Consider the following 72,089-nt stretch of genomic DNA (forward strand, 5'->3'; position numbering starts at 1 on the left):
ATCAGGATACCCTAAGCCGATGACTCCTTTTCCTCCTCATCGATATATCTCAAACTGATATTCTCATCGGGCGTCGGGTGATCTCATTTAGCGTTATCACGATAGGCATTGTTTCCCCGGTGGTCTTCACCATCGGCATAGATCTTCCCAATGCAACTTGCTTCATCGCCATGAGTCTTCCCAATAGTGTCTTCGCTCCACTCAATCAGTCCTCTCCTTCATTAGGTATCCAGGTAATTTGAAATGAAACATACCGATAAGCAAATTCTTCCTAATAGAGTATGTTCCATCGGTATATGTTTCACCGATGATTTCTTTGAGCATCAGGGTGGCTCAAAGTAACACATACCAATCACTTGGGCTATACTGATACAACCGGCTTCATTGCCATGAGTCTTCCCTATAGTGGCTTTTCTCCACTCAATCATTCCGCTCCTTCATCGGGTATCGAGGTAATCTTAAATGAAACATACTGATAAGAAAAGTCTTCCCAATAGAGTATGTTCCATCGGTATATGTTTCACTGATGATTTCTTTGGGCGTTGGGTGGCTCAAAGTAACACATACTAATCACTTTGGATATACCAATGCAACCGGCTTCATTGCCATGAGTCTTCCCGATAGTGTCTTCACTCGACTCAATCAGTTTTCTCCTTCATCGAGTATCGGGGTAATCCGAAATGAAAGATACTGATAAGCAAAGTCTTCCCGATAGAGTATGTTCCATCAGTATATGTTTCATCGATAATTTGTTTGGGCATCAAGGTGGCTCAAAGTAACACATACCGATCACTTTGGCTATACCAATGCAACTGACTTCATCGCCATGAGTCTTCCTGATAGTGTCTTCGCTCCGCTCAATCAGTCTGCTCCTTCATCGGGTATTAGGGTAATCCGAAATGAAACATACTGATAAGAAAAGTCTTCGTGATAGAGTATGTTCCATCGGTATATGTTTCACCGATGATTTCTTTGGGCATTAGGTGGCTCAAAGTAACACATACCAATCACTTTGGCTATACCGATGCAACCAGATTCATTGCCATGAGTCTTCCCGATGGTGTCTTCACTCCATTCAATCAATTCACTCCTTCACCGGGTATCGGGGTAATCTGAAATGAAACATACCGATAAGCAAAGTCTTCCTGATAGAGTATGTTTCATTGGTATATGTTTCACTGATGATTTCTTCGGGCGTCAGGGTGGCTCAAAGTAACACATACCGATCGCTTTGGCTATACCGATGGACTCTTCTTTTCACCACTCTTATTGGTATAAGTCTTACCAATGTTAGGATTCCCACAGATACTAAGAGGGGGGGGTGAATCAATATCTAACCGGTGTACAAAATTTCTTCTTTTAAAACATGCAAAATATATTATAACAGTGTACTGGTATGCAAGAAATAATGCAATAAATAGAATTAAAAACATCCACATGAAAAGCACACCATGACACAAGGATTTAACGAGGAAACCTAGTGTGGGAAAAACCTCAGTGGGATTTGTGACCCACAATATCCACTTACTGGCCAATAAGAGAATATTACTTACAAGAGGGGCCTGCACATGCAGGAAGGCCAACTGCCTAGAGCTCACTGCTCAATGGGAAGTCTCACTGACTTGCAATGTGGATTATACAAATCCAATAACTTGTACTGCTTTATAATAGCATCTATAATGCCTGATCCAATACCGGTTGCTGCTCTGCTTCTTACATAAACCCTTTAACCTATATTTCGCATAATAGGTCTGCCTTAATATTTTCCTTTTCACTTATTTCACTTTTATAATTTCCTTACAAAATGTCTACAATGATCTCTTTTATATATAAGAGTCATTTTACAACATGCTGAGTCGGCTTACAAAGTTTTTACAATAATAAACAAAATATAATATAACAAAATCTTGTTGGCCTCTGTGCCGGTATACTTCCTTTCTTCTGTGCCGGTGCCGGTGTCCTGAGTGTCGGTGTAGAGTGTGTTCATTGATGCCGGTGAACTATCTTGCCGGTGTAATGCCTTGCCGGTATAATGCCTTTCCGGTGCCATAGGATTGTAAGGTTGCCATCAATGACAAAACCTTCAATCACCTACAATGTCTCATTGGAGTGTGCATATGCCAACAATATCCCCCTTTGGCATTGATGGCAACACTCATGAGAAATTTCAAAAGTGTATCCAAAAATGTGAAGTCCAAAAATGCTACCAAAAATGTGTGCTCCCCCTGAGCATATGATTCTTGTGATATTTGAATTTTCTCATCCCACTACTCCCCCTTTGGCATCAATGACAAAGGTTGTCAAGATGTCAGTAGAGTTTATAGTTTCAACCTTGTAATTGGGTAGTTACAATTTGAAATAGATCCGCCACAATCAAGTTTATACTCTCCATAAACTTTTTACTATCTCTTATTGTTGTCTTTGTTCTTTTAACCGTATCAGTGAGATGCTACAAATGCTTTGTCAGTGTTTTATGTCCCTGTATTAGTGCCTCAGATACTTCCTTCCGCAATGATGCTAGATAGTCTAATCTTGGACTTAGTTTTAATCTCAGATGCTTTGCCTTATTCACTATTCTCTCCTTTTCTCTTTCCAATTTAAGTAATTCTTCCTCAAAATTTGTTATCTTTTGTTCAAAAACTGATAATGTATCAGGTGAGTTAACAAAATTATCTGCAAGTTTATTGATTTCATCCTGTACCTTACTCATATTATTATCTATATCTACAGTCAAAAAGTTTGTCTTACAAGTGTCTTTGTACAGAGTTTTGAACTCTTTCAATAAATTACACAGTTCTGGTAGAAGTGTGTCAAAATCTCTAGTACACTTCTTTATCTGCTCATCAAAGAATCTTTGCTTTTCAATTTCTACTTTGTCCTTCAATGTCTCTTCCTTTATTTTCTCAATGTTCTCTGTGATATATTTACACAAGGTATCAAGTTGTCCTAAAGAATCTTTATTGTCTATATTATAGTTAGGAGCAATTACCTTCAAAATTGGTATGGTGTCATCTATTTCCTTATAAGCTTATGAACTACAGTCTGTTATCTTTTTAATTGAATCTAAGAGTACCTCAATCACATTAGTTGATTTGTAGCCTAATGATGAACCTACATTCTGAGTATCACCAGTGGAAGTAACCAAGCTTGTATTGACCTCTGGTAGGTCTATTTGTGTTTGCATTTCCTTAAGCAATGGTTTTTCTATTTCTCCAGTTGCCGATGGCACTGTTTCCTTATGAACCTGTTCCTATTTTTGTTGCTATTCCTGTTCAGGAGCCTTTTGCTTTGTTTGTTTCTTTGTTTGTTGCATTGTCTCAGTCTAAGTCTGAGTTTCTACCTTTTGCTCTTTGTCATCTATCAGTTTCTCCTGTGTGTTATCAATTTGCTCAGCTACCGGAGGCTCACTAGCCATGTCAGTCTTATCAGCTATATCTTTGTCTACCATAATGTTGATATTTTGAGTATCAACATTCATAGTATATAAGACTTCGGGATTAGGATTAACATCCTCTACATCCATACTTTCAACTGTCGGTTGATCTTTTGTAGTTGTTGTTTTTACCGGTGGAGTAATCAAAGGAGGTGGGGTTAAGTTGTCTTTAACCTTGATATTGGGTGGTCCACCAACTTTACCTTTACCCTTGTCTCTTTCTTTCTGATATACCTTTATAGGTTTGTGGCTCATGTATTCATCTTGTTTTTCTTTTTCCACTAGGAAAATGTCCCATGCATTTTCTATCTCCTCAGTCACCTCATTAACTCTTCCAACCATTAAAGCAATGTGTCGGTGTGCAGTAGAAAATACTGACCGGTTGGCTTCAACAATTAAGTCATCAATTTCTTTGGGTGAATTCACCAGGTATACAACAAGTAGCTTTTCTATCTTTATTTTCTTGTCAAGTTCTACTACCGCTTGTCTCCTTGCTTCCAGTCTCTTAAATAGTTCATCTGGTACTTCATCTACTACTTCCATAAAAAATTTCTTATACATATCCATATACAATATAACACTATTTTCTACTTGTTCTTTTTCATCAGCTGTCAGAGTGTCATATAGCTTTTCTATATTCTTCAGTTTCCCTTCCTTTGTAATTTCATTCAACAGTATGTCAAGAGGGGCCAAGTCCTTGTTTGTCCTCTTCTTCTTCTTGGGTGTCAGTTTCTTCTTCTTTGGTGTAGCCTTACTTACCGGAGTTCTCACTGCTTGTTGTTTTTGTCTTGTCCTCCTAGGTGAGGGTGTGGTTGCCAGTGAGGGATCTCTTTTCCTTACAACTCTCTTGAAATTTGTAGGCATGTCATTCTCTGAAGATGTTCCTACCAGTGATAGGTGAGTTTCAGGTTGTGGAGCTGCTAACTCATCCTCTGTTATACCAGTTTGTTCCATTACTTTATCCTTGATCTCCTTTGCTTGCCTAGAAACTTTTCTTACAACTACTTCAACCTTTTTCACTCTTTTCTTAGATTGTATTCGGCTTTCAATAGTTTCTACACTACCAAATATTTCTTCCTTAGGTTCTCTAGGGGCTTCCAAAAGTGCTTTAGCATAAGTTTCAATTATATGATCATCTGTTTTGTAGCCCATCTCTGTTACCCAAACTATCCTAGGGATGACTGCTTCCATCCAGATCTCATCCTTCTTGATTACAAAGCATATTTCATCCTTATATTTGTCAACAATGTTTTGTGATAATCTGATTCTTTTCTTTATTTTGGCCTCTAGTGCTTGAAAGAAAACATGGATATTGTTTTCCTTATCTTCTCCCATATTATTAAATAGTTCTGTTAGTTGTTTACCTACCGGTATATCATATCCAAGTTCTTTGTAGCCTATACCGAGAACCTATTTGGTTATATGTAGCATCAAACATACTAATAGATTTCCAAATTTAAAAGTTCTTTTCTTGTTTAATACGTCCTTCAACCACTCACATACATCAATCTTTGCATTATCTATAACCATATCATAAGCACTCTTAATGCATAAACTTGAAACTGACATGAGTCTATTTGCATGAGTAGCTTTATATCCTAATATCATGCTGATAAATCTTACATTAATATCTGTTAGATCATTTACTCTTAAGGACCTTCTGTCGGATGTGGCACCAATTAGGTTTATAACTAGGTCATTGGAGACCTTTTTAGTTTTGTCTAGCCTTTTACCGGTGGTCGGTAACCTTGTGACAACTTTCACATCTTCCTTGGTGATTTTGTGAATTGCATCTAACCAGAAAAATTCACCATGTACCCTGCTTAAGACTATCCTAATCACATCCTTGGGGAATTCAGGAATGCTAAGGATCTCTGTAAATCCTAGGGTTTCAATAATCTTGTGTTCATCTTTTACAATGCTGGATTCATCACATATGATAGTTTTAAACATGGTTTTAATCTCTTCATCTCCTAGTTCCTCAATGTTATAGTGAATGTAAATTCTGGGGTCTTCAGCATAAACAACTCCCTTAGGAATTTGAGAAAAAGCACATAAGGTATCATCATTCTTCACTACCTCGGGAACTAATTGAAATACGGGCCTAGGTCTTTTTATAACTTTGACAATAGTAGGGTTTGCTATATATTCAAGTGTAGAGGTGGATGCCATGATAAAATACCTTTTACTACCTTTAGGATGGATGATTGCTTGAAGCGTTCTTGCCTCTTGCTCGAAATGCCTTAGCTTGGAATCTTTGCACTCTTCGTTGGTTTGAAATCTCTGTGAAATGAAATAGAGCCAAAACCTCAAATTTATAGTGTCTTTTTGCCATCTACCACATTAAATGCATGTCGGTTAAGTATTCACTTAACATTGTCTGTCGGTAATAAAGTAATTTCCAACTTCTTATCTCTAACCGAGGGAATCATAGCACATGTGTCATTAGATTGCCAAACCCTCAAGGAAACTTTCTTCAATTAGATGAAGAACTTCTTGCCAGTAGAGCACTGCTTTGTCCTGCCGGTGAAGCATCACTCTATCCTATCAGTGAAGCATTGACTGGTTCTACCGGTGGAGGAGTATTCCCAATATTTAGATCAGCTTTTCTAATCCATTGTTTTGAGAATTCTTGCTTAACCTCTTCAACTTTTTCTTTACCTTTCAAGCTAGAACTTTTATTGTCTATCGGTGATCCTTTACTTCTATAGAATTTTGCAATATGCCCAATCTTGTTACATGCATAACAAGTTACATTATTCTTTTGAATAGCTTTCCCATAACCTATGTCAGTTTGCGTTCTGCATTGATTAGATAAATGTCCAAATCTTCCACAAACATAACATTTCACATTCATTCTGCAATTTTCAGAGTTGTGACCAACTTTGTTGCATTTTGAACATTGACCGGTGGGTGTGTTGATATTCTGATAATTTTTAGATCTACATTCATTTTCTCTATGACCATACTTATTACAGTTAAAGCATTTTCCATTGAATTTATAAGCATTAGGTTGTCTTACCGGTTTGTTGTGATCCTGAGTATTTGTAGTACCGGAGCTTTCACCAACTTCAAAGCCAATTCCAAAAGTGTCACCTTTAGGTTTTTGATTTTTCAGCAAGGTGCCAAGTTCCTCTGAGCTTTTCTTGAATTTTTCTTTATGTTGATTTGCAGTTTCTAGTTCTCTTTCTAAGACTTCTTTCTATCTCATCAGTTCATTGGAGTCATTCTGAGTGTGCATCAGATCTGTCTTCAACATGTCATTTTCATAGCTAAGTCTTGTGTTCTCATTTGCTGCATCACTTAGTCTTACAGAGGATGCAAAAATTATGTAAACTAGTTCTCAATCCAGTGATCATGAACTTACAGAGGAATTGTTGGAGTATTTTGTGGAACAAGTATTTTCTGGAACGAGTTAGATGTTGTCTAAGAAGAGAAATCCAAGGAGAAAGAAGAGAAAGATCATGTTGCTCAACAGGTATGCATTTTGCTTAATTGAGCCTCAAGGAGCATGTGTTCTACTCTACTGACGGTTTTTAAAAATTCAAATATATGTGCCTATTTTGTTTACAAAATATAGCATTTTAAGAGCATAATTAAGGAAATTATAGAAAATAGCATGCACATTTTTAAGACCATTATTAAGGAAATTATAGAAAATAGCATTTTTAAGGAAATTATAGAAAAATTATGTGCTAACATATTGCACTTTCTAAAAAGGATAATCTTTACAAGGATGCAATGGAAACTAGTTCTCAATCGGGTGATCGTGAACTTGTAGAGGAATTGCTGGTGTATTTTATGGAACAGGTATTTTGTGGAACGAGTTAGAGGTTGTCCAAGAAGAGAAATTCAAGGTGAAAGAAGAGAAAGATTGTGTTGCTCAACAGGTATGCATTTTGCTTAATTGAGCCTCGAGGAGCACTTGTTCTACTCTGCTGACGGTTTTTAAAAATTTAAATAAACATACCTATTTTGTTTACAGAATATAGCATTTTAAGAGCATAATTATGGAAATTATAGAAAATAGCATGCACATTTTTAAGAGCATAATTAAGGAAATTATAGAAAAATAGCATTTTTTCAGGAAATTATAGAAAAATTATGTGCTAACATATTGCACGGTCTAAAAATGATATTTTTTACAAGGATGCATTGGAAACTAGTTCTCAATCGGGTGATCGTGAACTTGCAGAGGAATTGCTGGTGTATTTTGTGGAATAGGTATTTTGTGGAACGAGATAGAGGTTGTCCAAGAAGAGAAATCCAAGGAGAAAGAAGAGAAAGATCTTGTTGCTCAATAGGTATGCATTTTTCTTAATTGAGCCCCAAGGAGCACTTTTTCTACTCTACTGACAGTTTTAAAAAATTCAAACAAATATGTGCTTATTTTGTTTACAGAATATAACATTTTAAGAGCATAATTAAGGAAATTATAGAAAAATAGCATTTTTTAGGAAATTATAGAAAACTTATGTGCTAACATATTGCACTATCTAAAAAGGATAATCTTTACAAGGATGCAATGGAAACTAGTTCTCAATAGGGTGATCGTGATCTTGTAGAGGAATTGCTGGTGTATTTTGTGGAACAGGTATTTTTTGGAACGAGTTAGAGGTTGTCCAAGAGGAGAAATCTAAGGAGAAAGAAGAGAAAGATCTTGTTGCTCAATAGGTATGCATTTTGCTTAATTGAGCCTCAAGGGGCACTTGTTCTACTCTACTGGTGGTTTTTAAAAATTCAAATAAATATGTGCCTATTTTGTTTACAAAATATAGCATTTTAAGAGCATAATTAAGAAAATTATAGAAAATAGCATGCGCATTTTTAAGAGCATAATTAAGGAAATTATAGAAAAATAGCATTTTTTAAGGAAATTATAGAAAAATTATGTGCTAACATATTGCACTGTCTAAAAAGAATAATCTTTACAAGGATGCAATGGAAACTAGTTCTCAATCGGGTGATCGTGAACTTGCAGAGGAATTGCTGGTGTACTTTGTGGAATAGGTATACAAATGGTAAAACATATAGTTGGTTGTTCTCTCTCACAGGATAAAGTACATTTTGAATTTTCATTTTGGATTGGGGAATTGAAATGGGGCTTACTTTTGCATTTGAAATTGAAGGGCAAGAAATAATTCTTTGATTCATGCTTGTTCATATGCTATGACTTGATCAGACTAGATGCGGCTTTGCAACTTGCCTGGATGAATAATATGATTGATTTTGTGTTTCCATACCTACTTCAGCTTCTTGATATACTCTGATGATTCTCTGAATATTTTAATTTTCTCTTTAATAAACATTTTAAATGTTCTGCAAAAATAAATATGTGCCCATTTTGCTTACAGAATATGTATGCTCAACTTCTTCCCCTTTGCTTTGCCAGCACCTCCAATGCCTTGCCTGGAATGGGAGGTTTATTTCAACCAAGTATGAGTGGAATGGGAATGCCTCCCATGCCAGCTTATGGTATGTCACCTATTGGTGGCTATTGATGGGATTGAAGAACTTAATGTGGGACACAATTCTTCAATCATACATGGTTTTTTGAGGTTGATCTTTGAGTGGAAAGATTAGATTGTCAAATTGTTTTTATTGTCATTTGGTTGGTTGATACAAAATAATGAATCTTTAGTATTATCGTATTGGTCAATCAGTTCAAATATTTCCATCCACCAAGCATTCGACGCCAAAACCGTCGCATGATTATATTGTCAAATTGTTTTTATTGTCATTTGGTTGGTTGATACAAAATAATGAATCTTTAGTTTTGCTGACGTCCAGACCGTCGCACATGCAACATCCTCATTAGTGTGGATGTCCTCATAGCCATCAAATGTTTGACGACTAAACCGTGATGGGGCCGTTTGAATTCAAATGCCTGAACCATCACACATACAACATCCTCGTCGGTGTGGATGCCCTTGTTGTCGTCGAAATTCCAACAACTACATAGTGACGGGGTTGTCTGAATTCAGATGCCCGAACCATCTCACATACAACATCCTCATCAGTGTGGATGTCCTAGTTGCCATTGGAATTCCGACGAATTATTGATTTTTACCAGTGGCTAAGTAGTGAGGGGGCCCTCGGAATTCCAATTTATTCTGACGCCTTAGCCGTCAGAACATTACATGCAAGGCATTGGAATTCTGACGACTTATTGAGTTTTACCGATGGCTAAGCGCAGTCATGGCCATCGTCAGAAGAGTCTTTGATGCCGTCAAAATTTTGACATTCTTGAGCATCGTTGGAATGTCCAACTACAAGTTTTCGATGGCGTTACTCATCAGCAGTTTGACGAATTGTAGTCAAAATCCCGACAAACTGCCGTCGAAATTTGAGGCCAGATGTACTAGTGAATTTTTAATATTTTTATTATTTTAAGTTGTCAAAATGTGAAATAAAAGCTTGAAATAAAGTGTCAAAAGACACTAGGAAGAAACATTGATCCATAGGCGAAGACACTGAGTATGAATCCTCCAAAAAGGTGGGTTAAGAAATTTAAATTTCACTACGGAGGTGTCAAAACAAGTCAAAGATGTTGTTTTGCATGCACAGGCACTAATTTGAGACCTGTGGCTAAAAAATTCAAAAACACTAAAAAGAAAGATTAGTAAACGGGATGTGGGTCCCATCAGGTATGCCAAAATGAACTAAGGGAATTTCTAGAAATGGTGTAAAGGTTAGTTTAAACACAAATAAACATAAAATTAAAACAAAGCACAAAGAACCTTTATACCTTGCAAGAAGTCCTCTTGTTCCTCGGTTTGAGCCTTCGGTGAAGCCAAGGATATTTGGATGGATGATTGATGGATGAAAATGGATAACTAAGTGGGGTTGCCTAAATTTTCCTATAATGGTGATGCTCTTGGATATGATTCTAGCACTATTTCAACAACATGAGATTGCACTAAGGTGAGTTGAAAATGAAGGGGAGGAGACCCCAACTTATAGCTTTAAGAAGATAAGAATGGAGAGCTAGGATTGATTTGAGATGAAGGGTCATGATTAAAGAGAGGGGTGAGGTGGATTGAGAGGATAAGGTGTAGAGACCAAGAGAGTTTCCATAAAGGTGTTTCTTGTCTCCACACCCCTCAAGGTACATTATGAAGAGCTCCTCAAGTACATTGGAAAGAGAAAAAGGAATTAGAAATTCCTTGGGGAAGGACAAGAGAATTAAAAATTCTCAAATAATGGATTACATGGGAAGAAGAGGAGAGAAAAGGAATTTAAAATTTCTTGGGAAATGAGGGAGCATTGGAGAGTGGGAGAATTTGAAATCCTTGAAGTGACCAAAGTTGGTGCATTTAAGGTTTAGAAGGTGAGAGGAGACAAGCCATTTATGGCAAAGAGTGGACTTACTCCTAATCATGGTGATTAGGATTGTGCAAATTATTAATGAAGAGATTAGGGGGAATAATGGAGGATTAGAGAGAAAGTGGGAAAGTTAGGAGGATTTGACAAGAGGGGAGAGAATGAGTAGAGGAATTAAAATTGGAGAATAATGATAATGAGGCTTCTAGAATAATTAATTAGGATAAGTGGGATTAGATGAAGTGATTTGTAGGAATTCATGACTTATGTTAATTAATTAAAATTAATTAACTTAAGGGGATGTAGAAAAACTAATTATTTGGATGACTTTGGAAGAATGGGGAATAATTAATTTATTTGATAAATCAATTATTGGACTATAGTGACATGATTAATTAAATTTAATTTAATTAATTCTAAGAATATTAAGAATAACATGATTAAATGGATTAACCATGTAGAAAGGACAAATCAATTAAATATTTAATTTAAATAATTTTAGATGTCTACACTTTGAATGCAGGATGGATGCATATGCTATGATGTGATGTATTTATATATGTAGGATATCTAATGCATGGTGTGGATGCCATGTTATGGATTTATGTATGGAATTATGCTAATACAATGATAGGAAAATTATGAGTGCATAACGGAAATGATGTGCATAATGCTTATAGATAGAATGAACTAACAAAATTTTAATGGCTTAGGACAACTGCACCTATATGAAAGTGAATGAAATGGGTAATAAAACAATATGCAAATGATGTTATGTCATTAAAAATGAGACTGTAAATGGAAACAAATGAGTCTACATATGTAAATGTAATGAATGAATCTAAATGATTCATAATGAACCTAAATGAGTACTAATCATCTTAAATGCAATGCAAATAAGGATAATTTACTCTAATATAACATGTGGGGTATATGCAACCTATATGAAGAACTAAAATGAACGTTGAACATGTAATGTAACTTTGATGAAAATGCAATGGATGCATGGTAGAGATGCGAAGACTTTATTTTTGTAATATGCCAATCGTAATACAATGAAGGGAATGGAAATGGGAAACAAGGGAGAGACAAAGTGATTAAATTGGAGTCTCTAGGAAAAGAGGGATGGAATAGGAAGGGGGGGGTTCTTTTGTGTAGATGTGGACAGTAAACCTAGTTTGATATTGTTGAGTATTATCTACATCATTTATTATAGGAATCAGAATGTTGTGAATATCCAAGGCATGAAATAGACTCTCAGACAATAGGTATCTCTACGCACACAGGCTCACAAACACCATGATGATGTAAATGTGAGACTGCAAGATCATACAAGAGAAACCATCAAACATTCCTTACCACAAAAGATGCTCCAATATACACCAACCCAAGACATACCAAGATATAGGATGATCATGATATCCCTAGATAGGAGTAGTCATAGGACACAAAATGTAAATTAAAATGACAAGACCAATCATACAAATGACATACACATGGCCAGCTGACATCTCTTGCCAAGAGTAGGACTAGGATGGTGATAACATGCCAAACATGGGAAGGATGCATCCCAATGGGAAAAGGCAATTGATGACACTGATTTTGGCAATAGAGTAGATGGAGGTGAAAGTGGGTGTGGACATGGAATCTCATTGTTGAGATTTGATTAGCACAATGTGGATGGGTGCTTTGGTGACACATAGGTCAAGAAGAAGCTTAGTTTAACGGGATAAGATTAGAAACTAGGGCAAAGCTCAGTGTGATGGGATAAAAGGTCAGTGTAATGGGACGATCCTTATTCATGGCTTGGACAAAATCTCCTCATCTCAGCGGGGAAGAAGTTAATGTAAGGAAGTGAGGCGAATGATGCAGGTGATCAAGACGAAAAGTACCTGCACAGGTAAGGAAGGTGTATGATGGGTTGAGTGGCGAATTAATGGCTTACATTACTAAAGAAATATGGATGTCAGTTGGGGAGGAGTAATGCAAGTGGGTGGGATGAGTGTCTAAATAGACAATGGATCTGAGTTATTACCTTGATGCCTAAACACAAGTTTTCACCAAAGTACTTGCCCATAGTGCCACAAAGTGGTTTTCACTAATGGACGAATTGATTTTTCTTTACTTTTTTGCTTTTTTCATTTTTTAATATTTTTAATATTTTTATTTATTTATTTGTTTTTTAATTAATTTTTGAAAACTAGTAATCTCTGAAGACTAGGCATAAACTTTATTTAGATGCATGATGTTCATGGGCTCATCCAATGGATCTCCTTCAAATGTAGCCAACTGATAGGCTCTTGATCCATACTTTGCAATGATGACATAGGGTCCAAGACAATTAGGCTCAAACTTGCATTTATTTTCATGGTCCTAAAGATTTCTCTTATTTTCCATAAGGACAAGGTCACCAAAGTCAAATTCCCAAGTACTGACTCTCTTGTTGTAGCTCAATCATAGGCGATTTTGATATACCCAGAGGTGATTTAAGGCTTTGAGATGCCTTTCATCTAGCAATTCCAAATCTTTTAGCTTGGCCACTCTATATTCTTCATCATAAAGGATGTTGTGGAGGGATACTCGTAATGAGGGTATCTCGATCTGAAGGGGTAAGATGAATTCATAACCAAAGATTAAGGAGTATGGTATAGCTCCTGTGGGGGTACAAATGCTTGTGCGGTAGGCCAAAATTGCATGATGGAGTTGCAAGTGCCAGCCACAACCATCTATTTTGATGAGAATTTTAATTGAAGCTTCAGCTTGACCATTACCTTGTGGGTAATATGGGTGGAAAAGCGTTGTCGGATGGCGAAATTTTTGCATAATTCTTTGACATCCTAAATTTTTAAGGGTCTATCATTGTCTATAATGATAACTTTAGGAGTTCCATAGCGGCAGATTAAATAATTCAGGATAAAATTGGAAATTTGTTTGCCAGTGGTGAAGGTGAGTGGTATGGCTTCCACCCGCTTGGTGAAGTATTTAGTGACGATGATTATGAACGTGTGGCCATTGGATGAGGTGGGATGAATTTTTACAATGAGATCAAGCCCCCATTGTGAGAAGAGCCATGGTGTAATAAACAGTTGCATATCCTAAGAAGGTGCATGGATTTTGTCACCATGTTTCTAACAAGGAACACACTTTTTTAACATAGTGGTATGCATCTTCCTCCATTGTGGGCCAATAATATCTAGTGCATAATAAATTTTTAGCTAGAGTGAGGCCACTTGAGTGTGCTCCACAGATACCTTCATGCACTTCACGTAGTGCTCATTCAACCTCCTCTTTGGCTAAACACCATAGGAGGGTTCCATCAAAGTACCTTAGAAATAGGATATCACCAAGGCTGGTGCATCAAGTGGATTGGTGAATGAATGTTTTTTATTGGATTTTGGTAAGGTGAGGGGGGATGGTGTTATCTCTGAGGTAAGAAAAGGTTTCTTGATGCCATAGGGAATTTGGACCAACAAGGATGTTGGCAATAAGTCAAAAAACTGAGAGGGGAGAGTGAATCAGTTTTCTCAAAAAATTTACTTAACACAATCTCAAATCAGATAATTAACAGTAAAAGAATAAATCAACACCACATCAATGACACACCTAACACCAAGTTTTTTGACATGGAAAAATCAGATAAGGGAAAAACCATGATCGGAACCTACCGACAATATGATGATACCCTATTAGAAGTATATGAAATATTACAATAGGGAATGCACATGCATTTAGGCACACTGCCTAGAGGTCATTGATTGTGTTATACTAATTGTTTTGAGCAATATTTGCATATGTTGTCAATGGTGGAAGTCTAGTCAATAAAGAGATAAGTTATCTTACATGTTCATGAATTTTCTTGTTCATTCATTCTATTGGGATATTGAATCATGTTTGATCCTAACATTGATGCTTCTCTTCAAGATAGTATTGAACTATCATGCCTTAAAGCTTTAGAGGGATCTTGGTAATAAGAGCCTACACAAACTCTCAGTTCATTCCTTCACTTGAAGGTATGCCATGATCATAAGGATTGTGCTATGGGTCCATTTCATAAAAGTGAAGTAAGGAAAAGATTGACATTTCTCATTTTTATGGAAACTTAGTTGGTTGCTTTCATTAGTTGATTCTTATCACAATCTTATATTAAGTTAATATAAGTATTGAGAAATATGAAGCTATATGTATAGCTCTTGGTTATCAGGAAACACTTGCTCCTGTTGCTAGATATACTAATATTAGAATCATTATAGCTAATATTGTAACTAAAGGCTCGAAGTTGGATATAAAGACTACTTTTCTCAATTGAATAATTAGAAGAATATGAGATTCAAGATAGAGAATCTCATGTGTGCAGATTGAAGAAATCTCTATACGGCCTCAAGCAAGCTCTTCGAGATTGGTACAAAAAGAATTGATAAGTATTTGATTAGTTTAGGATCTTGCAAGAATGATGTTGATTCTAACCTTTACTTTAAAAGTATTCAATAATGAAATGCTAATTCTATTTTTTTTATGTGGATGATTTATTTCTAACTGTTGGAGATAGTCCCATCATTAGATGTAAGAAAGAAATAGCTAGTGAATTTGGAAAGAAGGATCTAGGCCTAATGCATTATGGTCTAGGACTAGAAGTATGCAAAAGATCTTATCCTTAGTCAAGAAAAATATGCCATTGATATGATGGATTGCAAACTATGTCTACTCCTATAGAAATTGAGTTTATTTGCAGCTAACTCTGATTTTGCAGATCCATCAGAGTACAGGTAGTTGATTGGATCCTTAATGCATCTAGTTAAACTAGACATAATATTTGTTATGCAATGAGTTCCCTCAGCCAGTTCATGAACAAACCTAAGCATGTTAATCTTGTTGCAACCATGGATATCCTGAGATATTTGTGAGAAACAGTTGGCTACGGGCTGAAGTATCTAATCAACACTGTTTGGAAGACTACTTTGATTTTGATTGGGAAGAATGTATTACTGACAGGAAGGACACTTTAAGAATCTATTTCAGGTTGAGTTCATTCATGATCTCTTGTGCCAATAGGTATCAGTCCTCAATTTCATTGAGTATAATGGAAGTTGAGCACATTGCATCAAGTGTGAAGCAATGTGGCTTCACAAAGCTTCTTGCTAGGTTGTTTGGGCAACCTTGGGAACCCACAATTATAAATTGTGACAATCAGAATTGTATTAAGAGGTTTGTTAATCCTGTGTTTTATGATAGGTCAAAACATGTGGAATCTCATTATCACTACATTTATGATATGATACAAAAAAGTGCAATTTAGCTGAAACATGTCAGCACTATTACAGCTGTTCTCACCAAGCCTCTTGCTCGAATGAAGTTTGTGTACTTCAAAGAGAGACTTGGAGTTGTGGAGAACACAACTTTGGCTAAGAGGGAGTCTCAGTCCTCATGATGAATTAAGTTACATCTTCCACCCTTTGTGGGAAATGCAAGGTAGAATCACCATTTGTGGATAATGCAAGGTGACATTGGATCCTTCTCTGGGAGAAGATTGAGGTGAACGACCTCCTCCACCCTCTGCGGGCAATGCAAGGTGGAACCACCCTCTACGGAAAGAAAGGTGGCGGGTTATTCTTCTCAATATAGAGGTTTTGAGGTGTAAGACCTCTTCTCACCCTCTGTGGGCAATGCAAGGTGGATCCATCCTCTGCAAGTAATACAAGATGGATATCATGAAAGAAGTTCATGATGTGTATCTATATATTTGTGTACATTCATTTCTTGCTGGTGTGCATAATAAAGGTTTGGATCTATCCTTTGTGGGCAATGCAAGATGGATATCATGGAAAGGTCCATAATGATTTGTTATTTGGCTAGAATCCTCCCTAGATAAGAGGGTGTGTTGAAATTATCTAGCTAACTCGGTTTATATTAGCTCAAACTATCAAACTTTAATGTTGCTAAAAGCAATTAAATTTTTATCATTATCTATGTGTTTAAACTCATTAGGGTTGGGCCCAAAATAATTGTAATTAAACTATAATAGGTCTGGACTTATTCTGGGTGGTAAAACAAAGTCTTGTAATTAATCATGCCCTATATGTAACTTGTGGGGTTTTGGTGCCAAGTTAAAGGTAAAATTAAGATTATATGTGCTAGCCGACTTAGGTGAATTAAGGAGGCCAAGTCTCCTATATATATGCAAGTATCATTCATTGTATCTACACATCTTCAACAAACTTCTCCATTCAGCAAGTTCAATCTTCTATCAGTGAAATACTCCTAGCATTAGTGAATCTCCTTATAGCTTTAGCGAACTATTGGAGAAAGTAAACAAACCCTATCAGCACACATACCTTTAGGTATGTAATTTATCAATGATCCACAAACTCCATTTGTGAACTGCAAATAAGTTACATGCTTGTTCTATTTGCTGACCTAATACTACCATGTTAAATACTTAATATGTTGAAGCTAATTGTAAAGAGACCTACTGATTGTTGATTAATAAAATCTGAGAAATTTGGATGGGTTTTTCACCTCCAAAAAGGAAGGTTTTCCCAGGATAATTGTTTGTGTTGTCTTGTGTTTCATTTGCATTGTTTACTTTTGAGTTTTATTATTAAGTCTGATCACTAAAACTAACATGGATTAATAATGTATCAGTCACTCCTTGTTTGTTGTTTTGATCAGTGAGCTCTAGGCAGTGTGCCTAAATGCATGTGCATTCCCCATTGTAATATTTCATATACTAATAGCCACTACCAATAACCCATTCATCTTTCTTTTCATGGTCCTAAGGATTTCCCTTATTTTCCATAAGGAAAAGGTCAACAAAGTCAAACTCCTAGGTACTGACTCTCTTGTTGTAGCTCAGTCATAGGCGATTCTGATATGCCCAGAGGTGATTTAAGGCTTTGAGATGCCTTTCATCTAGCAATTCCAACTCTTGTAGCTTGGCCACTCTATATTCTTCATCATAATGGATGTTTTAGAGGGATACTCGTAATGAGGGTATCTTGATCTGAAAGGGTAAGATGACTTCATAACCAAAGACTAAGGAGTATGGTATAGCTCCTATGGGGGTGCAAATGTTTGTGCGGTAGGCCAAAAGGGCATGATGGAGTTGTAAGTGCCAACCACAACCATCTATTTTGATGAGAGTTTTATTTGAAGCCTTAGCTTGACCATTACCTTGTGGGTAATATGGGTGAAAAAGTGTTGTTGGATGGCGAAATTTTGGTATAATTCTTTGAAATCCAAAATTTTAAGGGTCTGTCATTGTCAGTAATAATAACTTTAGGAGTTCCATAGCGACAGATTAAATAATTGAAGATAAACTTGGAAATTTGTTTGCCAGTGGTGAAGGTGAGTGGTATGGCTTCCACCCACTTGGTGAAGTATTCAGTGGTAGTGATCATGAACGTGTGGCCATTGGATAAGGTGGGATGGATTTTTACAATAAGATCGATCCCCCATTGCGATAAGAGCCATGGTGTAATAAATGGTTGCAAATCCTAAGAAGTTGCATAAATTTTGTCACCATGTTTCTAACAAGGAACACACTTTTTTAACATAGTGGTATTCATCTTCCTCCATTGTGGGCCAATAATATCTAGTGCACAATAAATTATTAGCCAGAGTGAGCCACTTGAGTGTGCTCCATAGATACCTTCATGCACTTCACATAGTGCTCATTCAACCTCCTCTTTGTCTAAACACCTTAGGAGGGTTCCACCAAAGTGCCTTAGAAATAGGATATCACCAAGGTCGGTGTATCAGGTGGATTGGTAAGTGAATGTTTATTGGTGGGTATTGGTAAGATGAGTGGGGATGGTGTTATCTTAGAGGTAAGTGAAGGTTTCTTGATGCCATAAGGAATCTGGACTAACAAGTCAAAAAAATGAGAGGGGGGAGTGAATCAGTTTTCTCAAAAACTTTACTTAACACAATCTCAAATCAGATAATTAACAGTGAAAGAATAAATCAACACCACATCAATGACACACCTAATACCAATATTTTGACATGGAAAACTCGAATAAGGGAAAAACCACGGCCAGAACCTACCAACAATATGACAATACCCTATTAGAAGTATATGAAATATTTCAATGGGGAATGCACATGCATTTAGGCACACTACCTAGAGCTCATTGATCAAAACAAGAGACGAGGAGGGACTGATACATTCCCATTAAAAATCAACCACCACTCATCAATCCAAATCACAAGATATCTCTATGAAATCCACTGGACTGATGCAAATCCACACATCTTAGTTTGCATCAGGAGGGGCAATCACCCCTAGCTTCTCCTGGAGATACTCAAAAGTATCCTTAGGATAAGGCTTAGTAAAGATATATGCAATTTGTTCCTTTGTAGATACGTACTCCAATCTGGCTTCCTTCTCATTCAACTTCTCTCTCAAGAAATTAAACTTGATTGATATAATGCAACACTGAATTCTTAGAACTGTTGATAGCACTTGAATTATCACATTATATAGGAGTAGGCTCATCAAAAACAACTTTGATATCTTTTAGCATCTACTTCATCCCTACCACCTAGGTATAATTTCTAGTAGCAACAATGTATTCTGCCTCTACAGTAGATAAAGAAATGGCATTCTTCTTCTTACTCATCCATGAAACCAATCTCTTTCCCAAGAAAAATGCACCACCACTAGTACTCTTCCGGTCATCAACATCACCTACCCAATTAGCATCAGTAAAATAACTCAAAGAAAAATCATTGAATCTTTAGGTAACCACAAACCAAAATCAACTATTCCTTTCAAGTATCTAAAATATTCTTTTCACAACTACAACATGAGATTCCCTAGGATCAACTTGAAATATAGCAACAAGACATACAACATTCATAATATCCGGTCTAGTCTGAGTCAAATATAACAATCCAGTGCCAATATAGATTTGTATCTAGCCTGATTTGCTTTCAGAGAATCATCATCCTTTGTCAACTTACATCCAATCACCATAGGGGAACCAACTAGCTTTGAGTCATCCAAACCAAACTTCTTGAATAATTCCTTCAGATATTTGGAATGAGATATAAAAAATTCATTTATCTAACTAAGTAATTTGCAATCCCAAAAATAATTTCATCTCACCAATCATAGACATCTCAAACTCATTTTGCATTTCATCAACAAACTTCTTGCACAAACCATCTCCAAAAATAATATCATCGACAAAAAATCAACAATCAAAATGCTATCATGATCAATCTTGAAATATAAATTACTATCAACAGTACCTTTATTGAATCCAAGCTTAAGTAAATACTTATCCAATCTGGCATACCAAGCTCATGGGGTTTGCTTGAGTCCATATAGTGCTTTCTTCAATCCGCAAACGATATCTTCCTGATTTGTCAATTCAAATCCATCTGGTTGCTCAATATAAACTTCCTCTTCCAACTCACCATTAAGAAAGGTTGACTTGACATCCATTTGATAAAATTTGAAACCTTTGTAAGTAGCACAAGTAAGAAATAATCTAACAGCTTCAATTCTTGCCACTGGAGCAAAAGTCTCCTCAAAATTAATTCCTTCCATCTGAGAATATCCCTTACAAACAAGTCTTGCTTTATTCCTAACAACTTCACCTCATTCATCCAATTTGTTTCAATAGACCCATTTAGTACCATTTACATTTTTGTCCTTAGGTTTGGGAACAAGAATCCATGTATTATTCTTTTCAATCTGGTTCAATTCTTTTTCCATTTCTTTAACCCAATTTTCATCTTTACATGCTTCATTAACATCCTTAGGTTTAATCTTAGAAATTAAGCAATATTCTTCAACAATTCTTCTCCTAGTCATCGCACCTTTATTCTTATCTCCTATGATCTGATTCTCTAACTGATTCTTATCTCTTATGCTCTTAGTAGAATAACCAAGAAAAATTCCTTCATCACATCTAGCATCAAACTTTCCTAAATCTTCATCTCTTCTGATATAGCATTTACTTCCAAAAATTTTATAACATCTAACTATAGGAACATGACCAAACCATAACTCATAAGGAGTCTTACCGGTATCACCTTTGATATGCAACCAATTAAGAGTATATATAGCAGTACTCATAGCTTATCTCCAATAGATATGTGGAACATTTACTTCAATAATCATGGTTCTAGTAGCTTCCTAAATTGTCCTATTCTTTCTCTCCACAACACCAATTTGTTGAGGGGTCCACGGAGCAGATAACTATCTATTCACTCCACGCTCTTCACAAAATGCATTGAACTCATTGAAAGTAAATTCACCACCTATGTCAAATCTTACACACTTTAGCTTCAGTCCAGTCTCAGTCTCAACCATAGCTTTGAAAATCTTGAACTTCTCCAAGGCTTTTGGCTTCTGCCTTAAGAAAGTAACCCACATCATCCTTGAATAGTCATCAATCAACAACATGAAATACCCATCTCCCTGCAAGCTTCTTACTCTAGAAGGACCACACAAATAAGCGTGCACAAGATCCAACAATCCATTAGAGCTATATTGTTTTCATTTTAAAGTGACTCTTGTCTACTTTCCTGATTGACATTCCTTGCATACCGGATTAGTAAACTTTACCAACTTAGGAAGATCTCTCACTACTTGAGTAGAACTTATCTTAACCATGCAATCAAAATTTGCATGACACATCCTTCTATTCCATAACCAACTTTCATCAATTTGAGCAATCAAACAACTTTTACCACCAACATTTAAGTGAAAGATATTACCTTTAGTCTTTGTCCCTAATGAAATCTCAATTCAGGAACCACTTAAGATTTTACACTTGCCATTTTTAAATTGTAAATTGTATCCCTTGTCAACCATCTATCCAAAAATCAAAAGATTATGCTTTATACCTTCTACATACAAGACATAATCAATATTGTGCTTACATCAAGAGAAATGGAACCTCTACCACATATTATACTAGCTTTGTCACCACCAAACCTTACTACACCACCATCATACTTTTCCATACTCAAAAACTTACTCTTATCACTTGTCATATGATGAGAGCAACCACTGTCAATAACCCATTCATATTTCTCTTCAAATTTAGCAACCAAAGCTTTCTCCTCATTAATGCAGCTAGTAGAATCAGTAGGCACTGAATCATCTTCCTTGATAGCAATAAATACCCATTCATCTCCTGAATTTCCCTTATTAGATTCATCATCTATCACACCTTCATCAACAACATAATAACATTTCTTCTGATATTTAGGCTTGTATGGTTGAAACTTAGGAACTCTTTCCAGACACCTTGAGGTAAAATGTCCTATCTTATTACATGAAAAAAAATTAAGAGGTAATTTTCTTTCATACTTACTGGCTCCTTTAGGCAATCTCTTGGCAATAAGGGCTTCAAGATCCTCAACATCTCTTTCTTCTTCTTCAAGTTCTCTCATCTCCTTCTCATATTCAGACACCCTTGTAGAACTTTATCCCGGATCATATTCTTCTTCCCGAAAATAGTAGCTTTGAATGCAAATTCTGACTTAGGAAGAGATTCACCAAATTCACTCAACTCAAATGCAACAAGCTTTCCAATCAGCATGTATCTAGTCACATTTGTCATGATCCAGAACTCCTCAATAGAAATACCCTTCTGCTTGTACATAGGAGGAAAGGATCTCAACACTTCAGCCATAATTTTTTATTTTTCCAACACTCCATCGACACATCTGATATTCAACACAATCTCATTCACTTTGTACGTAATGGAGGTAATATTATCATCTTTTCCCATTCTCAGCATCTCATACTTTCCCTTTAGGCTTTGCAACTTAGCAACTTTCACAGGGTCGTCACCTTCATACAAAGTCTCTAGATTCTTCCAGATCTCATGATAAGTCTGCAAATCCATAACATTAGTCATCTCAGAATCAGTCAAGGCACTAAAAAATGCTTCCTTAGCTCTAATATTGAATCTAGCTTCCTTTATCTCATTCGGAGGTGTAGGACCATTTAGAGGAACATTATACACATTCTTAGTAATCTTCCAATAATATTCATTGATGCATCTCAAGTGACACTCCATTTGGTTTTTTCAAAGAGAGTAATTTGTTCCATCAAATCTTGGACTATCCTTCTTATAAGCATAGGTTGCCATCTCAAATAACCTCAAGCGGTCAAGCTTCTTTCGAAGGATTTGGCTCCAATACCAATTGTTGGCAACCAGGCAGAAAACTGAGAGGGGGATGAAGCAATTTTCTCAAAAACTTTACTTAACTCAACACAATATCAAATCAGATAGTTAACAGTGAAAGAATAAATCAACACCACATCAATGACACACATAAGACCAAGATTTTTGACATGGAAAACCTGGTTAAGGGAAAAACCATAGTGGGAACCTACCCACAATATGATGATACCCTGTTAGAAGTATGAAATATTACAATGGGGAATGCACATGCATTTAGACACACAAACTAGAGCTCACTGCTCAAAACAACAAATAAGGAGGGCTACAACCCTTGGGAAGACTCACTGTCCTACATAAACATTTGGATTACATCCAGAAGAAAATGAACTAATAGAATAGCATCTCCTCATGCCTGGTTATAGTTTCAATTAAGCACATGACAAATATTTTACACTTTCACACTTCTTCACTCTTCTTAGCACCACTTTATTGCTTCCAAAATATCAAAGCTTTATTCACACACTGCACACCTCTTACAATGATAATTACATTTATTTATATATATCATCAACCTATCTTTCAAGGTTGGATCAACACACATCACAAATTACATACATAGAACCACACACATTACAATATTACATACAGACCAAAACAATGTTGGCTAAGACATAGCATGGACCTAAATCAACATCTCTAACAAGACACACCTCCAAGAATTATGCCTCAAACATCCACAAAATGTTACAATCATCATGTCGGCCAAGAACATGAAGAACACCATCGAATCAAAGAAAATAATCAATAACGGGCACAACGATCAATGCAGACCATCAACATAGATAGGAAACAATCTAGAAACATCCACAAGAATCATGAATTACCACAACAACAACAAAAACATCACCACTTACTATAATCTTCATCATCATTACACCGAACTTCAAAACCACTAATTGAATTGACTTTTAAACTAAAAGATTCACTTGCAGAACTCCAAATCATGAACCATCTGAATTAAGGACACATCAGAACATGCCAAATACTCTGTCAAATCCACAAACCAAGATATTTCAATGTGGAGTAAAATACAGAACACTGATCAATACTGAACAACTGAAAAACCAACCATAATACCAGATCTCATAAATTGATCAAATCTCAATGCGAACCTCTGAAACTTGAGTTTAATCAACTGAGATACTTATCTCAAAACCCTTTAATCCACAACAACTCATCTACAACACACTGGACAAACCAACTCTCTTACTTTGACTGCAACACTATGTGTGCGATGGTTCGGGTATCTGAATTCAAACGACCACGTCATGGTTTAGTCGTTGGACGTCCAACGGCTAGGACGACATCCGCAAAGATGAGGATGTTGTATGTGCGATGTTCCGGACACTTATTGACCAATATGATAATACTAAAGATTCATTATTCTATATCAGCCAACCAAATGACAATAAAAGTAATTTGACAATCTAATCATGCGACAGTTCAGGCATCAAATGCTTGGTGGATGGAAAGATTTGAACTGATTGACCAATACGACAATACTAAAGATTTATTATTTTGTATCAACCAACCAAACGACAATAAAAATAATTTGACAATCTAATATTTCTACTCGAAGATCAACCTCCAAAACCATGTATGATTGAAGAATTGTGTCCCACGTTAAGTTCTTCAATCCTGTCAATAGCCACACATAGGTGGCATACCATAAGTTGGCATGGGAGGCATTCCCATTCCACTCATACCTAGCTGAAAGCAACCTCCCATGCCAGGCATTGGAGGTGCTGGAAAATTAAAAGGGAAGAAGCTAAGCATACATATTATGTAAACAAAATAGGCACATATTTATTTATGCATAAGATTTAAAATGTTTATTAAAGAGAAACTTAAAATATTCACAAAATCATCAGAGTATATCAAGAACCTGAAGTAGGTATGGAAACAAAAATTCAATCATATTATTCATCTAGGAAAGTTCCAAAGCCACATCTAGTCTGATCAAGTCATAGCATATGAACAAGCATGAAGCAAAGCACTCTTTCTTGCCCTGCAGTTCCAAATGCAAAAGTAAGCCCCATTTCAATGCCCCAATCCAAAATGAAAATTCAAAATATACTTTAGCCTGTGAGAGAGAACAACCAACTATATGTTTTACCAATTGTATAACTATTCCACAAAATACACTAGCAATTCCTCTGCAAGTTCACGATCACCCGATTGAGAACTAGTTTCCATTGCATCCTTGTAAAGATTATCCTTTTTAGATAGTGCAATATGTTAGCACATAATTTTTCTATAATTTCCTGAAAAATGCTATTTTTCTATTATTTCCTTAATTATGCTCTTAAAAATCCGCATGCTATTTTCTATAATTTTCTTAATTATGCTCTTAAAATGCTATATTCTATAAACAAAATAGGCACATATTTATTTGAGTTTTTAAAAACCATCAGTAGAGTAGAACAAGTTCTCCTTGAGGCTCAATTAAGCAAAATGCATACCTGTTGAGCAACAAGATCTTTCTCTTCTTTCTCCTTGGATTTCTCTTCTTGGACAACCTCTAACTCTTTCCACAAAATACATGTTCCACAAAATATACCACCAATTCCTCTGCAAGTTCACGATCACCCGATTGAGAACAAGTTTCCATTGCATCCTTGTAAAGATTATCCTTTTTAGACAGTGCAATATGTTAGCACATAATTTTTCTATAATTTCCAGAAAAATGCTATTTTTTTTTTTATAATTTCCTTAATTATGCTCTTAAAAATGCACATGCTATTTTCTATAATTTCCTTAATTATTCTCTTAAAATGCTATATTATGTAAAGAAAATAGGCACATATTTATTTGAATTTTTAAAAACCATCAGTAGAGTGGAACAAGTGCTCCTTGAGGCTCAATTACGCAAAATGCATACTTGTTGAGCAACAAGATCTTTCTCTTCTTTTTCCTTGGATTTCTCTTCTTGGACAACCTCTAAATCGTTCCACAAAATACACCAGCAATTCCTCTGCAATTTCACGATCACCCGATTGAGAACTAGTTTCCATTGCATCCTTGTAAAGATAATCCTTTTTAGACAGTGCAATATGTTAGCACATAATTTTTCTATAATTTCCTTAATTATGCTCTTAAAATGCTATATTCTATAAACAAAATAGACACATATTTATTTGAATTTTTAAAAACCGCCAGTAGAGTAGAACAAGTCCTCCTTGAGGCTCAATTAGGCAAAATGCATACCTATTGAGCAACAAGATCTTTCTCTTCTTTCTCCTTGGATTTCTCTTCTTGTACAACCTCTAACTTATCCTTAACAAGCTCATCAACTTTTGTCGTGTATTCTCAAATGAACTTTGAAAAATAAATTCTTTGAATATTAACTATTTAATAGTGCAGAAAAATGTTTATTAAAGATAAACTTAAAATATTCACAAAATCATTAGAGTATATCAAGAACCTGAAGTAGGTATGGAAACACAAAGTTAGTCATATTATTCATCTAGGAAAGTTCCAAAGCCACATCTGGTCTGATCAAGTCATAGCATATGAACAAGCATGAAGCAAAGCATTCTTTCTTGCCCTATAGTTCCAAATTGCAAAAGTAAGCCCCATTTCAATACCCCAATCCAAAATGAAAATTCAAAATATACTTTACCCTGTGAGAGAGAACAACCAACTATATGTTTTACCAATTGTATACCTGTTCCACAAAATATGCCACCAATTCCTCTGCAAGTTCACGATCACCCGATTGAGGTGAGGAGGCATCAGGATACCATATACCGATGAGAGAGCATAGCAAGCCAGAGTTGTACTCATCGGCATAAGTTATACCGATCAAGGAAAAAAGTTGAGGAGAATTGATGCATCGGCAAAAACTATACCGATATGACTCATCAACATAGTAAACACTAGCAACAGCAGTGGAGAATTGTCTTGTTGATAGCCGATGAGGGTATCGGTAAGACTTATACCAATAAGAGTGGCGAAAAGAAGAGTCCATTGGTATAGACAAAGTGATCGATATGTGTTACTTTGGGCCACCCCATCACCCGAAGAAATCATCAGTGAAACATATAACGATGAAACATACTCTATCGGGAAGACTTTTCTTATCGATATGTTTCATTGCGGATTACCCCAATACCTGATGAAGGAGCATATTGATTGAGCGGAGTGAAGACACTATTGGGAAGACTCATGGCGATGAAGCCAATTGCATTGGTATAGCCAAAGCGATCGATATGTGTTACTTTGAGCCACCCGACGCTCGAAGAAATCATTGGTAAAACATATACCGATGGAACATACTCTATCAAGAAGACTTTGCTTATTGGTATGTTTCATTTTGGATGACCCCGATACCCGATGAAGGAGCGGACTGATTGAGTGGAGTGAAGACACTATCGGGAAGACTCATGGCGATGAAGCTAGTTGCATTGGGAAGATCTATACTGATGGTGAAGCCCATCGAGGAAACAATGTCTATCACGATAACGCTAAATGAGCTCACCTGACGCCTGATGAGAATATCGATTTGAGATATACCGATGAGGAGGAAAAAGAGTCATTGGCTTAGGGTATCCCTATAAGAGAAAGTAAGAAGTCAAAACATATAAAGGGTTGTTCAGAGAGACCAAAAAGGGAAATATTCATCAGGGAGACATATGTCGACGAGCCATTGTCATATCAGAATTCAAAACCAAAATTTTTAAAAGTCTTCTATTTAATACTTGCAGTAGATATTCATCTATGGTTCGCACGAGGAAAATTTTATGAGAAGTTCATTATTGCAAAAGAATACAGCAGAACTAGAAATTACCTTGTCTAAATATCATGTTGGTGAAAGAAGAATACACAGATAGAACACATTGTGCCTTTGAAAAATAGAGCAGAGGATTGTAATTGCAGAAATGGAAACTTTGAGTTCAATAGGAAAGAAGAGGGTAGACAAGAGCCCTGAGTCTAAGGTGAAGAAAGGAAAAACTCAAGAGGTGCCTCGAGTCAGGAAGTTAAACCAAGACATCATAGACCAAATGCAGGCACCAGAACCAAAATCTAGAAGGTCAAAGCAACACCTGTCAGGGAGAGACCAATTAGAAGACAAGTATAGAGATGTCAAAGATGTTTGGACCAAGGTAAGGGGTCACGAACTGTTTATGTTCCACTATTTGAGAAGGAGCAAGGAGAGGCCACTCTGCAATCCTTGGATGACAAATTTATGATAAGCCCTTGTCCTTTGGGGAGTTGTAGGAAGAATACCTCAAAATGGACACTACATATACCGGCTAGAAATTTTCCATTCACAAGAGGCAGGCAGGAAAATTAAGAGAGGAAGACGGGCCACCATTCACCATTGATTTGTTCAGACACTACTTGCAGTACACATATATATCATGTGGGAAAGTAGGAGGGGTGGAGGTGCCTGATCTGGCAAGCACTGGGTCACTAGCATTAGCCTCTAATATACAAATGTATGAACCTAGGCCTTTTGACTATGCAACATATCTGGTGGAGAGGTTGCATGAAGGTTTTTTAAACTTTAGGGATGATACTCATCCCAATTTCAAATTTATTCACTATTGATGCATCTAGTGTTATTTTATGGATATGTAAAGGGTTTTTGGCCCAAGGGCCTAAAATTAAATAGCAAGAACAGGGAAGGTGAGGAGTAGCCTATCCAATTGTGGACGTCTCTTTGGGATTCTCGATATATGAGGTCCAACTATATTAAGTTTGAATAACTTATCATGATGCCACTGTACCAAATGTATGGGATTTCATGTGAAGGGTCTATCTCTGACGAGATTAAGAGGTTCCTATGACCTAGGGATTATGATGAAAGAAACATTGTTGATCATAACTGGGGGGAGTGGTTTGTGAATAAGGATTTTACATGTTTTAGAGTATATGGATTTGAGGGGAGCCCCTACATGCTGCCAAAACTAGTATAGGACAAAATAGCTTATCTAGAGATTGTGAGGCAATTGAGTGTGTCCAATGCTAAACATTTTGTAGATATACATAAGCAAGCCTTCCTACCTGGGACACTGCGTTTTGGTGATTTCACCATAGTGTCAACCAAAGCTTATGAAATAATTGATAAGAAGTTGATAGAAGAATACAATTTGTATGAGTATTATGCCAGGAAAAACTATGATCTTGAAGGATACATTCAGTCTTACAAGAAGAGACAAAACTTGGGAGGTTATCTACATGTCAGTATTGAGGTTAAAGATATCTTCAAGAACATGGAGGATGCAGAGGCCAAAGAGGTAATTGATCAACTGATTAATGAAGTGGCAGAAAAGAGATGAAGACTCAAGGAAATTGAAACCGAGGAGGAGGAGACAGAAAGTGAATCTGATGAGAATGTAGTTATCTCTAGATGGCAAGTGCCAGAGAAGGAAGAAGAGCCAGACATGCAGGGCCAAATAGAGACAACATTAGAAGTTCATGCTGACTCTCGATTAGAGGAATTTTCTGCTTTTTTTGCTTATGATGTTTAAATTCATTCCAATGAATTTAAAACATTCTTGTACAATTTTAAAGGGAAGAAATTGAGGGACTCTATTCCCAACATAATGCCTAATAATGAGGCTGAGTTGTTAAAGAAGTTAAAAGAGGAAATTGATGTAGAGATAACCACAATGACCCCTCAAAAGGGGAGGCAACTGCTTACAAAGGCTAGGGTGATTTTTTTTCCCGGATGGGACCTCGATGCTTCTTTTATCTTTGACAGTTTTTTGCATTCAGAAAACAAGGAATTCAAATTGGATATACAAGGTGTAAATGATGTATTTATTGGTTCAATATTTGATCAGGATGAGGAATATTTGAGGTTATGGTCTTTGTACCCTCCACACAAGAGACCAATGATCATTGATGTTGACAAGGCCTTTGGCTATATGATGAAACTAAAAGTTCATGAAATTGATCCAATTATTTTTGCTGATATCGGGGTGGATATTTCAAAATTCAATAAAGCACAGATGGTCAGAGTAGTGAGGGAGAGGAACCAATACAAGGTGTTGTATGAAGAAATGCTAAGGAGAATTGGACAATAGGTGCCAATGGTTCTTACTCTGGATATCTCTCAATGAAATAAAAAATGTGAGGAGTTGCAGCAAGAAAATAAAAGGATATTAAAATAGATGCAAAGTGTGAGGGAAGATATTGCTGGTGTATTACTAACTAAAAGATTTGAGGTTTTACAAGGCTTTCTGAAATAATTATGGATAGTGTTTCAAAAGAACATGGACAATGCAGTTTTACACAACATAATTTCAAACAGATTGGGAACAAGGTTGCATGATAAAACAATGGCCAAAGTGGAAACATAAGAAATAGAAAAAATAAAGAGGTTGTTGGATAAACATAATAAGTTTGATGAACAATTACAATTTGAATATGATGAATGCAAAGACACTGTTCAACATGGTTTCCCACAATTAACTGATCAGAAGGGTGAGCTAAAGGATAAAGATGTATGGATCTCAGAATGTCATAGTCTTCTCAATGCCGCCCTCGATATTGCCCAAATTCATGGAATTGAATTGAAAGATATTGTGAAACAGATGGAAAACTTTGTCACATTGGAAGTCATTGTCAGGGATATCATCCACAATGCAAACACATATAAGTTAGAGAAGTACTTGGAGCATATCCAGAACCATGGCAAGATGTTGGCAGACCAGACCTGATGTCTAAGTTGGAGCCTAGAGTCATGTTTTTCTATGTTTTTTTATAATATGTTCATATTGTAAAGACAGTTTTTAGGAAGTTAGTTTTTAGTTAGTTTTAGTTTTAATGAAAGGGTATTGCCCTTTCACTTTCAAATTGAATCATCATCTATAAATGGAGGATCTTTTAGAACAAGTGGGGGAGATACCTCAAATTATATGATCTTGTCAAGACAATTTTATACAACACTTATGCAATTTGTTTTTTGGAAATATCAAAGTTGATGGATGATACATATTGAAATCAACTGGTTTGATTATCTATTTTCAATATAAATTTCAAGTATTCTTTATTCTAAATGGTATATGCTTTTCAATTTATTGATTAGTTCCATGTGATAAATCTATTTTATTAGATTGTGTCAATGTGATATCTTATGCTATTGTGATTGAGACTAATTTCTAGTTTGAGCATCAGTTTGAAAGGTTGGTTGGCAAGTTTCAAATTGTCTTATTGGTCTTTCAGAGCAGAGTTAAAATTCAATAAGACTAAGTACATTTTATATTTCAGTTACAATCCATATAGATGCTTTTGATGTGATGGTCTTGTTTCGAAAACAAGTTATTAAAATTGTCTCCATGGTTATACATGGGATCTTTCAATTTGAAATAGTATGAAATCAGTAAGGGATGAAAGCACTGGTCTGTTGTTGTTTTGATATAGTTAAATCAGGTATTTTTAGAAGCAATCTTCATCAAGCAATCATACTTTTAATTTATATAGGCACAACTTCATAAACATTTATAAGTAAGAATTTTATAATTTTTAGCAAGCAATAAATATAACCAAACAGAATTCGAGAATCATTTGCCTCCTCAAAAATTCGCAGCATTTAATCAGAATTCAAGAAGTTCATGTTTCTCAACCTAATTGAAATTCAAGACCATTACAAAACTATTCAAATGCTAAATTATAGCCCACTTTAACTTAAATGAAAGAACCAATAGAGAAGTTGCTCTCACCCTCTGAGCAAGCCCTATTTGATCAAAGTTATCGTGCATATCTATAGATTCTGGAAGCCTATCATAATCTTCATCTTCTACATAAATTTCATTCAAAGCCTCATTAACATCAACTACATTGTTTCTCTATACTACAACCATGTATGACTTCACAAGACGAAGATGTCTAGTGTGGATAACAAATACAATGGAACAAAAGATAGGCATGAAATTTTTCCAAACCAAATAGTTGCTAAAGAGAACATCTAGAAAAACTTGATACCCAAGTGAAAGATATCTTGATAATCCAAAAAAATAGTAACAAAAAAAAAGAGTTTAGAGCCATACCTTACACATGATTCCAACCACTAGTGTGTGGTCTACCCTAAGGGAAAGGACATTCAAGAGGTCATTAATAAGATCTGAGTGTTCTTGTAAATAAAAGTGTGTAGCTTTGTAGTACAATTTAACCTTGGCCACTTTAACTACAACATATTTGAATTGCATATGATCCCATGCCTCTGGAAAATGGTTCATGATGGTAGTGGCAGAATTATCATATTCATCATCTTGAATATATAAATATGTAAGAGCCTTCTAGTGTTGCTGCTCATCACAAACACGGATATGAGTTCATCAAAGCGACCCCTGTTTTGATAGTAATCACTAACCTCTTCCAAGTCATCCACCTGGAACAAAAAATATAAATTTCTCACCTTCACAGTTACACATAGCACTACAGATGAACCTTCCCAGATTATCATGAAAAAAAACTTAAGAAACAAATCACTTACTTGTGGTGTTGTTGTTCATGTTGGCTCTGTTGGACTATGCAATTAAGATTCAATATACATTATTCAATAAGATTGATTGTGCAACATAATGAAATATTGAAAAAGGTGTTATCTTATTGAGCTTCGCTTGGTTTTGAGAATAGTTTAATATTCTCTACTTAACAGGGCCAACCACGTGAAGGTGGAAGCTCATTTGGCCCCTCCCCCCCCCTAACATCAATCTAAATTCCCCGTTAACATCTAACATTTATTCATTGTTTCATCCATTAATAAAATATAACATTCATTCATTATCACATAACTTTCAATAAGACATAACATTCATTAACACTCATTGACACACAACATTCATCAATATTAATTAACACATATCATTCATGAACACTCATTAACACATAATTACTTTCATTAACACATAAAAATATTTTATTATCAAATAATGTAGATATACATTCACTCGTCGATAAGAGGCTTAATATAAACATTCATATCTTTAACTTGGTACTTACCTAGTTGAATGAACAAAAACATTACATAATCATTATCACCATTTTACTGCAATATTTATAATCAAATGTAGATGACTATTAAATGATAAAATACCTAGAACAATCATCACCAACATTATGTGCTCCCTCTTTATTGACATCCATGAAGGAATGTTATTGTTGATAACAAAAATTGACCACACCGAGTAAACAAATCTCATCTCTCCAAATGGATTGACACCGTCCGCTGCAAATGAAAGCTTGAGATTGCAAGGTTCTTATTTAAAGTGTGGCCACTTTTCCTCTATGTCCATAAATGTTCAACCATCCGCAAAAATTTGAATAATGTCATCTTGACTTCTATTGCGTGCATGGTAATCCATAAATTGTACCAAGCTAGTGTACCTAAATAATCGTTGCATACGTGGAATAATGGGAATATAACGAAGAACCTTGCGAGGCACATTTTTTTTTATTTGATCTGTTCGATATCTACTGATATGACATTCAGGGAATTCTGTTGCAAATTCATTTTGTCTATGATATATAATATGATCATTGTGACAAGCATCTATTTCTTGATACTCCACTCCAATATCTTTCAGAATGGAAGATAATTCTTAGTATGAGCGAGGTAGAATATTTTATAGTGGTAACAAAAACTCACCTATCAATCTATAGAATATTAATTTGTTAATATAAATAATATTAATGGTACATGATTCACCCTTTATTAACCTGAATGGCATATATGACATACCTTAACATACGTGAGATTGTTATGTTGGATAAACCATTCATAACCATGAAGTTCACCAACAACAATACAACGGAGAGAAGAGTTGTTTGGGAGCCTTCATAAAGGGGCTCATATGCCTTCTCAAATACAGGTAAATCATGAACAACATCAAAGTCATCATGACCGGCTACATCAGTACTAAATGTGTCATGGATCAATGTATTTGTACCATCATCTTCAATTGTTTTTTCTAGTGCATGATTGTGATCTTCCATGGGATCATTATCTTCAACTTTGATATTCACACCTCCATGTTCCTCCACTTCAAAAAACATATTCTTCAGGTTGTGTTGGTCCATATCATGTGCCCTGGGTAGCTCGACCTATATAAAAATGATTAACATAAATAAACCATGATCATGATCTCATCATGAAGTGATTTCTTATGTATATAAATTGTTAAAACGATATAATGAATAGCTTACCAATGGATGATAATCATGTCCCCCTTCAATGTGACCATGTTGTCTACAATGTTTCTTAGTTGTTTTGATTAGAAGTCTTCTAGTCTTTAAGCCCTTTCAAATTTTGCAGGGACGATAACATTTTCCATCACCTCTTTTTTTCAAGTTAGACCACAATCTAGCAATTGTCTCCTTATTTTGTTCTTCGTTGATATTTTCTAACATGGTCTTTCTTCACATGCAAAAAAGTCGGGCTATCAAAACTTCGGTGTGTAACCTTCACAAACTACACAAAAGGATATCTCAAGTACGTAAGTCTTCTTAAAACTAGTTAAATAGAAGTTGAAATGTTACTTGAACTTAGACTCTCTTCAATTATGAAGACCATTTTATTTAGATAGTTTTCCTGGCTAAAAAAGAAGCTTGATTTTGGCAAGTTGATGAAAAATATTTGAGTTTTAAAAAAAGAGAAACCTTTTTATTGTGTCATCTAATAGAATCAACTTAGGAATGATGAATTTAAAAAGAAGTAAACATGAAACCAACTTCATATGAAAGAGAATTGAATTGACTATGAGAATCCAAAATATGAAGAAACTTGAGCGGTTACATTAAGAGTTATAATCAATTCTTTTGCTGCAACCCTGTCAACAAGGAATTTATGATAGTTTTGACAAAAACCATTAGAAATTTCTTTATAATCCATGGATGACCTTCAAACCTATCTTGAATTAAAGATAACTCTTCATTCTACAGCCTCAAATAGGTTATTAGGGGCCAGATTCAATCCAAATCTTATTAGGAAAAACATCTAAAGTAGCAAATAATCATGACTGTAAAAAATAATAGTTAAAAGTATTGAACAAAATATCAATTTTCTCATGGAATCTTCATCAAAAACATTATCCAATACATAATTTATAGCAATACACTTCCTTCCTATTTATCCAACAAAAAATTACATGGAAGTTTTACTTTCAAACTGATATACAACCCTGTAACTGTCACAACCCTGCAGAATTAAGTGATAGTCAGAGGCTTTATTTGATCTAGCCTTACAAGACTTTCCTCCAACTCTTTCACACAAACTTAATACAAATAAATGATGGATTTTATAGCCTCTCATGGTTCTATAACTATTCCAACTACCCCTAAGACCGAAATATATAATTTAACAACATTTTATGCATTGTTGCATTACAACTTTTTAGTGACACCTTGACAACTTTTGCCTTTTGACATGAATGAACACTAAATATTACTTAGATACTTTGAACACATTAGAATGGACTAAAAACAACATATTAAACCTTTATTTCCCTTCCATGGGTACATTTACATTATTTGAACAATCAGGACCTGAATAGGACTATTTGACAACTTTTGACAAAATGGCATAGTTAGCCTTACACATTGATTTCAAGCTTGACAAGCTTGTTTATTTCTCATTACTCATGATGAGTATGTAGCTTCTTGATATTAATACAATTTATTTCTCCATTTTCTTTAAGCAACAAGAGATTATGGATGACTTTAAGTATGGATGTCTAGAAGTGGAAGAGAAATGGAAGAAGTCCATTACAACTCCACAAGTCTGCAAATCAAACGATCAGTGTAGCCTACCATGAAGAAAGCACCCTACCAAAGCCAAAGGTCATTGGGAAGTGATTAAATATCTCTAAAAGGGGATAGGAGTTATCCCAATACCCAATAGACACATTGAGAGGATATACACTGACCAATTCATTACTAAAGTATCATCAGCATGACTTTCGCTATCGGAACATGTGAATTATTGTCTTGCTGATAGCCAATAAGGCTATCGGTAAGACTTATACCGATAGGGAGAGAAGCCTTAGTCATCAGTACAACTTAAAAAGATTGAGGTGTAAAATTTAAACCTATCCCGATACTCGATGGAAACAATAGAGCAGGAGATTCATCAGGGAAAAAGTAACTATCGACAGAGATTGTTCAAGGTTATGCCGATACCCGATGGAGGGCTCAAGAAGACACACACTGATAAAAAAAAGTGAATTAAGGAATGAAATATTACCAATGGTGCGAAGGGAGTAATTCATCAGGAAAGTATATACCGATGAGCCATTACAAGATACAATTCAAAACTAAAACCAAAGCAACCTATATCTAATGTGTGCAATTGAGTAGATTGATGGCTCACACGAGGGAAATTAAAAACCAATTGTAGGTTGCGTCTTAGTAAAAAACACACAAGGTGAGAATTATTGCTCACAATTCATCATGCATCATGGAGGCTGCAAGTTCATCAGGAAGAAAGAGGAGTGTTGAGGGCTCTGAATTCACGTCTAAAAAATCCAAGCCAGCGGAAGTCCCTCCTACACTAAAACTGAATCAAGATATCATTGATCAATTGCAGTCCCCAGGCCCAAAATCAAGGAGGTCGAAACATCATTTGCCCAGAAAAGACCAGCTTGAGGACAGGTTTAAAGGGTTGGAGATGTGTGGACAAAGGTGAGAGGTTATGAACTCTTCATGTTTCATTTTCTAAGAAAGGACAGAGAAGTGCCAATTTGTAACCCATGGATAACCAACTTCGGTAAACTAGTTGTTCCAAATGTTTTCGTAAATATCAGATTCATGGAAGTCTTGTTAAAAAATTACAATTTTGTGAAGAGATGCTTTCAGTTTCAAAATGGTGAAGTGTTTATTAGATTTAGTCGTAGCACCATAGATGAAGTTTTTTGCTTAGACCCTAACTCTAATGTACCCTTGTCATTTGAAGAACTAGAGGAGGAATTTTTTTAAATGGATACTATTTATAAAGGGTGGAATTTAGCTTTTCACATGGTTCAGAAGGGCATTCTAATCGAAGAGGATGGTCCCCCATTCAACATGGACATTTTTCAGACACTATTTACAGTACACCCATATGCCATGCGAAAAGGTTGGAGGTATAGAGGTCCCTGATGTAGCTAATATTGGGCCGCTGGTCTTAGCAACAAATGTACAGATGTATGAGCCAAGACCCTTTGATTATGCTACTTATGTTATAGAAAAATGACATGAAGGTTTCTTAAAAATCAGAGATAATAGGGAGCCCACTTTCAAGTTTTACTCGTTGTTAATACATTTAATTTTGTTTTATGGAATATTTAGGGGTATGTGGCCAATGAATTTAAAATTGAACACAGTGGAAAGAGAAGGTAAAGAACAACCAGTACAGATGTGGACATCAGTTTGGGATTCATGATATGTGAAATTAAACTACATCAAGTTTGAAGAGCTAATATTAAAGACATTATACCAGATGTATGGTGTCCCGTGTGAAGGATCTATTTCCACTTAAGTTAAAATATTTCTTAGACCTATTGTTTTTTATGAAAGAGGTATTGTCAATCACAACTGGGGTGATTGGTTTGTTCACAAGGATTTTACATGCTTCAAGATTTATGGTTTTGAAGGAACCCCATATCTGTTGCCAAAACTTGTACCATACAAAATTGATTATCTGGAGATTGTGAGATAGTTAAGTGTTTCAAATGCCAAACATTTTGGAGGTATGCATAAGCAGACTTGCCTACCTGGGACTCTTAGTTTTGGGGATTTTACCATTGCATCAACAAAGGCTTATGAAGCCATTGATAGGAAATTAATTGAACAATACAATTTGTTCAAATATGCTTCTAGGGTCAATTATGACCCTGAGGGATATATTCACAATTGCAAGAAAAGTCAAAATCTGGGAGATTATATTCATGTTTACCTGGAAGTAGAGGACATGTTTAGAAACATGGAGGAGGAAGAGGCCCAGATGGCCATTGATGAATTAAACAAGAAATTGAAAGAAAAGAAAAAGAAATTGCAAGAAATGGAAACTGAAGAAGAAGAGAGTGAAGGCGAGTCCAAAGAAGTTGAGGTGGTATCTAGGCATCAAGCACTAGACATAGAAGAAGAGCCAAACTTGCAAGAGCAAATTGTTGCCAGGATGAACATCAGTAGTGATGCAAGATATGATGAGTATTTTTCCTTTGTGTCTAATGATGTTTTTATTAAGTCAAAAGAATTTAAATCCTTTTTATATAATTTCAAAGGGAAAAAAATGAGAGACTCTATCCCAAATGTAACCCCTGAAAAAGAATCAGAATTGTTGGGGAAACTAAAGGAAGAAATCAGTTTAGAATTGACCACTATAACCCCTCAAAGGGGAAGACAACTTCTTAGTGAAGCAGGCATCATCATCTTTCCAGGATGGGACATGAGTGCATCATTTATTATTGATAGCAAGTTACATTCTGAGAATAAGGATTTTAAATTGGATATTCAGGGGGTAAATGATGTGTATGTCGACTCTAGATTTGACCAGAATGAAGAGGCTTTTCTTTTATGGGCTCTTTACCCTCCAAATAAGAGGCCAAAAATCATTGATGTGGATAAAGCCTTTGGTCACATGATGAAATTTAAAGTTGGTGAAGTAGATCCCATTGTTACTACTGATATGGGTATTGATATTTCAAAATTTAATAAAGCATAATTGGTCAAAGTGATCAAAGAAGGAGATCAGTACAAGGGATAATATGAAGAATTGCTAAAAAGAGGAGGACAACCTATGCCACAAATCCATGATGGGTCTCAGTGGAAAAAGAAATGTGAGGAAGTGCAATTAGAAAATAAAAAGTTGAAAAGGAAAATGCAGAGTGTGAGGGCTAACACAGCCTCTGTTTTATTGACTAAGAGATTTGAAAAATTGTGGGGATTCCTTGAAGATTTATGGGTTGTTTATCAAAAGAATATGGATAATGCAATATCTCACAACTGGATTTATAACAGACTAGGAAGTCTTTTGCATGATAAGACAATGGCCAATATAGATACTGAAGTTATTAAAGGAATACAAAAGATGTTGAAAAAGCATGAAGACTTTGACATAGAATTGCAAAAAGAATTTAGTGAATGTAAGGAAATAGTACAACATGGTTTTCCAAAAAATGAAGATCAGAATGGACATTTTAAGGATAAGGATAAATGGATTGTGGAGTGCCAAAGTCTTCTCAATGCTTCCCTTAACATTGACTGATCTGATGTACTTGACATGACAAACACAATCGAGTAGATGGAAAACTTCATCACTTTGGAGATTGTGGTCAGATATATTATCTACAATGCAGATACCTACAAATCAGAGGGATATTTTAAGTACATTCAGAAGTGCAATTAGATGCTCAGAGACTAGCCATAGATATCAAAAGATGTTTAAAGATGTGACTTTGTATTTTATAGTTTTAGTTTGTTAGGGCAGTTTTTAGGTAGTTAGTTTCTAGTTGGTTTTTTGTTAATTTTAGTTTAATGAAAGGGCATACCCTTTCATTTTTCAAACCGAATCCTCTTCTATATTTGGAGGAATTTTTAGGAGAGACAGATATCACAAGTTTATATATATTTTTTTTTATCAAGACAGTCTCTATGCATTTTCTTATGAACTTGTTGTCTGGAAGTACCAAGTTGATGGAGGATATGCATTGAAATCAGCTGGTTTAAGTATTTTATTTTCAATATAAAGATTCAAGTGTTTCTCATTCATGATGGTATCTATCTTTTCAATGGATTGATCAATTCCTTGGATAAATCTATTTACATAAATTGTTTCATTGTGCAATCTTATGTTGTTGTAATTAAGATTAATTTTGAGTTTGAATATCAGTCTGAAGGATTGGTTGGCAAACTTCGAATTGTCTTATTGGTATTTCAAAGTAAAGTTAAATTCAATAAGACTAACTGGATGTCACATTTTAATTGCAATTCATATGGAAGCCTTTGAGATGATGGTCTTGTTACATTAACAGGTTATTAAAACTGTCTCTAAGGTTAAACGTAGGATTTTTCATTTGAAATGATATGAAACCAGTATGGAATCAAGGCACTGGTCTTTTATTGATTTTATATATTTGAATCAAGTATTTCCAAAGCAAGTTTCATTAATGAATCATATTTCTAATTCATACAATCACTACGTTATAACATTCATTTACAAGCAAGCAATCAGATTGATTCTGGTATAGTAAATAGGGTTTACTTATTTTTTAAATTTTTTTACAATACTTTTAGCCTTTATCTAACATAATTGATAATTGGAAGAATTTTCAATAACTAGGGATGGAAAACATTCATTTACAAGCAAGCAAGAAGATTGATTCTGGTATAGTAAATATGGTTTTTCTATTTTTTAATTTTTATACAATACTTTTAGCATTAGGAAAGTAAAGAAAAATAGATAAATGAGAACATACTGGTAGGATGACAAGATAAGATTTATGAGACACATACTCTGAAATGAACTTGTCTGCAACCAACTATACATGATTCAAACACACAACTTGCAACTCCACAGGAATTTTGCCATCTCCAATAGTTAGATACCCTCCAAATGAGTTAATTCAATCCTTCGTTTTCACCTACTAGACAACCCAATTTGCAGAGCTAGAGGCAGAAGAAGAGGCAAAGGCAAAAGAGACAAAGGAAATGTCAAACCCGATTTGCAGAGGCAGAGGAAAAGGAAACAAAGAAATTGGCAGAGGCACAGGAAGTCACGAGTTAATTCAATCTGTTGCGCAGGGTTTTCAAATGAACCTGTGCTTTTTTTTTAATAATACCTTTGGTCGTTGGAATTCTGAATAACACGAGCGTCAATGGAAAACGTCATCGGCATTTCGATGTTACCGGCATTTTTTTTTTTACAATCACATTTGAACACAAAAAGCCTTGTCCATCAGAAACCTCCGTCGAAATTTGAGGCCAAATGTATTAGTGGTAGGACTTAGGAATACAATCACCTTGAGGGGTGATCAACAAGATAACTGCCCTGGATCCAAGTTGTGCACAGGAACCATCAAAATATAATTGTCATTGAGTGGATTGTGTGAGAGACATGATGGAATCATTAGGAATTCTCCTATGAGGGGGTGATTGCCTTGAAGGGGAGAATCAACTAATTGATTAGTTTTAATTTGTCCTTATATTGCTTTTCTATTTGCATACTCTATTTTGTACTCACTTAGCAGAATGGCCCATTTAGTTGTGTGTCCCATGAGAGTGTCTTTGGACAACAAGTATTTGAGGGGATCAATCTTTTCTATGAGTTTGGTCTTGTTGTTAAGCATATAGTGGCCAAACTTCTTAGTACTAAATACCACTGCAAGGCATGCTCATTCTATGGGAGTATAATTAAATTCATATCCCACAAGGGTGTGACTAATGAAATAAATTGCATGTTCTTTTCCTTTGTCATCAGTTTGTGCAAGTAATGCCCTCAGATCCAATGTAGTTGTTGATATGTACAAAAGAAGGGGTTGTCCTAGTGTAGGTGACATCAATACTAGAGGGGAGGCCAAATCCTCTTTCAGTTTATCGAAAGCCTTTTGACATAGGCAAATGCACTTAAACTTGGTATCCTTGCATAGGAGATGTGCAAAATCATGGCACTTGTCTACAAGTTGTTCAATGAACCGACAAATGGACTGAAGCATACCTTGTAGACTACGAAGATGCCTGAGTGTCTTAGGGGGATGCATTTCCATGATTGCTTTGACTTTGGCTAGATCTATTTCAATTCCTCTATGCAACACTATGTATCCCAATAATTTTCCAGATGTGACCCCAAAAACAAACTTCTTAGGGTTAAGGCTTACCCTATATTTCTCTAGTCTTTCAAAGATTCTTCTCAAGATGGGAATATGCTCTTCATGTGTCTTAGACTTTCCCAGGAGGTCATCTACATAATCTTCCATGATGTCATGGAAAAAGGTTGTCATTGCTCTCTGATATGTCGCTCCTGTGTTCTTTAACCCAAAGTGCATGACCTGTTAACAAAATATTCCCTAGAGAGTGGTGAATGTCATCTTGTGTTGGTCTTCTTCAACAATCTTGATCTGATTGTATCTAGAGAAACCATCCATTAAGGAAATCATCTCATCTCCAGCTGTTAGGTCTATAATCATGTCTATGTTAGGCAAGGGGAAATCATCTTTAGGACATGCTTTTTTGAAGTCCCTAAAGTCTATACAAATCCTTATCCCCCCAGTGGGCTTGCTGACAAGTACAATGTTGGAGACCCACTCAAGATAATCAATGGGCCTAATGAACTCAACATCCAATATTTTTTGTATTTTTTCCTTGACCAATAAGGCAATCTGCGGATGCATCTTGTAGAGTTTTAGTTTCATTGGTTTATCATTTGGTCTGACAGGGAGATTGTGTACTACCAGTTTTGGTTCAAGGTTGGGCATGTCAGCATAGGACCAGGCGAAGTTGATTTGTGTCTCTTTAAGGAAACTCCTATAGTTTTTATTCTCTTGATTTGTAAGGGACTTTGCAAAAAGCACATTATTTAGATTGTTATCTATACCCATATTGATAGTGCCAGTTTCTTCTATCAGCAATGGTGATTTCTCCTAATATGGGGGAACCATGGTAAGCAAGTCAAGTCCCTCATCTTCTAGCACTTGATCCAAGTTTTCACTAGAATATACGTCCTTTATTTTTACTTTTTCCATGTTCAAAGGCGCCTTAGATAGGTTTCCACCAAGAGACATGATTTTTCTTTTTATTGTCATTTTTGTGACTAAGGGAGTTCACCTGACTACCTATGCTTCCCTATTGAGTTGGATTCCATTCAAGGATGTGTGATTCTCAAGGTCTCACATATTAAGTAATGCTAAGAGGGCATTGTTGTCAGCATTGATGTCAAGTGCAAGTGGTCCTCATTGGTCCCAATCGATGAGTTTGGGGTGGATGAGTTGGAGTTCGAATGAGTTGGAAGGGATGACGGGGGTGATTGTGTTAATATGGGCATCGCCAAAGATATCGTCAAGGTATTTGAAAGGCACTTCACTTAAGTCCTCTTCATCAGAGTCTTGATTTTAGAGGGAGGATCGATCAGAGCACCAATGATAGTAACTTTAGGCACTGGTGAGTTACCCAATCCCCTATTGTACTTGTATGATATTGGTAAGATGTGCACTTTCCTTCCTTGTTCTTGGGGTACAAGACCATGTCCTTTATAGCCCATCTTGTCTAAAATAGCAAATGCCTTAGGATACATTTTCTTTGGGATGTCCAATGGTGTTTCATCTTCTTCTCGATAGAGCCAAGAAGTGACATGAGTTTCTAAGATCTCTTCATCAAGTGGGCCCCACTATTCAAATATGGTCTTTTTGCATTTCATAATGGGTTTCTTTTGGATCTTAATATCTTTAGGCCTTCCATATGAGTTAGGAGATGTTGGGAGTTGTCCCACATAGAGTGTGTTTTGAAGTGTGTACTCTCCACAACCATTGTCAATTATCTTAAGCTTGATCTCAAGTTGGGAGGAGGTGTATACGATATTGGAAGGATCAAATGGAGGTGGAAAAATAGCTGTATTGAGTGGGAAATGATAAGGGTTGTTTCCTTTAAGGAGTTTATAATACTACAAGTCGGGGTTGTGATCTCTCTAAAATTGTAAGGAAATTTAAGGCATTGATGGTAAGTGCATGGTACAACTTGAATGGACTGGATCCATGGACAAACAAGGAAAATGTTATGGGGAGATCAAGGTCTAAGACTTGACATGTAGTTTCCACCGTTTTAGGGCCCACTTAAAGAGATAGTGTTATGGTGTCTTTAGAGACCCTTTCTGCATCATCACATGCTTTAATTATGATTCTATCGGATGTATCCACCATCTTCAAAAATACCCAGTTGTTTGATCAATTTATATGTACAAAGATTCAGTCCAGATACCCATCTACAAGAACTCTCTTAATTTTATGCTTTTGAAAAATAGCCTCAATGTGAAGGGATTTGTTGTCAGATGGGTTTGCAAATGGAGCATCTTTGGATGTGAAAATGAGGTGGTGTTGTGCAACAAGGTTTCCAATTAAGGCTTGGAAATGGGTAGCATTGATGTTGTTTAGGACACAAGATTCAATAAGGGCTTGTTCAAGGATCTCTTTATGAACAGGTGAAGTCTTAAGTAGTTCAAGGATAGAGATCTATGTAGTCATCTTACCGAGGTGATCAAGAATATCATAACAGTGGGTGGATGACATGGAGGCTTGCAAAGGAGGAGGATGAGCTCCCTAGATGGTTACTCTCCCTCTATGAGTGGTGACACTAAAATCATTCTCGGAATGTGAGGTTGAAGGTGAAGCACCTCGAACAACTATGTTAGCTTGGGAGGGCCTACTTGATTATTGTGAGGGAGGGGCACCTTGAATAGTTAACCAAGGTCTATGAGGAGTGGATGTGGAATTATCTCCTTGGATTGTGATGGTGTTGACATGGGTGTTAGCAAGTTCTATGTGGCCTACCAAGGAGTCAAATCCGATAATATGGATGGTGTAGTCAGAATGGACTTCATGAGCTTATGAGATTTTACCCTTTCCATATTTAGGGAAGGGATCCTGGTATATTTTAAGTTTATCATTTGAGTTACCATGTTTAGCAGTTGCAACCTCAACATCACCCTTTTCAATCAAGTCTTCAATATAATTCTTAAGTTTCATACACTTGTGTGTATCGTGACCTTGGACACCATGGTAATTTCAATATTCATTTTCATTGTACACATCAAAAGGTTAAGTTATTGGGAATACAACACCACCAACCTTGACAAGCTTTTGGAAGATGACCTTTATGGGTTCGACGAGCAGGGTGTACTCACACTAGGATTGATTATTAGAACAAGGAGGACAACCTTGGATGGAGACATCATTGTGGGTTTAAGTTTGGTTGTGGGAATCAAATTGGTTGTTGAATTGATTATTGGTGGTGGTGGGTTTGGTGGGGATTGATAAGTCGGTGTATTGAGTTGTTTTTTATCAGGACTCTTAGGTTTTTTGTATCTTTTGGGTTGCATTGTGATAGTAAAATATTGTGAATTGACTATATGTAATCCATGTTTTAAAACTGAACTTAAGAAATCATGTTTGAACTTTGTTGGTTAATTCCTACAGCCATGCCAATTTATTCCTGCAGCCAAATGGTTTGTCCCTGTGATATGCAGATTATTTAGGATGATTTCATATGTGAGTTAATGAATGTATTAGTTAAGTAAGATACATATGCATGTTCTTGTATGTTGTTTCTATTTTAGTGTAGATAATAATTGATGCTGCGGTGGAGAATTTTCTTTCACGCCTAAGGACTGGAGAATCACGTTTAGATAGCTGGAGGTCAAACTGAAGGAGATTCAAGAAAGCACAATCTATGGAATAATCAGAGTAGTTGTACTTCACCATGGGAGTTTAACTCTGGTGCATGTTTAATTTACAAAATATCACTTTGGCGTGCAAAGACTGTGGTTCGGTTTTAGATCCACAGTTCCTGCAGCCAAGCTCTTTGTTATCCCCTTCATCTGACAGCTATATGCCTCTTCTTCTGGGCATAACTAGAGTTGTCCATTGTAGTTTATCTTTTCTTTATAATAAGCTCTTCCTTCTTTTCTGAGAGTTAGACAGAATGGAAAGGGATTGAGTAGAGTTTTTGTCATGCATTCTAAATTTTCTCTCTTAGAATATGTAATCATCTTTCAAGAAGAAATGAATAAAAATATGTTATTCTGATCTATTAATAGTTGTTTGCTGAGAGTTTGATATCACTCATCCAAGGGGGCCCACTTGGTGAGTGATCCTATGTTTATGATTATTGAAGTTAGTTTTTACTTAGTTGTAGTAGAAGTTCATGACTAGATTGTTCCTGCAGCCACTAGAAATAGATCCTTTGACTGTTCCTACAACCAAGGCAGAACGGTGTGATTCCTATTATTTTCATTAGATCATTTCAGTAGAGTTTTGTAAAGCTTTCATTTAGCCTTTTATGATTTCCATTCGTACCTTTCCTATAGTAATTTAGAATAATCATTTAAGGAGCTTAGTGCATATATATTGTAGACTCATTTCAAGTTTTACATTCCTGGATTGACAACTAAATGAACACCTGCCATGAGAATAGTAAACTCTACCATATGAATGTCCAAACTTTAGATTGAGGTTTCAATTAGAGGTATTATTATTGTCATTATAGTTGGGGTAGACATTTTTGGTGCTGCTGTCAGGGATGGTATCAAGCTAAGAGCCTTTTATGATTATTTTAGTTTCTAGTTAATTGTTTGAATTTCATGAATCTGCATGCATAATAGAAGAAGAGATGCCAGAGGTATATTTTTGCCCACTCATACTACTCATGCAGAAGATAGTTTCCCAGATATAAACCCTTTTTCTGAGCATTATCAAGTCCCACAAAATTTGAATCACCCTGAGTCTAAATTTCCAGAAGGTAGTCTTCAATTCCTTTTTGGTCCACAAGAAGAAGAATTGCCCATTGTAATAACCCCCACAAGTCCAATGCAAGGGAACCCACCTCCTGTTGGAAATAATCCACCACCACCACCTGGTCCAACATTTGAGTTTCCCATCTCTGACCAGCATGATAATGCTAACCTCAAGAACATTCTAGCATCTTCACTTCCTAAATTCTATGGGTTGGTGACAAAGGATCCGGATACATTTCTGTTTGAGTTTGATCTTCTCTATAGGAGTTTTGACTATACTACAGATGCCCATAGACTCAAAAAATTTCCAGCCACTTTGAAGGAGTCATCCTTGAGATGGTTTATGAGCTTGGGTAGTAGCACAATCAATACATGGGATGAGATGAAACGGTTTTTTTCTTGCAAAATACAAAGATTATTGTAGAGGCACTGATCGTCATGGGGATGATATCTTTAGAATGACACAAACTGAAGATGAGAGCCTTAAGGATTATCTGGAAAGGTTTTTGTTTGGTGTCAATAAGTCCAAGCATAGTACTCTAAATGAAGATTCCCTCAAATTGATATTCTTGAGGGGTATCAGTGATGAATGAACTGATTCCTTAGATCTAATGGGGGAGGCGACATTACATAGTCTACTTGGGCTGAAATAGGAAAAATTTGCAAGAAGTATTCCAGATCTACTTCTAAGAAGAATAGGAGATTTAAGCCAGGAGCACTATCATCATCATCTGGAACTGGATTTTCTAGGTTGGATCTTAGCCATTTGTTAAAATATTTCAAGGAGGATATTATAAACAATATGGCTACTCAGTTGGATACATTGGCAGCTAAGAAGAAGCATGAGGAAGTTGATGCATTTCTTGCAGAATTTTGTCCTCATTGTAAGCAACAGAAGAAAGATTGCAGATGTAAGATGGTTGCATATGTTGAAGTACCTGATTTCAAACCAATTCAAGGGGAGGATGAACAAGTCTTCTATGTTGATCAGAGAAGACCAAATTTTCAGAGACAAGGTATGCCACTTGATTCACTTTCCTTTTTTGGTTATAGTGGTAATTCTTATGCACCAAATAACCAATGGCAACCATAGTATTCTCAAAATTTTGGTAATTATCCACATTGCTATGGATCACAAGGCCAAGGACAGCAATTTTCTAATCAAATCCCCCAGTGGTAGCAGCCACAGAGAAACTGGTATCCACCTCAGGGTGCAGGGAACCAGTTTCAAGGGAATTGGCAACCTACCTCTCAATGGAGGGGAAACCCATCATGGTCATCCCAATCTTCTGGATATCAGCCCCCTGCTCAGCAGCCACAACCTCTTGCTTTAATGCCACCTCCTGTACCCACAGCACCACCTCCCAAGCCAACACAGCTGCCTACTCAACCGTTGCCTAATCCAAATATCAAATCTCAGCAACAACAACAAGCTTATTCAGCTGATGCTAATCAATACCCAGCCTATTCTTTATCACTAGATGATATTCACCTTCGATCTGGAAAAACACTACCTAGTCCCTCTCAGCCAGTTATTACTGAGGTACAAGAAGAGTAGCCAATCTCGGATCCTAAAGATGTAATACCTCAGAATCAAATATTACCACCATTTTCCCATAGATTGAAAGACAAAGAAGTTTCAACTAATCAACAACAAAGCTTTGATATTCTTGATCAACTGAAGCACATTTGTGTTAAAATTCCATTGTTGCAAGCAATAAAGGATGTTCCAATATATGGTAAAGCATTGAGAGAGGCATGCCTAAAGAAACTTGACAGAAAGAAAAAGGATCCACAAACAGTTCATGTTATGGGTCAATTGGCTGATATTATGTTAGGAAAAATTGTTATTCCAAAGTATTCTAATCCAGGTAGTCCTGTTGTGAGTATAGTCATTAATGGCAGTCAAATAAAAAATGTTTTAGTTGACCTAGGGGCAGCCATTAATGTAATGACAAGGGAAGTAATGAAACATCTAGAGATAGATAGTTTAAGGGCTACATCCACAGTTCTCCAACTTGTTGATGGCTCTACAGTAAGACCTGATGGTATAATAGAAGATATAGTGGTCATTCTATATTCTTGGGAATATCCTACAGACTTTATGATTTTATCCCCAAAAGCAACATTCGGGGGGTATGTAGTCATTTTGGGAAGACCATGGTTTGCCACAGCTAATGCATATATTGGGTGTAGATTAGGAGACATGACTATTTCAGATGGCAGTTCCACAAAAACATTGGCCTTGTATTCCCCTGCACAACCTCAGCTTGAGCAGCAACAAGCTGTTTGGCCTATTTTGGGAGAGGAATCTAAAGAAATTGACTCTATTAATCACCTTATGATGATTAATCGAGTGCCACTCATGCAGTTATATGATGAAGTATCAATCCTTTATAAGGTATTGATAAATGAATTAATAGAAGACCAAGAATTGTAGGAATTGGTTCCGAATATTGTAGGGTTGGACTTTCCTGCAGCCACTGATATCTTGCATACCTTGTTGCCGCAGGAATTGTCATATTCTCATGTTTCTGATATAAATCAGATTGATCTTACTATCAAGATAGAGGTTGAATTGAATAAATATTTGAACATCAATAAGAATACAATAGATACTCAGAAGGATAGCCTGGTGGACTTGCTAAAACTCCATAGAAATGTCTTTGCATGGGATTACAAGGATATGAATGGAATTGATCGAGCAGTTTGTACTCATCGCATTTACATAAAGGATGAGTGTTTCCCCCTTAGACAACCTCAAAGAAGAGTCAATCCTACCCTGAAGGAGATAGTTAAAGAAGAATTGCAAAAATTGTTGAAAGCTAGGTTTATCTATCCTATCTCTGACAGTCAATGGGTATCACCTTTGGTGATAGTTCCTAAAAAGGGAGGCAAATGGAGAGTATGTGTTGATTATAGAGCTTTGAACTTAGCCACAAGGAAGGATCATTTTCTACTGCCATTTATGGATCAGGTATTGGATTATCTTGCTGGTAAGAGATATTTTTCATTTCTAGATGGATTTAGTGGCTATAATTAGATACAAATAGCTCTTGAGGATTAGGAGAAAACAACATTTACTTGTCCATGGGGCACTTATGCATATTCTTTTCTTCCTTTTGGGTTGTGTAATGCTCCAGCCACTTTTCAAAGAGCAGTCATCAGTATTTTTTCTGATATTTCTCAAGACATTATGGAAATTTACATGGATGACTTTACAACCTATGGTTCTGAATTTGATCAGGCATTGGATAATTTGAAAAAAAATTTGCAACGGTGTGAAGACTACAACTTGTCTCTAAATAGTGAAAAGTGTTTTCTAATGATGGAAGAAGGAATAGTCCTTGGTCATCATATATCTGTACAAGGCATACAAGTGGATCCAGCAAAGATTGAGGTTATTTAGCATATTAATGACCCTATGAAGCAAAAAGATGTGAGAAGTTTTCTTGGCCATGTTGGATACTACAGAAGGTTTATCAAAGATTTCAGCAAAATTGCAAGTCCCTTATATACACTGCTTACTAGAGATGCAGAATTTAAATGGACCTCAGCATGCAATGAATCTTTCTTAAAGCTTAAGCATGCTTTGACTCAAGCACCAGTTCTAAAAGGACCTAATCGGTCTCTACCATTCCAAATCCATACTGATGCATCTGATTACACGATAGGAGCAGTGCTAGGACAAAAAGTTGACAAGTTGGAAAATGCAATATATTATATCAGCAAGAATTTGCAAGGACCTAAATTGAATTATATAGTTACTAAAAAGGAAATACTAGCTGTCACATATGCCCTTAACAAGTTTAGACACTATATTATAGGGTATCCCATATTTGTGCATATAGATCATACTACAATTAGATATCTCATGAATAAGCCATCCATCACCGGTAGATTGGCTCACTGGTTATTGTTGATGCAGGAATTTGATATCACAGTTGTTGATAAGCCAGGGAAGTCTAATGTTGTTGCAGATTATCTTTCACATCTTCAATTGTAGGAAGACTCTACAATGATAGATGACACTTTTCCAGATGAGCATTTGTTTCTCATACAAGCTCATACTCCTTGGTATGCTGATATTGCCAACTATTTAGCTGCAACTGAGATGCCAATTTCTTTTTCTCCTAAGGAAAGAAGGTTGCTAGTTGAAAAAAGTTTTAACTTTTCATGGATTGCTGATTGTCTATTTTATACTGGACCTAATCAAGTCATGTGAAGATGTGTCAGATGGGATGAAACATATGACATCTTGCATGCATGTCATGATGAGCCATGTGGAGGTCATTTTGCTGCCAAAAGGACAGCACTGAAAATACTCAATACTGGTTATTATTGACCTACACTACACAAGGATGCAGCTCAGTACACAAGGAAGTGTGATAGATGTCAGCAAATGGGCAGACCTACAAAATCTGATGAGATGCCACTATATCCTCAAATATCTGTTACACCATTTGACAATTGGGGAATAGATTTTGTTGGCCCCATTGATCCACCTTCTAATGGCAAATCTTATATCTTGGTATGTACAGACTATGTGACAAAATGGGTAGAAGCTAGAGCTATGCAACATGCAAGAGATAATAAGGTAGCTGAATTTCTCTATGAAGAAATATTTACAAGATATGGAGTACCCAGGGAAATTGTCTCAGATCAGGGACCTCAATTTACATCAACATTGATAAAAGCTTTGGTCAATGAATACAATATAAGACATAGGATATCTAGTCCATACCATCCACAGTCTAATGGCCAAGTAGAAGTTACCAACAGAGAGCTTGAGACTATTCTTACAAAAATAGTGTCTATCCATAAGAAAGATTGGTCTAATCGGCTTTCAGAGGCAATTTGGGCATATAGAACAACATGGAAAACACCAATTGGATTCACACCTTTTGAGATGGTTTATGGCAAAACAGCAATGATGCCTATTGAATTTGAGCATAAAACCTTGAGAATAGCTCTACAACTAAATATGACATTGTCTGAAGCATAGAAGGAATGCATTCAACAATTAAATGCTCTTGATGAATGGAGAAAGATAGTTGTTCAACAGACAAAGTTGATTGAAAACCAAAGAGTCAGATGGCATGATAAATATATCAGAGAAAAGAAATTCAAAGTTGGTGACTGGGCACTCTTGTATGATTCTGGATATAAGGATGCTATGGGAAAACTCCAAACAAGGTGGTTGGGTCCTTATGAGGTAGAAGAAATTTTTCACAATGGAGTAGTCTGGTTGTCCACAATAGATCCTGTTTGATTTAAACTGTTAGTGAATGGACACCGACTACGACTTTATCACAAGTCAGCTACTAGAGAAGAGTTCCTGCAGTAGTTTGCTCCTCAAAATGAAATACAAGTTCCTACAACAACTGGCAAGGTTCTTGCAGCAACTGTCAATGCTTCGGTATCAATTCATGAGCTTCCTATTTCATTTGAGCATGTTAATAAAGGTGATGTTCCTGCAGCCTCTGCAGTGAACTTATTTACCATATCATAATAAAATATTTCCATGAGGAATATTGTTCTCCGTACATAAAGTTCCATCCACTACACTCCATCCCACTTTCTTACCTATCATTTCACTTCATTTCGCCATCATTTTCACTCAATTGCAGGTACATGGAACTGATTTCCTAACTGACTTTACTTATGATGGTTATTATTTCACGCAAGTGAATAATAAGTTCTGCCGTCAAATTTAAGATATGTAGATTTTAGCTTTTGTGAATCTGTCAAACATTTTGGTTAAGCTGCGGAATTATCAGAGTAAAAGATGGGTGGTGAACTGATTTGCCATGAACCAACTATCCATGAAGGGTTGTTGCAGGATGTTGTCTGTGTGCATTATTTCCAAAACCACGGCTTGCTGGATTATTTCTTGAGAATCAGGGATTTCAATGACAAAATAGCTACGGAATTTATGCATTCTTTTGATGAAGGAGAAGCTACAGTTAAGGGGATGAGGGTAATTGCTATAGAGCAGCAAATTACAGAGGTCATAGGGTTGCTGCAAGAAGGAGAACTCTTTCCAAAATCGAAGGATGCAAGGAGTGCCAGGACAGAGTTCACAATTTCTACTAACAGACCCTTAATGGTGGATAGGCAAGGGACTAGAAGGGTTTCTTTGCCAGCACATTGGCCTCAGGTAGCTCTGTATATTATGAAATATATTACCTGTGGACAGTTCTCAAATCTCCATTCACCTCACTTCAAGTTACTTAGTCATCTGCATCATGACTGGCGAGTTAATGTCCCAAATTTCTTGTATCATCTCATTTCTATAAGTGCTAAGGAGACTAAAAAATATGGAAATCACTTTGTTAGCCTTCATGGAATGGTGAAGTTGTTGGTACAACGGTCCTTGAGAGATGTTTCATAGATGGAATGGACTATGTTTGAGGATATTCTGCAATTTAGGGTAGATGAAGCCCCTATTGAAAATAATCTGTCGGTTCAAGAAGAGATAGTTGCAGAAGGTATTTCTAGTGAAGATGAGGATTTTCTGGTTGCTGAAGGAGCTGCAATTATTTTAGAAGAAAATATTGAAGTAGAGTCAATCGAAGGACAACCCTTTACCTCTCTTCAAGGAGGTTCACCTGTTTTGCAAAGGGAAGAAAAAGAATTGGAAAAGGAGTCAGATGAAGAATTTGTTATCCGGCTGCAGGAAGCGCGTATCCCTCCTACAGCCAAGAGGCGTCAAAAAAAAACAAAAACTCTTGTGTCTATTTCAAAAGTGTATGTGAGGAGAACAAGAAGGAGGACACAGAAGACTCAACCAATGAGTAATCCAGCAAAGGTGATTGCAGTACAAACTTTGGAAGAAGAAGATGCTGCAGACAAGGAAATTCAGAAAAACCCTATAGAAGATGAAATTCAAGAGAACCCTGTAGAAGAGGAAATTCAAGAGAACCCTGTAGAAGAGGAAATTCAAGAAAACCCTACAGAAGAGGAAATTCAAGAAAACCCTGTAGAAGAGGAAATGCAAGAAAATCCTACAGGAGAAGAAATTCAGGAAGAAATTGTAATGGATAAGCTTGCAAATCTGGCTTCAGTGGCATTGCAATGTGAGGATATTATTGATGATTTTCCACAGCAACCTGAAGAAAATATGGGAGATATGCCAATCTAGAATGAGGAAGTTATTGAAGAAATCCTACGATCTAAGGTAGGACCTATAAGAACTCCTTTATCCCTAACTAGTTTATCAATTGCTTTAGCATTCTTTAGGCAATGGGAAATAGAGAAGGATAGGTTGCAAGGGATAATCAATAAGTAGCAAAAAGAGATTGAGAAGAAAGATAATAGAATTTAAGAATTGGAGACTAAGGTAGAAGAGATTTATGGTATGGTTCCTAAGATAATGCAGTGTAGGGCTCCCCCAAGAATTTATGTAGTGCACTTGAAAGAACGGTATCTGAATTTTAGATTAAACCGCATTGTAAGGGATCTTAATCCATCCTTGGAAACACCTGAGGAATTCTATCATGCTTATCAAACCTCCCCACATGTTGTAAGGAATCCGCTATGTGAATTATATTTACATAACTATGTCGTACCCTAGGATAGAGAATGGAATCCTTTGTTGTACATTGGGGATATCCATCTCAGAGCTCTAATGTCTTGGATACAAAATGAGATGATTATAGGACCACAAGCCAGAGAGTTTGAAAAATTGGAACTTGATTGTCCATTGCCATTGAGGAGGGAATCAGAAGCACCCAAGGTTCTCTATTATGATTGGAAAAAGTTGCTAATAAGAGATGATGTTAGTAAGATAGTACTTCCAATGAGAGAGGAAGTCTATCAAGCGTATGAGCAATTGGTTCAGACCCACAGGACAACAACACTAGAAGGACTAACTCAACACTGGAATCATCTACTAGATCATTTAAAACTGGGAGAACCCTACTCATTATAGAATTTTCATGAAGCTATACAGAGAGCCTCCAAGTACATACAGCTAGGTAGGGACAAATCCAATAATTGGTTGCCATTAATCTTTCAGCCTCCTATCCTTATGTGGCCACTTTTGGCATGCCAACCAACAAAACAGAATTATGATGTAGATGTGGAAGAAATAGCTAGATGGTCCAGGTTGGAGAAAATGAAGGGATTTTATTGGAATTTGCCTTCCAAGGGAACCGGACAGGACACTGTTGGTGATTTCAGAGTTTCAGCAAAAATCAGAAATTTTCCTTTTGCTGCAGGAGCAACAAACCCTTAAAGTTGGTGGGCATGATAAGTCGATGTATTGACATGTTTTTTATCAGGACTCTTACGTTTTTGGTATCTTTTGGGTTGAATTGTGATAGTAAAATATTGTGAATTGACTATATGTAATCCATGTTTTAAAACTGAACTTAAGAAATCATGTTTGAACTTTGTCGGTTAATTCTTGCAACCAAATGATTTGTCCCTGTGATATGCGGATTATTTAGGATGATTTCATATGTAAGTTAATGAATGTATTAGTTAAGTAAGATACATATGCATGTCCTTGTATGTTGTTTCTGTTTTAGAGCAGATAATAATTGATGCTGTGGTGGAGAATTTTCTTTCGCGCCTAAGGACTAGAGAATCACATTCAGATAGCTGGAGGTCAAACTAAAGGAGATTCAAGCGAGTGCAATCTATGGCATAATCAGAGAATTTTTACTTCACCATGGGAGTTTAACTCCAGTGCATGTTTAATTTATAAAATATCGCTTTGGCGTGCAAAGACTGTGGTTCGGTTTCAAATCCACAGTTCCTGCAGCCAAGCTCTCTGTTATCCCCTTCATCTGACAGTTATCTGCCTCTTCTTCTGGGCGTAACTAGAGTTTTCCATTTTAGTTTATCTTTTCTTTATAATAAGCTCTTCCTTCTTTTCTGAGAGTTAGACAGAATATAAACAGATTGAGCAAAGTTTTTGTCACGCATTCTGAATTTTCTCTCTTAGAATATGTAATCATCTTTCAGGAAGAAATGAATAAATATATGTTATTCTGATCTATTAATAGTTCTTTGCTGAGAGTTTGATATCACTCATCCAAGGTGGCCCACTTGGTGAGTGATCCTATGTTTATGATTATTGAAGTTAGTTTTTACTTAGTTGCAGTAGAAGTTCATGACTGGATTGTTCCTACAGCCACTAGAAATAGATCCTTTGACTGTTCTTGCAGCCAAGGCAGAACGGTGTGATTCCTGTTATTTTCATTAGATCATTTCAGAAAAGTTTTGTAAAGCTTTCATTTAGCCTTTTATGATTTCCATTCGTACCTTTCCTACAGTAATTTAGAATAATCATTTAAGAATCTTAGTGTATATATGTTGCAGACCCATTTCAAGTTTTACGTTCCTGGATTGACAACCAAATGAACACCAGCCATGAGAATAGTAAACTCTACCATATGAATGTCCAAACTTCGGATTGAGATTTCAATTAGAGGTATTATTATTGTCATTATAGTTGGGGTAGACAGGGATGGTGAAAATTTGGATACGCTTAGCATTAGTGACTCAATCATTGACAATATTTTTACTTTTTGACCAAAACCTAGGCTTGTCATTGGATGAAGAAGGGCCTTGCAAAATTTTCTAATATGGTTTGAGGGTAGCTTACTCTAGGGTGACCCTTTCTAATGTTATAACCTTCTTGGTAACTTGTTCACAGGAATCAAGACATTGATAAGATAAGGGACGATACATTTCAAGCACGAGGTTGCATAGAAATAACTTGATTTGGTAAGACTCTGGTATGTCCCAAGGGAATTTCTTGATGAGGTGTCACCACCTTTGAAATAAGTTGGAAAAGGTTTCTCCAAGCCTCTACTTTGTGTTGCATAGGTCCATCATAGAGGTGTCACTTTTCAATGTTATATCCATAATGGGACACAAACTTTTCTACAAGTTCCAAGAAATGTTTGATGGAGCCATGGGGTAAGGCCAAAAACTAAGTGAGGGCAGGTCCACTAAGACTCTTTGGAAAAAGGCGTAAGTAGACATCACTATAGGAGACCTCTTCACAAGCTCTGTATAATTCTTGGACGTGGTCTCTAGGATCTCCTTTACCTTTGTATTTTTTGAATTTAGGCATCTCAAAACCCAAAGGGTACGGAGCTAGCGAAAGAGAAGGATCATAACAACAATGAAAAATTTCCTCAAATGTGTATGGTTTCTTACGAGTCTCATCCTTAATATTTTTTATAAGGTCCTTCATGTCGTAGATTTCTTTCATGAGGTTGAGTTATTGATTTTGGACATTGGGAATATAGTGACCTGAGTTGGACCTTGGGATTTGAATGGAAACAGATGGTATACCACCACCAATATATTGATAAGAAGAAATGAGAGGTTGTGAAGTAATTTAAGGATGTGGCATGGAAATGGCGCTAATGGGAGGTAGGCTAGCATTGATGTAGTTAGCCGAATTATGAAGAGGTGTAGATGACCTAGGAAGTTGAGAGATAGGTAGATTAGAAGTGCTTGGGGGTATAGAAATCGATGGTAAAGAGGTTGTATGTGTAGATGTCACAGGTGGTGGGTGAAGGGTGGTATGGAGAATAAGGAAATTTACAAGGTCACCTTCTGCGAGAGTACCAAAGACTAACTGGTCAAAACCAAGGGGCAAACGTGTCGCTTGACTGATAAGATGAGAAACAAGCCCATTGGGATCAACCTTATGGAATTTTTCTATCATTTATTGATTGTAAGGATCATCCATGAAATTTTTTAGACATGGAGAATTCGCAGGTTGGTCAACGAATTTTTCTTCTTATTGGGGATCATGATCTAAGAGGTGATTAAATTCAGGCATCTCATGAGAGCAAGTTAAGACCATACACGGGTAACCTCAAGAATGACAAGGACAAAAATGACAAGAATGGACTTCAGAATAATTTGGATTTGGTGAGAAAAAGTGATGAGAAGGAATTAGCAAATTTGGATTGTTGATTTGATTTGGACTTGGATTGAATTTGATTTTATGGTCCTTGGATTATGACGAGATCGATTAGATGATAGCTTAGCCCTTCGACTAGGACATAGATGAAGTGTAAGGGGTCAACAATGTGGGCCATAAAGTGAGGTAACAACCAATCTAGTCTAAACTCGGACCTTGGATTAGAATTGGATCAAACCTTCTTCTACTTAGAATAGACTTCGTTCCTAAGAAAAATAAGGCAATGGATTAGGATTTTGATCAACCCAAATGATTAGGATCAATTAAACAATATACTTGAGATAAATTATTTCTCAAGCACAAGGCTAATTTTCAAAAAATGATAAAAGGTCTAAGTCAGACTTTGCAAAGTGATAACCTTCAATTGAAGGTTGATTGATTTGATTGATTGAAATTGGATTAAGGTTGTTGTTGTTGATAGGATTGATGTGCTAAGTCCTTAAAGGCGATAATGACAATGATTATGGAAGAAGGGTGGATTGACGAAGAGGGAGGAAATAAAGATTGCCCTAGATGGGGAAATGACTCAATAAGTGATTTCTTGTGTTGACAAGTTAGACAATGGGATATGGTCGCTCCTATTGATGCCTTGGGATAATCTTGATCTTTGGTCGAAAGCACGGGTTCTTAAAGGTTCCTCATCAAACTCATTTTTGTAATCATGAAGGCAATCATGGAAATGATGTAAGAATGTATGATATTTCAACAAAAGTTTGCGGTTAATGTACAAGAATTTTTTACGCTTGAGGATTTGTTTATAGCTTGGCTTCTTCTTCTTGACTTGATGATAAATGGACTTCTTAGCATGCTTAAGGGACTTGGGCTTATGGTGCATGAGTGAAATCAGTTAGATTTTTAACTAAGGAAGAGACACTAAAATAGAATTAGAGATGTCGATCATCTGAAATGGAGACGTTGATCCTTAGTGGTTGAGATGCCGAAACAAAGGCAGAGACGCTGAACCTTAGGTTTGACAATTTCAGATGAAAATTTTGAAAAAAATTTGGTCAAATTCTTGGTCGATTTAGAAAGTTTTGGATTTTAGTCTTCTCTTGGCAAGAAATATCATACAATGACAAACACATTGGCCAAGGTAATGCTTATAAGAAGCATGAAAATGAGGAGGCCTAGATTAGCCCGGTGTTACAAAATTCACTGGTATAAACATTGAATACACGCAAAAGACATACAACTTAGGCTAGAAAGTGGAAACCATCCAATGGAGCCTCTACAATAGAATACCACAAGCGAGATAGGCTAATAGATATTTCGGTAGCACTGGCTCCCCCACCACGACACTCACTTCTTGAGCATACCAAATTCTCTTATCCCGAAGATCCAGAGATCTTATAACCAAGGGATTCTTGTCTCATCTTGAAGGGTACATGAGAGGTATCTATAGGGTATGATCCACACTCCCTAAACCATCAAATGTAAGGATTTTGGCTACTACGACAAGGTGTCTAGTAATGTTCTAAGGGATCCCATTCTAATGATGGATTCTCAAAGAAAGCCACTTAAGGATCTAATTGATCTTATTGTTGCAGAGAAGGCCTCCGCATATGTCGAATTCACTTAACACTCCAACTACCTGACCAAAAGATTTATTTAGCGGCTCAAAAAACACCACTTGAGATTCCACTAGGAGAGATGATATCCTTGATATGCCTCATTTTTTAACTACTCCCTTGGGGTGATGAGACCCCTAGGGCCCTAAGAGGCAATTCTCTACTTAGAAATAAAAATCAGGTGTTGTTAATCATCTTTCTCTTACAGCCAAGATCCACAAAGGCGAGGGGAGAGGATACTCGGTGTAATGTTGGGTCCACCCTTCACATGTGCAAGTGCACAAGACACAAAAAACACTCATTCTTTTTAACTACAAATATATGTTTTCTAATCTAAAATGCAAGTAAGAAATCTAAGCTAGTGCAAAAAAAGATTAAAGCCTTCGACTAAACATCCCACAAAAATTGTTATTAGTTTGGTTTTTATATCTTGGACACACGAAAAATGTTGCAAAACCTAGATTTGATTAGTAACACCTGAAAAAAAATCTACCCATAGCGGAGACATCGAAGGGAAGGTGCAAACACCAACATCTATACAGATGCTAGTGTATGCACAGATGCCCATTTAAGCCACCGCCCCAAAAATAGACTAAAAAAAGAAAAAATTTCAAATTTGAATTCAAAATTAAGCGGGAGTTGTACCTTGCGAAGACGACAATGCGAACAACAGAGATGTTGATCTAGGTTTTTGGTTGACACAGTTAGTTTGAAATTTCAAAATTTATTTTTTTGTCAAAAAGTTGGAGAAGCATAGGGGCAGAGACGCCAACTTGCAATGTAGATGCTAGTGTCTGCATAGGCGCCGAAGTTCAGTTACCAAAAAAACAAACTAATTAGACTAAAAAAGAACAAATTTTTAATGAAAGAGAGCCTAAACTATCTAAATGCAATGAAATGAAACAAATTAAATACTATTTTTATGAGATTTAGTCTTATATATGATTTTTTTGGGGGGGATTTTTTATGATAGATTTTAAGTTGAAAAACATATAAAAAATAAATAAAACTAATTAAAGCAAAGACATCATTTTATCTAAATGGAGACATTGATTTATGTTCCCTACAAAAAAAAGATTAGGTGGGAAATGTATTTCAAACACAGACACTCATCTATGTGTGTAGATGCTAAAAAAGAGGGGGAGACGTTGTTCTACAAAACCTGCAAAAAAAATTATAAATAACAACACAAAACCTTAAATGACAGGGACGTGTGTCCCACCGACCATGCCAAAATGAAAACAAGTAAATGGACAAAGGGTTAATTTCATACAATAATCATAAGACTCAAATAAATCATATAAAACATGCAAAGAATCTTTTATACCTTTCTCCTCCTCCTCTAATTGAGCTAAGTGATGAAGTGGATGCGCCTTTGTTCCACTTGATTTGATTTTCTCCTTTTGGATGGATTATGGATTGCTCTCCACTACACAACAAGGGATTGGATGAAAGGATGATTATGGTGGATGGATTTGGCTAACTGTGGCATGAATTGGGCATAATATGGATGCTTTGGATGGATTTATGGCTCTCAAACGAACAACATAAACTTACTTGAATGATGAATGATTTATGAAGGGAGGAGACTCCAATTTATAGATTGGAGTGGGCCAAAATGGAGGCCCAAGATTGATTTAGAATGAAGGTTTGAGATTTAAGGAAAGTGGGAGAGGATTGAGAGGACAAGGTGTGGGATTCAAGAGATTTGCCATAAAAGCATTTCTTGTCTCCACACTCCTCAAGTACATGGGAAGAGATCCCCAAGTACATTGGAAGAGTAAAAAGGAATTAAAAATTCCTAAATAAGAGATTGTGTGGGAAGAATAAAAGGATAAAGGAATTAAAAATTCCTTGGAAAGAGAAGGCATAGGGATGTGCAAAGGATTTGAAATCCTTTGACATGATCAAAGTTGGTGCATTTAAGGTTTGGAGGGTGAAATGGAAAAGCCATTTATGGTAAAGAGTTGACCATACCTAATCAAGGTGATTAGGGATGTGCAAATGATTAGGAAGAGTGATTAGGTGGATTAATGAGAGATTAGAGTGAAAGTAGGAAAGTTACAAGGATGTAACATGAAGAGAGATAATGAGTGGAAGAATTTAAAATTGGGGAATAATGATAAGAATGATTAAGGAAGAATTAATTAGGCTAGATGGGGATTTAGAAAGAGTGATTTGTAGGAATCACATGGATAGCTTATTTAAGTAAAATTAATTAACTAATAGAGGTTTAGAAGAAATAATGACTGGAATGACTTTAGAAGAATAGGGCAAATAATTAATTTTTGATAAATCAATTATTGGACTAAAGTGATCAAATTAATTAAATTTGATTTAATTAATTTTAAGAAGAATGGGATAGACATAATCAAATAAATTAATTATATAGAAAGACTTAAATTAATTAAATACTAATTTACTTAATTTTAGATGTCTACACTAACCATTAGGCTTTTAGGTTTTCCCCTCTTCAAAAATGTTTATTACATAAAGGTTAGAAGTGGAAATAGATGTTATCTAAGTCAGGGTAATGACGGTTGGTTATGGCATAAAAAGATGGAAAATGTTAACTTTGATAACATGATGAAGATTAGCAACTAACTAAATATTATCAAGCCTATTTACATTGTGTGCAGGGAATGTCAATTAGGAAAGCAGACAAAGAGAAGTTTCAAGAAGACAAAGTATTCTACGTCATATCCATTGGAGATAATTCATACAGATCTATGTGGCTCTACAAGGACAAGAAAAATTAAAGCAGAAAGGTATTTTATGTTACTCATCGATGATTATTCTAGGATGGCATGGGTTACATTTTTTAGAGAATAATTTGAAGCTTTTGAAAGATTTTAAGTTTTCAAGTCAATGGTAGAAAATCAAGTGCTTGAGATTTGATAGAGGTGGAGAATTTACTTCAAATGAATTTGACAATTTTTGTGAGAAATATGGTATTAGGAGACATCTTTCTGCTTTGAGGACCCCTCAGCAGAATGGTATGGTAGAAAGTAAGAATAGGATTATTATTGAGATGGATAGAACTATGATGAAGGATGCTAACTTGGCTAATGTGTACTAGAAATAAGTTGTGTATATTGTTGTTTACATTCTTAATAGGGTTTAGATAAGACTAAATCATACTAAGACACCTTATGAGTTGTGGAATGAAAGACCACCTACTGTGAATTATTTCAGAATCTTTGGAAGTAAGTGTTATATTAGGAGAGATCATAATGACCTCAAAAAGTTTGATACCAAAGCAGGTGAAGGAATATTATTGGGATATGCTACAAATAGAAAAGCCTATTGGTGTTACAATAAGAGACTAAACAAGATAGTGGAGAGTATAAATGTGAAAGTATGTGAGGTATGGGATCAAACTGCCCCTAAACCTATTCAAGAGACCAAATTAAAGATCAATCTTGTTGCTATAGAGGAAAAGATGGATCTAAAAGGAAACAATTAGAAAAAATCATATGAAATTGAAGGAGAGAAAGAAGAACCAGAACAAGCAATCAAGACCCCAAAAAATGTGCAAAGGAATCATTAAGAAGATCGGATAATCAGAGACAAGAAAAAAGGAGTGAACAAACAAGATTGTTACAAAGGTAAAGGAGGAAACTAATTGTTGTTTTCTTTCACTCTTGAACCTAAATCATATGAAGAAGCGAGCAAAGAAGAAAGTTGGGTAAAAGCAATGGAAGAAGAATTGAATTAGAAAAAAAAAAAAAAGACCTGGGAGCTAGTACATAGACTAGTGGAGAAAAATGTGATAGGAACTAAGTGGGTGTTCTAGAACAAGATGAATGAACAAGGACAAGGAACAAGGAACAAGGAACAAGGAAATATTGGTATGTAAACGTTATTCTTAGATAGAAGGTATTTGTTTTGAAGAATCTTTTTCTCCAGTTGCTAGGATGGAAGCTATTAGAATGTTTCTTATTTTTTTGCCTACAAGCACTTCAAAATGGAGAACATTTCTCCATTTCTGAATGGATAATTGGAAGAAGAAGTATACATTGAGCAACTAGATGGATTTAGATTGTGAAGAGATCTGAATATCATTTGTAGATTAAAGAAGGCATTGTATGGAGTCAAACAAGAACCTAGAGCATGTTATGCGAGATTGGATAGATATTTGTTACAAAAAAACTTCAACAAAGGAACTGCAAGCAAGAATCTTTATTTTAAAGTTGAAGGCATTAAGTTGTTGATTGTTGGTGTTTATGTTGATGACATTATTTTTGGAGGAAGTGATGGCTTGTGTAAAGAATTTGCAAAAGAGATGCAAAAATAATTTGACATGTCTATGTTTGGAGAAATGTCATTCTTTCTTGGCCTTCAAGTTACTCAAATGGATGATGACATATTTATTTTTCAAGCTAAGTATGTTAAAGAAGTTTGATATGGACAATTGTAAACTTGTTAATACCCCTTTAGCTATTGGTTGAAAATTAGGCAAAGATTATACATCTTTGAATGTTGATCAAAAGAAGTACATATCTATGATTGGAGGACTATTATACCTTATTGCTTCTAGACCAGATATTATGCAGGTTGTATGTTTGTTTGCAAGATTTCAAGCTAGTTTGAAGCAAACTCATGAACAAGCAAAGAAGAGGATATTTAGGTATTTGAAAGGAACTCAATATTTTGGCCTATGGTACAAGAAGGATGGATATTTTATGTTGAAAGCCTATACAGATGTTGATTGGGTCAAAACTATTGATGACAGGAAGAGTACTAGTGGAGGTGCATTCTTTTTGGGAGACAAATTGGTTTCATTGATAAGTAAGAAATAAGAATCAATGTCATTATCCACTGCACAAGTTGAATATATTGCTATAACATCTTGTTGTACTCAAATTATGTGGATGAAGAAGACTCTTAAGGATATGAAGCAGTCACCAGTGAGGAGGGACCTCAATGAGATCAATCCAAACTAGTTAGCAAGAGTACACACAACGGAAAAACATAGATATGATGGAGTCAATGTAGAAAAAATAGTTTTTATTGCAAGAAATTTGATTACATCCAACCACTAACAACCAGGTCACAACATACCAGCACACAGGCTTGGTAGAATAGGTCACACCGAGACCTTGAATTGAAAGATCTATCTTCTAGGCACAGTCTATCTATCTGATACCTCTTGATTTTCATATTGATTACATTCTAAAGCATGATTACAAATATATATATATATATATATATATATATATATATATCAATCCAAAGGATCTGATCTGCCCAAAAGGGATCAAAACCTAAAGAACAAGACCTAACATGCAAAATGAACAAGGTCAGCCTCCACCAATATATTCCTCTGAAAAATCTAAGGATGAAACGTAGAAGGTCGGCCACACGCCAAGAAATATCGAGATCAACGTCCAAGGCTCTGTAAGCTTTGAAATAGGTTCTAGTAAATCACCAGAATAGGTCTTAGGCAACCGATAACAAAGGAACAATCAGTAACAAGAAAATGTCAAGGAAACCATTAGCGATATCTTGACAGATGGTGATCCAAATGAGATACAGTTTGAAAGAAAGAAATATGATCGAGTCTTCAAGTAAAATCCAACTCCACAGGATCTGGTGAGCCAAAACTGGGACACACGGAAAGGAAAACTAAAACTGCAAACAAAAAACAAAACAAAAAGAAAATGTTTTTTTGGTTGATGCAAGATTGTTGTGAACCAAGGTGGTCCTGCACCAGACATCTGAGGTTAATTAAAAGTGAGCCTCTCACTTTGTTGGGGTCAGAGGGAAACCAAAGTGGTCTACCTCTTCCTGAGAAATCCAAGATGAATATTCAACTGGTATGTTCTTCCACTTCACAAGATATCCTTTGTACTGACTGTTCTGGGTACTACACCCAATCCTACTGTCCAAACTCTCTCCAATTTGATCTGGTTCCTTTCGGGGCAATTGTTTCTCAGGGTCTACAACACTATCCTCACTAAATTAAGGTTCATGGTACTCATGAAGATCTGCAATATTGAATATAGATAAAATACTTAGACTATCTGGTAACTCCACTTCGTATGCATTTCCAGGACTAAAATTCCTCAAAATCTTACATGGTCCAAATGTCTTCATCTACAACTTATTATAAGTTCCAACCGGGAATCTTTCTTTTCTCAAATATACCATCAATTCATCACCAACTTCAAATTCCTTATGTCTCCTCTTTTCATCTGCCTTCTCCTTGTATTTGTGGTTCATGTCCTCCAAATGTTGTTTAACCTGAATATGCAATGCTACCATGTGATCTACAAAACCTTCTACTTCTGAACTCTTCCAGTCTTCACTAATAATGTCTCTCAATTTTGCTATTCCTCTAGGATGCACTCTAGTAACAATCTCAAAAGGTGTTTTCCCAGTGCTTCTATTCACTGAATTGTTATAGGCAAAGTCTTCTTGTGCAAGGATCAAATCCCAACTTCCAGTTTTGTTTCCCACTAAACATCTCAACAAGTTTCCCAAACTCTGGTTAACTACTTCTGTTTTTCCATCAGTCTGTGGATGAAAAGTAGAATTGAACTTCAAATCTGTCTTCATATTCTTCCAAAGTGTTGTCCAAAATTAGCCAACAAACTTAGTATCTTTGTCTGAAACTATGCTCTTAGGTAATCCATGCAATCTCACCACTTCCTTGTAAAATAGGTTTTCTACATGCAATGCATCTGATGTCTTCTTACAATGTATGAAATGAGCCATCTTTGAAAATATATCCACTACCACAAATATACAATCATTCCCTCTCAGCATCTTAGGCAATCCAAGTTCAAAATCCATGCTTATATCCTCCCAAGGTCTTATCGGTACTATCAAAGGTTTATACAATCCCACATTTTGACTACTACCTTTTGCAACTTGACAAACTCTACAACTCTGCACATATCTCTTAACATCCTTATGAATTTGGGGCAAAAAGTGTTGCTCACTCACCAATCCAATTATTTTATCAATACCAGAATGTCCATCTAAACCTCCACTATGTTTATCTTTGATTAGGTTCTCTCTCATGGAACTCTTAGGTATGCATAACTGAACTCCCTTGAATAACATCCCATCCTGAATGAAATAATCCAACCAATTGCTTCTATCAACCATAACCAGTTCTCTACATGCTTTCCAAGGTTATGCAAAATCCGAGTCTTCATCATATAAGGTCTTCAAATCTTCAAAACTTAATACTGTCACGCTCATCTTTGTCACCAAATACCTTCTCCTACTCAAGGCATTGACAACTTTGTTAGATTTCCCACTTCTATACTTCAACACAAAGGTGTAACTTTTTGATAATTCTACCCATCTCATATGTCTCTGATTCAACTTACTCTAATTGTTTAAATACTGCAAAGCTTGATGATCTGTATACAATACAAACTCCTTAGGAAACAAGTAGTGTCTCTATTTCTTCAAGGCTTGAACTATGGCATAAAATTCCCAATCATACACTGAATATATCTTTCGGACATCATTCAATTTATCACTGAAATATGCTACTACTCTCTCTTCTTGACTCAAAAATGCTCCTATTGTTGTTCCACTTGCATCACAATCCACTTGAAATACCTTATTAAAATCCGATAAAGCCAACACAAGTTTCTCAGTCACTTTTTACTTCAACAATTCAAAACTTTTGTTTTCTTTGGTGGTCCACTTGAATTCCTTCCAATCTCCCCTCATGGTCTCAGACATAGGGCTACAAACTGAACTAAAATTTCTGATAAACTTTCAGTAAAAACTAGCCAATCCATGAAATGATCTTACCTCTCCAATGCTTTTCAGTGTAGGCCACTCAACAATGGCTTTCACTTTCTTAGGGTCCATCTTCAAACCATCCTCAGATATCACAAAGGCCAAATAGACTAGCTCATCCTTCATGAAAGTACACTTCTTGATATTGATCAACAACTTCTCTTCTCTCAACCTCTGCAAAACTTGTCTTAACTGCAACAAATGCTCCTCTTTTGTTCTACTGAAAATTAGAATATCATCCAAATACAGAATAACAAACTTACCCCATAATTTATTCAATACCTCATTCATCAGCCTCATGAAAGTACTCAGTGCATTAGTCAATCCAAAAGGCATCACTAACCATTCATATAGTCCTTCATTTGTCTTAAATGTTGTCTTCCACTCATCACCTTCTCTGATCCTGATCTAATGATATCCACTCTTCAAATCCATCTTTGCAAAATATTTTTCTCCACTCAAACAATCCATTATGTCATCCGTCCTAGGCAAAGGAAATCGGGGTTTCACTATGATCTTGTTTATTGCTCTTGAATCAGTACACATACTCCATTCTCCATTCTTCTTAGGTGCTAATACAGCTGGTACTGCACAAGGGCACAAACTTTCCCTAATCAAATCTTTCTTCAATAGCTCCTGTACTTGTCTATTCAATTCTTCATTCTTTGTTGGTGTCAACTGGTGTGCAACTTTGTTAGGCAAACTAGCTTCAGGAACCAAGTCCATGCAATGACTAATACTTGTAACAGGTGGAAATCCATCAAGTACATTATCTGAAATGATGTCCTCATATTTTATCAGCAAATATCTTATCTCTGTTGGGTGTTCTCCTTCTGGTTTCGGTCTCTCATCCTTCTTAGCAATTAAGCCAAAACACACATTCTCATGTCTCAATCCATTCATGAATTTCCTTCCATGTACTAAACAGATTCTAGTATTTGTACAGACTTCACTCTTCAAAGGTTCCTCCAAAGGTAACAAGGTTTTCTTCATCCCATTAGCCACAATAGTGTATGTATTATTTCTCCCATCATGTTTTGCCTGTCTATCAAACTGCCAAGGTCTTCCCAACAAAAGATGACAAATATCCATAGGCATAATCACACAAAACTTCATCATGATAATTCCCAATTTTTAACTTTACCAAACATTGTTCACTTACTAACAACTTATGTTTATCCTGAATCCATTCTATCTGATAAGGCTTAGGGTGTTTCAATCTTTCCAATTTCAACTTATTCACCATATCCTCTGAAACAAGATTATTTGAACTACCACTATCAATAACAACTTTACAACACTTACCAGATACCTTACATCTAGTCTTGAATAGGTTCTTCCTCTGCAAAGGTTATTCACCTCCTCCAGTATAACACAAAGCTCTCCTCATCATCAACAATTCTCCATCTTTCGGTTTATTGTCTGATCCAGTGGGGTTTTCTTCCACCACTATTTCTCTTCTGGTAGCCTCTATCTTATTACATTAAAATGCACAGTGTCCTTCTCCTCCACACTTAAGTAGGTTCCTCTAAATGTCCTCTTGTCTTGTCTTCCAAAGTTCTCATTCTGGTAACCATCTGATTCTCTCCTCTAGTAGAAATTTATATCATCCTTTTGGTATGAATTACCTTCCTTGCTCACTTCCTTGTCCTTGTTCTGATCTGTACTAGTTCCTCTTCCTTTGATATATCCTCTTCCTTCGGAAAACATTCCACCTCTACCTCTCTGTCTCTGCTCATGTCTTTTATTCAATTTCTCTTCAGCCTTTATTGCATACTGGTAAGCCTCTTCAACACTCTCCAATTTGATCATACTGGGTTCATCTTGTATATACATCTGCAATCCATTCAAATATCTTGAAATTTGTTCAAATTCATCATCAACATGTCTAGATCTGATGTTCAACTTGTAAAATGTTTCGGTGTACTCCTTCACACTAGATTCTTTTTGTCTCATATTTTGCAACTTCCAAAACAAATCCACTTGATAATTCATTGGGACAAACTTTGATTTTAACTTAGAAATCATCCTATCCCATGTCTTCATCTTTTCTTTACCTCTTCTTTGTCTATCAACTTGCAAATTCTCCCACCAAATAGATGCATGACCTTTCAACCGAATACAGGTATACTTCACCTTCCTCTCTTCTACAATGTTTTGAAAATCAAAATACTTCTCCATCTCTGAGATCCAATTCATCAGAATATAACTTCCCATCATATTCTAGTGGGGTAAAATGAGGTTTAATGTTCACCCTACTCAAAACCCTTAAAAACCCTTCCTTCTCCGGATCAACTGCCGGTAGGTTCACTTGTTCTGTAAGGGCTTCTTCTCCTTCATCTTTGCTCACATATTCAATATGTCAGCCTCTTCTCTGAGTTGTCTCCATGACTTCTAACTAGGTTGCTATTCCTCACAACATCTCCATTACAATAGGGTCTCCATTCTCACGTACTCCACCATTCCTAGTTCATCTTCATTCCATTGATTCATGCTAGTCCTCTACAATTGTAGGTTAGATCAGCAATTCGCTGCCCTACAACAAAATTCAAGACACACAACCTCTAGAATGAACTTCACTCTAATACCACTTGAAGCAGTCACCGGTGAGGAGGGACCTCAAGGAGATCAGTCCAAACTGGTCAGAAAGAGTGAACACAATGAAAACACACAAATATGATGTAGGAAATGTAGAATAGATAGTTTTTATTGTATGAGATTTGATTACATCCAACTGGTAACAAGAAACTGTCAATGAAACCGGTAGCGATATCCTATCTGAAAGTGATCCAAATGAGATGTGGTTTGAAAGAAAGAAAGATGATCGAGTCTTTAATTAAAATCCAACTCAACAAGATCTGGAGAGCCAAAACCAGGACACATACAAAGGAAAACTGAAACTGCAAACAAAAAGCAAAATAGAAAGAAAATGTTTTTTTGGCTAATGCAAGATTGCTGTGAACTAGGGATGCTCCTGCATTAGGATATTAGAGTGGTATATGATGAATCTATTCCTATTATGTGTGATAATACTAGTGCTATAAACATTTCAAAGAATATGGTTATGCATTAAAGAACTAAACATAGCTCAATCCATTATCATTTATTAAGAGAGAAGATTGTAGAGAAAGAAGTTAGACTGGAATACATTACTACAACAAAGAAAGTAGCAAACATTTTTACTAAGGAATTGGTGAAGGATAGTTTTGAGTATCTCAGGCAAAAGTTAGGGGTTATTACCCCTTTTTTTCTAACTAGATGCATTTTTCAGTGGTTCATCTTTTTAGGGGGAGACTTAGTGCTTATCCTTGTCTCCTAGATTGATGTTATTGTTGCTCTTAGGGGGAGAAATTTTGTGAGTTAGGCAGTATACTTTGCAACGCCCTTTGCCATTGTTGTCGAAGGGGGGGATACTTTTTATGAGATTGGAGAGAGATAGTTGTTGTGAGATTATGATCAAGGGATGTGTTGGTGTTTTCAAGTGTTGTATTGGTGTTGCCATCAATGATAAAGGGGGGTATTGTTGGAAGCATGATCTTGTATGGTTGTCATTGATGTCAAACTTGGTTATCCAAATAGATTTTGGTCTAGATATTCTCTTGGTTGTTGCAGATTTTGTGTTGTAGTTAATGTTTTTGGTGTTGGTTGTGTCATCTTGTATTTTAGATGGTCTGAAATTTTTTTAGTGCCCTTCGGATTGTAGGAGTTGATGATAAACCACGAGATCTAATAATCATATACAAGCAAAACATCTATCACACAAAAAAGATCAAGCAAAGATTGTATACTCTATAACAACTAGAGAATTATGTATTATTGCACAAAAAATTGAAGATTCGATATTGAAGGTACAATTACAATGAATGAATGATTTTATTTATAGAAATAAAGACATACCCTAATCCTAAAATTAGAACTAAAGCAATGCAAAGTAAGATCTAAATTCAACTCAACTAAAAGTTGAAAAGCTAACTAGAAGTGCTTCTATGTAAACTCAAACTAAAACAGCATACCACCTAGATAAAATAAAGCACCCAAGTTTATCTTAAGTCAAAAATCAATTAAAGGACCTAATTATTGAATAATTAAATAATTATCCTAAAATTACTCCAACACCCCCCCTTAAGATTAACTTAGGGGTAAGAAAAAGACCTAATAAGAATGCAAAATGCACGCATGAATGAGGCCTACCAACAAAGGCTTGATTAGGTACTCATGTATAGACCAATGAAAAGAAATCCAACTCATAATAATGAGGTCTTTCTAAATGGAGAAAAGGAAAAAACCACATGGGAAAAAACCCCTCTCCAAAAATAAGAGATGCAATGAAAAAGGTACTACATGTGACTAAGATGAAGAAATCCAAGTGGCCCCAAAGTATAGAATCGATCATCAAAGTATAATGAATATCCCCCCATAAGAGAGAGAATGGGGATAAGAATCCCCCCAATGTGTAAGTATCTCCTATGCCAATGATGAACGCCTAAAGACAAAACATGATCCACTGCCTAAAAACAACATGTCTCCCCTTTAGAAGAAACCAATCCACTAGAGATATAAGAAGCTACTCCCATAAACTAGAAGATGTAGGAATCCAAATCCTAATATATGATAATATCTTAGAAAACTGCTCATGTATCACCGAGTCCTTGGATGATGAAGATGCCACAAACCAATCAGATACATGCCCAATCACTAATAGAAGGTGACAAACAAGAAAGCAATGAAAATTGATTTTGAACAAGCTCCAAAGAAAAACATGATGTGACAACAATTGTGCAATTACTATCATCAAATAAGAAAGAGAAACCCTCAAATGTGTCCTCCAAATCTACAATATGAGACTCCACAAACAATAATGGTATGTTTGTAAGATATGAATCCCAAATAGCTATGTCTGGAAGAACAATGTCCTACTACACTAAATCAATGGGGGCTATGCATGAACCGATGCCACTTTGATCAGGATAAATAAAAGATGAAGATGATTGAGATGGGATCTCAATGTGAGGAGTAGGAACATGAACATAGGCCTCTGATCCAATGAAACATGCAAGACCTCTGATATACTCAAGCTCCTATATAGTATCATCCTCATCGAGCATGAAATCTACATGTGCAAGGGGAAGAAGACAATCTACTATAGGATCCTCTATAAATGGAGAGATATGAGGGTCTCCAAATATCTCTTAAAGGAGAGTCCAAAGTGTGTGAGGACACTCAAGGTCTAATATAGAACACATAGTGTTATAATTAACACTAGAAAAAAACACACCTACAATAGATTGACGTTGCTAGTTTAGGTATGAGTCCATACAAATAAGGCAACATATCTAGCCACCTGAGATGTGTTAGGATGCCATGTCACCAAGACTCATGATTTCCCTTAGCTAGGTGGACAATTGAAGGATGA

This window comes from Cryptomeria japonica, chromosome 10, assembly GCF_030272615.1.
Source record: "Cryptomeria japonica chromosome 10, Sugi_1.0, whole genome shotgun sequence".
Lineage (NCBI taxonomy): Eukaryota > Viridiplantae > Streptophyta > Pinopsida > Cupressales > Cupressaceae > Cryptomeria > Cryptomeria japonica.